Source organism: Quercus robur, chromosome 5, assembly GCF_932294415.1.
Source record: "Quercus robur chromosome 5, dhQueRobu3.1, whole genome shotgun sequence".
Taxonomy (NCBI): Eukaryota; Viridiplantae; Streptophyta; class Magnoliopsida; order Fagales; family Fagaceae; genus Quercus; species Quercus robur.
Genome location: NC_065538.1, coordinates 4,233,413 through 4,286,579, shown reverse-complemented (window position 1 = coordinate 4,286,579; position 53,167 = coordinate 4,233,413). Strand labels below are relative to the sequence as shown.

General features: G+C 33.3%; 2 long non-coding RNA genes and 1 other non-coding gene across 4 annotated transcripts; 1 reads left to right on the top strand and 2 right to left on the bottom strand.

Moving 5' to 3' along the window:
- Positions 1–429: 429 nt before the first annotated feature.
- On the bottom strand, positions 430–3,985 carry LOC126724894 (uncharacterized). 2 transcript variants are annotated; one of them, XR_007655144.1, is made up of 2 exons: positions 3,820–3,985; positions 430–1,151 (listed from the first exon to the last, which is right to left on the bottom strand). It is a non-coding gene; the product is annotated as an uncharacterized LOC126724894 (long non-coding RNA). The 2 variants fall into 2 exon arrangements; XR_007655143.1 differs by having other exon boundaries at positions 430–1,010.
- A 24,883-nt stretch (positions 3,986–28,868) lies between these two features.
- Positions 28,869–28,975, top strand: LOC126731993 (small nucleolar RNA R71). Its single transcript, XR_007659185.1, has one exon. It is a non-coding gene; the product is annotated as a small nucleolar RNA R71 (small nucleolar RNA).
- A 5,225-nt stretch (positions 28,976–34,200) lies between these two features.
- LOC126724890 (uncharacterized) lies at positions 34,201–36,281 on the bottom strand. Its single transcript, XR_007655141.1, has 2 exons — positions 35,844–36,281; positions 34,201–34,445 (listed from the first exon to the last, which is right to left on the bottom strand). It is a non-coding gene; the product is annotated as an uncharacterized LOC126724890 (long non-coding RNA).
- Between the last annotated feature and the right edge of the window lie 16,886 nt (positions 36,282–53,167).

Sequence of the window (53,167 nt, the reverse complement as noted above, 5' to 3'; positions counted from 1 at the left end):
TGGTTCAAATATGAAAGTATTTTGTACGACAAAACCATAATCTCGATCAGTAACTTCTTATTTAAATGGATTCTATTCCATTTTTTTTTAAATAAATCTACAAACCTTGTATAAGTGAGGTATTAAACTGTATTAAGATTATCAACAAGTGCACTTATGTTTGTTCAAAAAAAAAAAAAAAAAAAAAAAAAACAACTACACTTATTTTCCTAAAAAAAAAAAAAAAAAAAAATTCCCTATTTAAGTTAACAGCAAAAACTTTATTTGATGTAGATATAATATTTAAGTGTATAATGGCTACTTGGATGGATGGTTTTCACAGCTTTGGTGGGCGGGTATGTTGCAATATATTGGTTGCTAAAGAGTGCAAATCAACAAATAATACAAATCCAAATCCAAATCACAAAAAAAAATGCATCACCCTTAAGAAGAACCAAGAACATCACCCTTAACAATAACAAAGCATTCCAAATTACACAGACCCAAAATACTTATAAACCAAAAGTACATTATATTCCAAATTACACAAACCCAAAATAGTGCAGCGAAGGAAATGGTCAATTTCCATTTTCAATATATAATCATCTCACATTGCCATGAGCAACATAATCATTCCACATTGTGTCTGTGATATTGTCCCTAACTTGGCCCATCGCTCTCTTTGATGCACTTGACATTTCTAGTACATGCCTTTGGGTTACTGAGCTTGTTGATGCTCCAACATCTCCACCGCCTTCGCCATTGGTTGCACTACCTTCGCCATCACTCTCTCCTATTGTTCTGAACAATTCATCACTCCAATTGTTCATGCGTATGAAATTGTGTAGAGCACAGCACACAATAACCACGTACCGCTGCCTAATTGGCTTGAAGTTTGGCATTAAATTCAGAATGGGAAAACGGGCCTTCAGCACTCCAAAGGACCGCTCAATAACCATCCATAAGGATGAATGCCTGTAGTTGTACAACTCTTTCTTTGATGTTATCCGCCTACCGCTTCAATTGAATTCCTGCACATGGTACCTAGTTGACTTGTGAAGGGGGAGAAAACTAGTGCCAATTGGTAGACCCAAATCCACCAAGTGTCCAAGTATGGAGTGACACAACAGATCCTCACAATTGGCATCCCATCTTCTCAACTCCGCAACCATCTTAAAGAACAACGCACACATCTCATATACAATAATATCACAAGTACAATAAAGATATCCCAATATTTTTAGAGGAACAAATATTGAGCATAGGATCCATATTAATATGTATATATGACTACAATGACATGTACTGACTTATGTTCTTTGAAATCCATATTAATATGTATATATGACTGCAATGACATCCTTAATTCAGAAAAGGAAAGAAAGGCAAGGAGCTGTTGAATAAAGCAAAAACAGATAATCAGATAAAAACTAGCAGATTTCATAAATTCATTATTATTAAATAAATAAAAACTTTGTTAGTATTTTTTTTAATATCATACACGAGATAGCATATAATGGCCTTTGCTAAAAAAGTATCATCTATTCATAATATGGTAAGCTGGGTTTGAAGCCCTACAATCTCAAACAGAACAATGGGCTAGTGCAAAACAGCAAAACTAGTGCAGAACAAAACAGCAATGATGTAGAACAGCAAAACTAGTGCAGAACAAAACAGCAATGATGCAGAACAGCAAAACTAGTGCAGAACAGCAAAATTTTACAGAACAAAACTTAAATTTGACAGAACAATGGGCTAGTATGGACTAAGTATTTTACAGAACAATCAACTTGTCAAATTAAGGTTGTCTTCAAACTTAAATTTAAAACTAGTGCAGAAATCAAATTAAGGTTGTCTTTCATTAAACACATTTATATTAAAATTTGAAGTATTCTAAAAAATAAAAAGTTGTTGAGAAGTTTAAAACTTTGCTTTTTGGAAGAGTCTTGAGCTGATGTAACTATCCTAGAAAGTTTTAGGTGTCATTAGAACAAATTAATCCATGAAAAAATTATCAAAAGACAATCCTAATAAGAGTTACTTGTTGAATATTATCACCCTTAATCAGCCTAAACTGTTTTCTTTTCTGTTCTAAATTTTTTATTATTTTACGTTTCTCATTCAGAAACAAAAAGATAGGGTCTGGAGCCTCCTAATCAATGCAAAGTTTTAAGTTGTAGTTACACTGTTACACCGACAGCAACTAGAACACGGAACTTTTGACATCTGCTAGGACAAATGTGAAAGCTGAACTAAATAGACAAGTGGTTGCTACCACCTCCACCATACATTAAAGAAGAATAAGAATATTAGTGATACTTTACAGATTATGTAAGCATTCCTGTCCTCTGACATCATATAAACTAGGAAAAATTAATCCCATTACTTTTTATATAAAAACCTTAATATAATCAACTCCAAATCAAAGATATATGTACATAAAAGTCTTACTAAGCATCAAAACACTTATCTCATTTTGGATGAAGGATTGCATTCTAATAACCCATATATGCAACTTGAAGATCATCAAGGCACTAAAAGGAACTTCATATGGGTTCCACACAAAGTTCAAAAGCAAACACGTTTCTCAGCAAAGAAAAAGGGGAGGGGCAAAAAGGAGAGAGAAAAACTCGAGGCAAACAACCAAACCCGGTGCAACAGTATCAATAAACTAATTGAAGTCATTCACATATATTCTTTTCCGTCACTCTATCCTATCCAAAATCATACTATATATCACCTCCTTAATTAGCACATCGTTTTTGTCTTCCTCTAATTCTTTTCATTCTCTTGACTTGAATAAATCATTTTTCTTCACTAATGCACTGCATTAATTGCTCTGCACATGACCAAATCATCTCAAATACACCCCCCCCCCCCCCACTTTCATTTTTTCATTCATGAGTCACCCCTATTTTTAATTGAGTTTCTTCATTTTGTATGATCTTTCCTTATATTTCCATTCATCCATCTTAACATTCTCATCTCATTTATGCTCTTTTCATACACATAAAATATTTTATAGCGCAGCTTTCAACACCATATAGCATGGCTAGTGTTATAGAAGTCTTGTTAAACTTTCCCAAACAATCCCTTTAACTTAATAGGTATTCTAGACCCACAAATATACAACAACAACAAAGCCTTAGTCAGAAATTCTAGACCCACAAATATAAATCATCTAGTTTAACACCAGTGCCCCGTTTAACGAATCTGGTGCCTACAGCAAGCAATAGGAGCTTAAAAATTGAATCTTTTTGGCACCATGAAAATGGGTTTTGAATAAAAAATATGAACTGAAGCCTTGAATCCCATTTGATCTCAATTTGAGAGCTCCAAACCATGCTGCTAAAGCCAGCCAAACAAACCACCAATACATAAAAAGCAAAACCCAAAACTTTCATAATCAAACTTTTAAAAGACTAATCTATAATTGGAGGGTTGTTTGAAGCTTACCGAAACAACTAAAATGCTTACCGAAACATCAAACAGAGAAAAAAAAATTAAACTGCAAACCCATAACCATTGAAGCAAACCCATAACCACAGTTTCAATAAATCAACTAACATGCTTACCCAAACATCAAACAAAGAAAAAAAATAAAAAACTACAAACCCATAACCACAGTTTCAATAAATCAAATAAAATGCTTACCCAAACATCAAACAAAGAAAAAAAAAAGAAAAAAACTGCAAACCCATAACCATTGAAGCAAACCCATAACCACGGTTTCAATAAATCATATAAAATGCTTTTACCCAAACATCAAACAACGAAAAAAAAACGGAAAAAAAAAAAAAAAAAAAAAAAAAAAAAAAAAACAGAGAAGCATTGCGTTACCGTGACACGACGGCACGGTTGGCTGAGCTCGAAGCGGTGAAATTGTGCGTGAGAAGGTCAGGCCAGTGAGAGCTTCTTCTAGGAGTACTGGAATGGAGATGCTCTGCTTTACTGAAGTGAAGAGATGAAGTGAAGAGAGGAGTCTGATATGACTGAAGAGCCGTTGGAGAGAGAATGAAAAGGAGCGCACCACGTGATTTGTTCTAACTGTGGGACCGGGTAAGCAGTTTTATTTACAAAAATACCATTGAGTTATGAGTTATGGAAATTGAAAATAGCCAAAATGTGTTTTCAGTTTCCATAACTCATAACTCAAAAATCAGAGAATTGAGTTATGGAAACAGAGTTATCGTTTGGCCAAACAACCTTTTTACTATGGGTCCCACCATTTTTGAGTTATGAGTTATGGAAACTGAGAATTAAGTTACGGAAACTGCTAATCCAAACAGGCCTTACTGTTCACACTCCAACAGCAGGTCTAAACACAAAACTTTTCCAAAATTTTTTTGAAGTTGCTACAGTAGTTCTCTTAATATAGAGAACATTGTAGCAACTCCAAACCATTATTTTATCTTAAAAAAAAAATACCCGGCTGAATAAAAAAAAAAATCTTTCTCTTTCCTCCTCTCTTCTTTATTCATCTGTCTCTCTCTCAAATGGTAACACAATCAAAGCACAAACACAATCTAAAATCAGAATAAAAACAATAGATCAAGAACAAGGAAAAATACAAATTTAATTAGAACAACAAATCTAAAATCAAAACAAAAACAACATATCAAGAACATAAAAGCCTATCTAAGCTCCTTTGTAACAACAAAGTGAAAAAAAAAAAAAAAAAAAAAAAAAAAAAAAAAAAAAGACGACGAAGGCCAATCTCTCTGCCGGCTTTATGTGTGAGTGAAGTGAGATGAAGAAGAGGAGAAAGAGAGAGGGAGGTTCTGGAATCAAGTGGAAAGTAGAGATAAAAAAAAAAGGAGAGGATGGAGATATATGGGTATACTTATGTGGTGGAGAAAAAAAAAAAAAAAAACTTATGGATGAAAGAAAGGAAAAGAATAAGAAATGACCATTTAAAAATACTACCACAATATTTTCACAATAAATTTTAAGTAATTAGTTAATATTGGTGAGTAAAAAAATAATTTTAGCGGTGAGTTCAAATTAGAACTAGTAACAACCTTCCACATAAGATTTTGATGTGATTTTTGTGAAAGTATTGTGAATATAACACTTTTCATTAAAAAATATAATTGTTGGGAATGAATATTGAAAGAATAAATGATGATAAAAAAAAAGAATAAAGAATGAATAAAGAAATAATATTTAAATGAGATAGAAAATTGGATAGAAAATCTGTTGGAAAGTGTATTTGAAAAAATAGGTAGTTAAAAGGTAAAAGTCATTGTTCATTCTCCAAACAGTGCAAAAATTTAGAGAATTTGCTAGAGATACTCTTACATCTATTTTTTTTTTTTTTTTTTTTGGCTGTGTTTTACTTGTAAATATAAATAGGGTTTATATTGCAGTGCAATCAATTGTTGAATGTGAGGAAATTTCTTCCAATTGTCTCCATAAGTTTTTTTTTTTTTTTTAAAGAATCTCAGTTAGAATTTAATATGGTATTAGAGGATATTGTATTTAAGAAAGGTTTCAGCAAAGAGGCCTAACCTAATCTATATCTATCAATTTATATTCTACATAAGAACATATCTAAAAGCTGAAATATAGTATTTATTGTTACTAAGATCCTATTTTACCACCTCGTCACCACGTCATTCGCCACAAAATTATTATTCTTCTTATTTATTTTTTATTCTTTTTTTACCCCAAAAAAAATAGATTATTGACTTTACACATTCATTTTGGGTGGTTTTAACATTACATATAATTTTTCCTTTACATATTCATCTACTTCTACCTTAATTTAGATGTCTATAACTAAATAATGAAATCAATGAAGAATCAAAAACCAAAAACAATGTTTATACATATCTATACTTATATATAATAATGGAAGTTTTGTAATAAATTTTATAAAACTCTTTATGCACCACATCTTTAGAATCTTTTCTTATTTATTTATTTATTTATTTATTTATTTATTTATTTATTTTGCAATTTTTAATTGGACAAAGTTTAGCTACAAAATTGGTTGTAGCCTACGACTACAACTTTACTCAATATATATTTTTTTTTTAGGTGAATTTTGAGAATTCTACCACTGGATTACATCTTCTTCTTATATTTTCCATACTTGCAAAAATTTTAGAAAATTAAAGATCAATAATTATGCCATCAATAAAATGTTTGAATTGCTAATTTTTGTAGTTTAAAATTATACATAAATATAAACTTATAGATCATACAGTATATATTATCCAATTCACAAAAAAATTGACATATGTATTAAGAGTGTAAAGAACACGCAATTTACCAGTTAGATTTTCAAAATATTTAGTAATGTTTATTTCATTGAGTAAGGTTGTAACTTTAGGATACAACCACTTTTATAGCTAAATTTTGCCCTTTTTAATATGTTCAACTTTTCTTCTTCTTCAACCATTGTCTTTTTAGTTCAATCTTTCATCACCTATAATCATGGTTTATATATATATATATATATATATATAATTTTCATTTGACTCCCTTTATAGATTTTAAAAAAAAAAATTCCTTTATATCTTCTTAAATTCTACAGTTTCACTTTGTTCAACATTTCATCTACTTCCACTCTTCCTCTTCCATCTAATTTTCATATAAATTTCTTCTTATTTCATTTCCAACCCTCTCCCCTCTTCCTTCCAAGTTGTCCACAACAAAAAAGGTCAATACTATTTCTCTTTCTCCAATTTTTTTTCTTTCTCTTTTGGTGGATTTTTTTTAATTGTTTCAACCATTTTTTTCTACTAATGATTCTTTTTGTTATTGTTGATTTAATTAACACATCACATATGTTTATCTTTATGGTAAATTTGCATAGACTTTTACACATATTTAGGTATTTTGGTATTTCAATTCTCAATTACAAGTTCTTTTTCTTTATCCCGTTGGTTTGATTTGATTTGGATTAATAATTAGTTGTTTTGCAAGTTAGAATTTGATTTTGTTTTTTTATCCCATTGGTCTAATTAATCATTATTAAGTCTTTATTAATTTTTTTTAGTTACGTTTTTGGTGTTTTGGATTGTAGGACAAAGAAAAGGAGTTTGAGAAAGTTTGTTTAAAACTAAAAGAATAATTTCCAAATTTTATATTCTTTTTAACGATTCACAAAATGTTATAAATAACTTTTATTAAAAAATGAATATTTTTGTTAACTTGCCTTTTAAATTTCTGAGAAATATTCTATTGTTTTCATTTTGGTACAACAATATATATATATATATATACCATAAAGGGGGAAGGGGACGCACAGTTGATGGGAAGAGACGGAAGCACAGTAATATTGTAAAGAAAATAATGTAAGTAGCTTGAAAGTAAATAACTTGAAAGTAAAAATAATTATAAGGCGGTAGAACCAGCCAAGTATATATGAAAATAACTCAAAGTAAATGAAAACAATAGTTCAAAGTAAATGAAAGCAATTTAGAACCGTCCGATATGGCGGTAATCCGTCCAAGGTGGCGGTAGGAACAAGTAAAGTAATGAACATAAAACTGAAAATACTTATTATTGAAAGTAGGATAAACACTTACAGTAGTAGTAGTGAATACAAGATCTCAACAGTACAAGTTAATAGTTACAAAGCTTGAACTAGTCCTAGTTACAAGGTTTGTAGAATTACAAAGTTTGTAGTGAACAAGGTAGTAGTAGTGGAAGTAGGGTGAGTTCTCTCTCTAAGAAGGCTAGTTCTAAGGGAAGAGAAATCAGAAGTAAAACTTGACTTGAAAAACCCTGAAATTTAAGGGACAACCCCCCTTAAATAGACAAAATTTCGGAGTGAACAGTGTCATGAACAGTAAAAGTGAACAGTAATCCATGAACAGTAAAGTGAATAGTGTTTTTTCCACCTTTTGAATTAAAAACTTCTGAACTTTTTTGTCTTTTACTTGGTCCAAAATTGTCAAGAGAAGCATGGCAAAAGGGCAAAAGGAGAAGCATGCATGCCACCAAGTACGTAGATGCTCCTTTCTTTTCTTAAAAGACTTCAAAGGTGACATTATTTGTTGGCATAAATGAAGCCTTTGTCAGAGCATCTTCTCATCTCTACCATCATGGCTTGTGGCATTTCAAACTCATTTTGAATATTGTAATAGTTTTGGCCGTTGTGCGGGCTAGACAAATAGTAGCCGTTGTGTAGGCTAGACAAATAGGGGAATCAAAATCTTCTGCAAAATCTGGAGTATCATGAATCAGTTCTGAATTTTTCGTAGCATATTTGAAGGACAATAAAATATTTTGGCTTTTGTGCAAGCCGAACAAATAAAGTAGCACCAGTCTTGTAACAGTAGTGACCTCATCAATCAGTAGAGGGAGCATCGGATGGATAACCATCAAAAGGATCAAAAGGACCTTGTGGAGAATCACATGGATGCTCATGGGAAATAGCATACTGGTTACAGAATCCACAATATAAAATTGGCTCAAATGTTGGAGTTTTACCCGAGATGAGAAGACTCCTTGGATTACAATGATCAGCAATTCGCAAATGAGCAATGGCATCAGAATATGGTCTGGGACCAAAGACAGAAATCCTATCTGTGCTTCCCATGAAATGATAATTTTTCCATAAATTCTGAGCAACATTAATAATCTGGTTATTAAAATAATTTCTCCAACATTCTGCAAGACCACGAGGATTATCAAAAGATAATTGAGAATTTCCTTCAAACCATGGTCCTTCGTGAGTGTGACCATTAATGAGAATGAGATGCTTTAAAGGTTGGACGTTCATCCAGTTATCTCTTTCCCATTGTGGCAACGTACTCCAACTCCTAATGGAAGCAAAAGGATTGTTAAATTCTTTAATAGCATCCTAAATAATTTGTGGGAGTTGGTTGGCTTGATAATGGCTTGTTAATTTTATAGATCTGATAAAGCCATATTCAAACATTTGTGAAAGCCAGTTAGGGTCCCTGTCATCATCATCATCTGAATCATTAGTAACAATTGCGCCATCATCATAATTTATCAAGAGGCCAGGAAATGGGTGTTTCTTTTCATATACTCTGAGAGTACTCCCAAAGTGTTCTTCCCAATCAAGCTGAATAAAGACATTATCACCTTCATCCAATTCATCAGGATCAGGAATAGTGGCTATGACAATCTTTTTAAAACATTTGAACCATAGGTCGAAAGACCTAAACATAGCCTTGCTTCTCAGAATACGAGATTGTATATCTGATGGCAAGTTGGCAAAAGCACTTCTTACCATAGATTGGGTCTTAAGACTCAATCTAGCATAGTCAGTGCCCATTATAGTCATTCTATCCTTTGAATGGATATCCTCTTTGCCAAAGAGTTGACTAATGTAAGAATCAATTGGAATATTTGGATGGTCAGCAAGATGGGTTCTAAAAGCCTCATTTTCTGAAATAAGAGTATTTCTTGGAACAAGGTTTGAAATAAGGTCATTTTCCGAAGTAAGGATTTTTTCTGAAATAAGGTTAGCATAGCTTATATAAGCTTCATTCTGAGCAGTAAGATTAACAATGTGGATTTCGAGAGCTTGGAGGGTTGTTTCAAACAAGGAACGATTGTTTCTAGTGAAAGCAGCATAGAGATTATCAAGAATATATTTTATGGAATCTGGTAATTCACTATAGACTCCATTATGAAATTGTAAGGATCTAGATAAGACTTCCTGTAAAGCAATTATCATATCACCACTGGAATATGTCATTTTAGCTGGGACATATCCCTAAAGGGATGTTGATCTGCTGGGTTTTATCCCAGAAGATGCGCCTTCATGCATTGCAATTTGAGAATAGTCCTGTGTAGGAGCTTTTCCCTTGTTTTTCTTTTCCATAATAATCCACTTATTAGTGGTATAAATATGAATATTATTATTATTATCTCACTTAGTGGTATTTATCCACGCATCATTGTCCGATTCCTGCAAAGAATCATTGATAATGTTAGGATAATGGATAGTATTTAACATTTTGGTACTGTGAAAATTACCTTTAAAATCATCAGTGAAATTTTGGTAAGAACTCATCACTAGTTCTTGAATAAGTTCATTCATGGGAGAATCTTTCTTATAAGACAAATTATCAATATCAATTTCAAACTTTGAAGCAAATTTGAATTTTACTTTCTGTCCAAATGGATCAGTAGTAATTCCATCATGTTCAACAAGAAAGGGATATAAAGCATTAATAAATGGCAGACCAAGAATCACTTTATCAGTCATATTTTTGACAAGAAAAGAAGGAATCTTGAAACAAACATTATCATGGCACACATGAGCATTATTCAATTCATACTTAATTTTCATTTGAGAATCATTAGTAGACACCAATATTTCAATAGATTTTTCAAAATATTTTGAAGGAATTAATCCTTCCTGGATACAGTTCATGTCTGCACCAGAATCAATCATGGCAATAACAGTGAAATGATAATCAGGAGAAACAACAATTTTAACTTTTGTAAACCATTTTGGAGGAAGTATTTTATTAACAAAAGCAAGTTGAGGATCAGTGAAAGTACCAGGAATACCTTTATCAGAAAGAAGAGCCTGTTGACTGGATTCATCTCCATCGTTGTGCTCATTTTGTTTATCTTGTTCATTATCAGATTTATTAAGATCTTTATCAATTTTTAACATTATCAATTCTTGTTTGAGATTATTGTTATCACTTTTCATGCTTTTAAATTCATGTTTTAATTCATTTATCTCTTGTTTAACAATATTAATTTCATGTTGGAGATCATTAACAGTTAGTTCTTTAGATTTCTTTTTATTAAATCTTTCCAAAGTTTCTTCAAAGCTTATAGTAGATTTTGGTTTTTTACCAGTTTCATCTCTTATCAAATTTTTCTTAAACCTATCCAAATATTCTTTTTGTAGTTCAGGGTTTTGAATTTGATTGATTAGTTGAATTATTAATTTTTCATCTTCTTCACTCTTGGTGAAAGCATTAATAATTTTTATAACATTGCAACAAGAATCTCTATAACCAATTTTAATATTAGGAGAATCAGAAGAATCATCAGCAGATTGATAGCAAGAATCAAATGATGAAGAAAAATCATCTTCCAAAGAATCAGACGAGTTGTTTGATTCAAGGATTCTGAATAGCTCTTCTTGCCCTTTATCATCAATATTTAGCATGTTAAATTTGTTTTTCAACTTACCGGGTTTTTCTTTACAATCTTTACTGAAGTGTCCAAATTTACCACAGTTAAAACATTTACCTTTACCTGATCTTTGTTTAACATATTTTTTAGAAACATTTTTCTTCTTAGCATAAAATTCATTAGGTTTAACAAAGTTATTTATGTGTTTTTTATATTTTTTATGGCTTTTATAATGTTTTTTACTTTTTTGCCTAGAATGAGCAATAGGAGGCAAACCATATTGTTCACAGAAATTTCCCATTTCATATTTAGCTTTTCTTTTATTCTTTAATTGGTGTTTTAGCAATTTTTCATCATTACACATATTGATGCCAAGTTTTTTAATAGTACTAAAAATATCACCATAAGTCAAATTATCATAATCAATAGAATCATTTTTACCCATTAATTCTTGTTTTACCTTATGAGCAAAGATAGGAGGCAGACCGTCAATAAACTTTTCTTTCCAATAAGGCTTATAACAATATTTCCGAAGCATCACTCTGGAAGTAAAAACATCTTGATACCATCTGTAATCAAACATAGTAGGACAACTCATGTTATTCAAATAATCAGAAACATGAGATGAAATATTGGATGGAGTACCAACAAAATGTTTAAGAATAGTATAGATCAAGGTATTAACACCATCAGGAATACCATGACCAATACTTTCATCAAAAATAGGCAAACCTTCATCATTTTTTTTAACAACATGTTTAATAGACTCTCTAGATTCTTCAGTGATGTATGAATCCCACCATCCACGAAGAGTACCAGAAAAACCAGTAACAAGAAGATTAACAATTTCAGGTTGATCAAGATCATGATTATTTTGATAAGCAATACCAACCATAGACATGTGACTCATTTTATTGATGATTTCTTGTTCAGACAAACCATCAATATTCCATTCATAAAGCTTATCAGCAGAAACAGAAAACTGGGTTTGAAAATATCTCTCTTCAAACTGCATATCAGGAGGAGTAGGTTTTGAATACCAGTTTTTCATAAAAGACATGGGTTTGGAGTTTTCAACAAATCTTTTAATTTCTGGGAAATCATCATCAAAGATTCTTTTTGCAGGAACAGAAGAAACAGTATCAAAATCTGTATTTTCTTCAGAAACAAATTCTTTTTTGGAAATAGTTCGAGCAGCTGAAGTAGAAGTACCCTCAATTTAAACCTTTAAATCAGAAAGCATTTTTTCAACAATTTCAAGAGTCTTGGACTGAGAAGTTTTAAACATAACTTTTTCTCTTTGACTGGGTAAATCAATCAAAGGTTTCTCAGTTTTAATAGAAATAGATTTTTCAGAAACAGGTTTTTCAGAAACAAGTTTTTCAACAATTTTTTCTTCAATGCGGTCAAGCTGTTGACCAATAATATGCAAAGATTGATTAGTAAAATTGTTTTGTTCAATAAGACTAACAATGGAAGTTTGACCATCAGCAATTTTGAAAGGGGAGGCCTTCACTTCTTCTTTTGTCACTTCATCTTTCTTAGTGGTTATCAAAATTGAGTCAAGAGGAGGATGACTAGGCCTAATAATGGTTTTATCAATTTTAACAAAATTTGATTTCTTTATCACATTTAAATGTTGTTTTGAAACCTCATCATTTGAAACATAATGGTTTTCAAGAAAATCAAAAAACAAAATATGTTTTTTCAATTGATTCATCTTTTCCAACCATTTTCTTTTAACACGGTCTTTTTCAGACTGAGCAAAATTATTTTGGAAATATTTTCTTTTGGTTCTATTTTTTGCAAGCATAAATTCATCATATAAAGAAACCAAATCAAATTCAAAGTGTTCATCCAAAATAGTCAAAACTCGTAATTGATTTTGGTAAACAGGAGGATTTTCAATAGGAGGAGAATCAAAGTCAGATGGAGTAACTGAAACAGAGTCTTCTTCTTCATTAACAGCAACATTGTCATAAGGAGAGGAAGATTCAGCTTTAGTAGAAAAGAAAACAGAGCTAACTTGAGATTTATCACTTGAAATACCTTTTAGCTTTAAATCAGAGGATTTTCCCAAATTCTTTTTCAAAAATTCATTGATCTCAAGATCTCTTTTTGAAATACTTTCAGATCCAGGAAAGGAATGTCTTCCTTCGTTGATCCTCAAAGGTGGATTATTTTGAAAACTTATTTTAACAGTACCATCAAGATATTGTTGAATATGGGTGAGATCAATTTTATCAAAAATGGGTTTAGCTGGAGGGGTTTCTTGTTCTAACAACCAATCATTAGGAAGTTTAACATCTTGCCATTGAATCATTTTTGGAACTTGAATTTTAACATCAAGAATTGAACATTGAATTAACATGGTTTGACCTGAAGGTTCTCTAGGAATCATAGCACAAGGATTCATTTGAGTACCCATAAGTTTATAATAAATGCGATAGATCAAAGCAAAAGGCTTACTACCCTCTTCCATGCGATAACCAGATGAAGCAATATTCAATGTCAAAGCTTTTACAATATTAGGATCATTCAAAGCAAGAGTAAGATCAGGATAATAGTTAAAATAAACAGGACCATCATACATAGAAGTAGTAATCATACCAAGAATGCTATCTTTAAAAATCTTAAATCTAGCATCTCTTAAACACATGAGAACAGAAGCATTAATACCCTTTCGGGTAAGTGGTTTAATAGCAACTTGAACCATACCAATATGCAAATAACTAAATTTTTTAGCAACAAGGAAGTCATTAATATTCTTTTTAGTGAACAAACAACATTTTTCATGAACTCTCGAAATAGAGAAAATTTGTTCAACAGTTCTAGCTTTGTAAGCAGAATGAAAAGTACTTTCAACCAAACTAGTTTTATAAATAGTTTTAGTATCAACTTTAGGAATAGTCCAATTACGAAAATCAGGGATCAACTCATTATCATCTATAGTGTGATCTTCTTCATTTACAATATCAGGAGGACAACTAGTCCTAGAGCTGATAGAGGAGTTGGATCTCCACAACCTATCCATACTATCCTAGGGTCAACACTCAATTATCATGTTTTTCTCACAACTGTTGCATTTCGTAACACATACCCTAACCAACCTTATACCTCTCATGCCCTACACGCCCTCTCTTGGCTCAAATGGGCCTTACAGCTAGGTTCTTGGACTTTACTTTACGACTAGGGTGGCGCCAACGACGGTAAGAAGGGAACACAATAACGGAATATCAAGCGTTCGGGTATACACGGACAAGAAAAAAAGAACACAATATATTTATGTGTGTGTGTGTGTGTGATTGCCCCTATAACAAATTAAAATATGACTATGAAATACATTACTCTTTATTAAATTAGTTCTTATAGAGTGGGGGACAAAAGCCAAAGTTCAAGTCTCTAAGAGGGAGTTTCACACACATATACACTTAGATTAGGCTAGAGTAGAATTTCAATCTTGTATAAAAAACAATTAGTCCAAATAGTAAAAAAATAAATTTAATGAAACCAACCTAAAAAATTTATCACGCGAGGATTCGCAACTAGTAAACATTAATTATAAAGAGTTGAAGCATGTCTCCTATGAAAGAATTCTTATCCTTCAATTCCCCAAAACTCATGGACAAGTTTTCTCCAATTAAAGAAAAGCTAGTTGCAGACCCACACGATGCGTGAAAATATATAATTATTTTGAGATGTGGTATAATATTTAATTTATTCTCTTAATTTTATTGTAGATAATTTTTTCTCCCTAAAAATTAAACAATTTCTAAAAGTAATTTATATCTCTCTATTTTTACAAATATATAATTTTATATTTTTTATGTTTTTAATTGATATTATTTTGTTTTGAAGTGATCCATATTCTTCTAACTATTATTATCATGCATTATATATTTTTCCCAAATTCTTTAGGTAAAACAAAAAATTTTAAGTTTCAAAGTTAATAATAAAATTTCTCATTTCTCTTAAGGAGATTATCATAATAAAAAAAAATTATAATATAATTACAATTAATATTACTCAAATAATTGGTAGTACTCTCAATCCAAACCTTTATTTTTTTTTTTTTTCCTCATTCTTAACTTAGTACATTGAATTGAACCGGAATGGACCAAATTAGATTGAATTGGACCAAATAGGCCAAAGTGGACCAATATGGACCGAATAGACTGAAATGGACCAAAATGAACCAAAGTCTACAAAATTGGACCAACTTAGACCAAAGTTGACCAAAATGGACAAATTTGACCTAATTGGACCGAACGTCGAACCTTTATTAATAAACATAACTCAAATGATGTATAATAATTATAACAATAAAGTGATGTAAAACCATAATCTACGATAGGTAGTGTATTTCAATGTGATAGAAGTGGTTTGTTGTAAAATAATATCAATCAAATTTGTTATCATGTTAATATTTTTAACTAAATTATTCTACATGCATCTGTAATTCTGTGTCTATTGAAGGTTTTATTCAAGTTAAATTCAGTACCATGTAGAGAAATTTGGTACATCATGAAAAAGCATATTAGGAAAACCATTTGCATTTATTATTTTATACAAAAAATTAAAATAATAATAATAATAATTAAAAAAAAAAAAAAACTTTCATTAAGAGCTTTATTATCTCTATCTTGAAGTTGATGAAAATGACACATGATTCTCTAAGTAGGAGTAAAATTGGACCCCTTCAACCTGGCCTTGAATACTATATTAGCATATGGATATAAATACAATGATGGAATGAGATTTTTTCAGGTGAGTATAAACTATAAATAAATAAATAAATTGTGTATCCACTCAAAGTGTCTATATTACATGTATTTTCCACTGTAATTTACATTTAGGTTCATGAATTTGTAAAGTCTCCATATAAAAAAGTAAAAATGTGTCAAGTCATGGTAGTGAGAAGTAATGGTCATATCATGATTTGTAAGTTATAATTAGTTTTGAGAATGAGTTCGAATTTGATAAGGACTTCGTGTAAAACCCTTAGTTTACACCTTCCAATACCACTATGCCACATCAGCGTTTCACACATAAATAAATAGAACTTCTCACACACAATATTTCCTTCCTATTACAAAAAATCAAATCCTATTGAATTAAAACCTCTTGCTCCTTGTAGACACTTCGTTTTGTACTCGTTAATAACCTTTGGTCCCTAACCCCAATGATTACCTTGACATATGTCAATCAAGGGTAATTAAAGAGTTCACAATTGTTTGGAAGTAATCATAACTCAAAAGTACTCAAATCGCTTTAAAAACAATGCTGAAAAATTACCTTTGCTCACTAATTTGACCATAACATTTGATCCACAAAGACTTTTGGAGTGAGATTTATTTCTTTGTAACGTAAAAATATTGGGCTTCACTTTGAACATAAATTGTGCATGATTTGGATTTATATTGAGTGAGTTATGGTTGTTGAATTCAAGTCACCAATGCAGTCAAAAATAAGATTTTGATGATACATGCGTACTCATAGCCTGAACCTGCTTATGCAAACTCAATTCTAGGTGCCTAGAACTTGAGTTTTGGGCCCCCAAAAGACCATTCTTTGATGGGGGTGGGCCCCTAGACCCTTAGAAATATCTGAAGGCCTATTAAAAGCCCCGAAAACCCTAGTTTTAACATATAAATACTCACCTTATGTCCCCAATCAAAACCCTAGCTAGTGAGAGTTTATTTTTTGCCTCCATCTTTTATAAAACCCTAATTCTCTTTTCTAAAACTCATACACAATACCTAAGAACATTTTTTACAGATTCAAAACCTCTCTTTAGTTAATTCTAAGGCAGAAATTAGTTTTCTAATTGTTTTCAAATCATTTTCAATGATAATCTTATTCTTGAGTTGTGATTAACTAAGTTTTATTGTGACTCTTTAATTATTTTGTTATCTCAATCTAATCTCAGTATTGTAGGCACTAAGGGGTTAGTTAAAAACCTCAAACTCGTGATCCTAAGCACGGTGAGTATTTTTTCCATGAACTCCTCATTTACTTAATATGAATTACATGAGTTTCTTAATATAGTTTCTCTAATTATTAAATTTGTTTTGTTTGTTGTTTTTAACTCTTTTGATATGTATATGATTTTAGGTTGATATAATCTATTCTATGTGTTCTTGTGTCTTTATTTTATTCTTACGTTATATTAACATGTTCTTGGTGTGATGTTAGTTTGAATACTAATATTTTTTTTGTTCAATGATTATGATTCTTGTTTGATATGTAAACATGATTACAGGTTAGTTATATTTGGTTCTTAGTTAAGTATTTAGGGTTTCTAACATGTTTATTTGTTAATACCTTTGTTTGTTACAACTTGCAAAATGTAACTTTTCGGATCTATGCTAAAGGATGCATACGCATCATCGAGTATATGTGCAAATGATTTCGACCATGTCTACACATAGTTGAGTATGTGTATGCACCACAAACCTAAATTAGGGCAAAATCATGTTTTTGTTTAATTTAGTTATTTTTCATATGTTATTTGATCATGTTTGACTCTGTTTAGGTTAATTAATTGTGTTTAATTATCTTCCTTGTTTGTTTTAGTATTTTTGCCATGTTTGGTTTATTTGTGATATTTTTCCTTTTGTGTTTATTTAGTTGTTATTTTTTCCTTTTTAGTATAATATATTTGATTTGTGTTTTGATGTGTTTCCTTTTTTGTTATTGTGTGATATTTAATATGTTGTGTGTGTTATTTTATTTAAGTGTGTGATGTATGTTTAGGTTAAGGATTAGGGCTCTCTTAGTAAACTCTTTAATTGAATATAGCCTAGCAACACATAATGGAGGTCAACCCACAAGTCGGTGGGTCTTGGGTGCCTAACATCTTCCTAAGCCATAGCCAACTCCAAACTTATAATCTAGTAGGCAGATCTATGTAAGTAAGTTGCCTAAAAGGCCTAATTTGGTTCCTAGATCTAAACCAGGTGTCAACTCTATTTTCACCCTCCGCTTGGTCCACTCCAAGCTGAGGTGTACTTCTTATGAGGAAAGCACTTGTCACAGGCGCTTGTGCCCACACTCCCTCCGTGGAAGAACCACTACCTTCAACCCCACATAGACGCCACCGAAATCTAGAAAAAGATGTTAGAGTTGCCTTTGGATTGTTGTCATGATCATCAAACCCATCCCTACAATTCTGTTAATACAAAAACAAAACTCCTTTATCAAACAAACCAAATCTCAAAAATTTTCTACCTAAAATATCACCTATGTTGCCAAATAGTGGTCCCTGGTGTTGGTGGAGCTGTTGTTAGTGTTACTCTTCTTAATACTACTACTTTTATTTATGCGAAAACCTTTCTTTAGTGATTTTAGAGCTTTCCCATAACAGCATCTCCATCTATCTAAGAGCTTAAACAATAAATGATCCTTGCGAATAATCTTTGAACTAAAAATCTTTTGTAGTTTAGAATGAAACCTCTACTTCCACTACACCATATTCTCCTGCCATTGCCAACTTTCCATTGTAGGAAGCTAGGAGCTTTTGGTTTTTAATGGGATCTGATTTTCTATAATAGGAATGAAGTACTATGAGTGGGAGCTTCTTTTCATTTATTTGTGTAAAGTTGATGTGGTACCATGGTATATTGGAGGGTGTAAAGCAAAGGTCCTTATAGAATTTAAACCCTTTGAGAATAAGTAAAATCATAATGCATTATTGCATATATTAATATTTATATACATATTTTTTGAAAAAATGATTGAAAGAAAATGTTAATCTGACTGTTGATGTGACTCAGAAGAAACGTAGCAACAATAAATGATATGCTTTAACTTTTAGATATTATATAAATAGATATAGATGATGTGAATAGCCCGAATATATATATATATATACATACATTTTTTTTTCTAATTTTGAAGTTAATTGTATTTTTATTGGTCACTTGAACTTTATTTTATGTCTTATTAGTTAATTAGGTTAATTGTTATCTTATTTAATTTCTTAAAGGTATTTTGGTAATTCAATTTTTGGGACTCTCCAATTTTGAATTAGGGTTTCCTAGTAGACTAGAATTAGGTTTAAATCATAATCTGTATAAGCAAAGTATTGTAAGTCTACGAAGACAAGCTACAGTTTAATCGATTAATAAAATTCTGAAACTTTTCCATTTATCTAGTGCTAGTTGTAAGAAATCCTAAGTATTATTGGTGTCCTAGAAGTTTATTCCTTCTTGGTGTTGCTCATTCCTAGCAAGTTGAAGTGTTGGCTCCTAGGGTATTTTCTTCTTCTTCTTCTTCTCTCTCTCTCTCTCTTTTCCAAATTAATTGTTATATGGTTTTGGCTTATCTATTCTAGCATCAAATTCTAGTATCAGAGCTAATTCTTCTACACCACATGGATAATGGTGTGGTAATGCAAAAGTGGCAACGTTTTTATATATATTGCGGGGGGACGAGGACCCAAATGGTTAACAAAGTTTATATAATGGTGGACTATGGGAGCATGGGCCAATTATCCTCGAAAGGTGTGTATGTATCTCCCCCTAGGCCGACCAATAATAACTGATGAGGATGTTGAGGACATCTGCCTAATCTCGGATAGTTGAGGGGCAAAGTCAGAGGGTGCACGGTGCCATCCTTAGGGAGACAAAAGTAACTAGGTTTTGAACAAAGAAGAGAATAAAAAGGAAGGACAAGGTAGCCATTCCCTCCACATTAAATGCATTGTAACCACTTAGCTAGCCGCATTAATGGAGAAATGACCACGAACAGTGTCCATCACAGCTCATATTTTGTTGTAAAAACTGTTAGGACATATGTGAATCAATGTTAGGAACATATGTCAATATTGAATTAGCTACTCCTTTGACAAAAAGCACTTTACTTGTAATTGGGTAGATCTAGGATGTGTTTAATGCTTCAAGAAATAAGGTTTCAAGTTCAAGTGTTAAAGCCATGCAAGTCTGTCCAAGAATCAAGTAAAGAAGTGCTGGATTTTAAATCTTGACAACTAGTATCTATCGAGATTTAAAAGGCTGTTGAAGCCCGATGCTCGACAGCTTCTCGATAGATAATCTATCTATCGAGGTTTATGAAAATCAATTTTTCAAAGCTGATTTCACTTCAATCCGTGAATACATGTTTGGACTTTCTTTTCTCATAACCCTAAGCATATATAAGGATTGTTTTAAGGGCCATCAAAGGTTATGCAAGTGTGAAGCAAAGTTGTGTTCATGCAAATTGTGACTGGAGACAGAATTTGCCTTAGTTCATCTTTCTCTCAAAGAAGTTGCTGTGTTTGTACACTGTAGAGTTTTGTAACCAAGGAGCTTCATGATCTTCATCGTGTTGATGAACTGAAGAACTTTACAGCCAACATCTTTCTCAAGTTGGTGTGTAAGTCGCATACTAGGATCCGCACATCGAATTGGTTAGTCACGTACTTGAAGTCATACATTAAAAGGAGAGATTGTCAATATAGAACAAGTCCAATTGGGCATTAGGGTAAGGGTTCAACAGTAGGTTGGTATAAAGTGCTGGTATTCCTTTACTTGTAACCACTTGTTTTGATAATGGTGAATTCTTGGGAGTGGTGATCTTAAAATCACCTATGAGGTTTTTGCCGTGTAGATTTTCCCCATTCGTAAACAAATCATTGTGTCAATTTATTTTCCACTACACTTTAACTTAATTGGTGATTTCCTTGTGCTACCATGCGTATTGCATGCTAATTGAATTAATTAATTAACTTGACTAATTAATTTGTTAATTCATCACAAGGGGTCAATACATTCTTGGACTATCAAGTAGTATCAGAGCAAGCACACTATGATTAGGTTTTAATCTTTGTTATGTGATTGACCCCTATTGTCATGGCTGCAACCGGCTTGAAGAGATCTTTGTTTTCAAATACATCTTGTTTTTTTAATCTCTACTTGTTTAAGTGTATTAGAAAATGCAAGTCTAAAAGTTATTTGAATTCTATTATGATGACTATTGGAAAAGATCTCAGCTTGAAAAAGAAGAAACTAGACTATCTCAAAATGAAAATGTGCAAAGGAGTTCATCTAAGAAGAGTGAAACTTAAAGGCTTTGTTCATAAAATGCAGATGGGAGAAAACACCATTCCCATTGATTTGTCATCTAAGCATGAAGTGTGCTTCATGATGAAGTCCGCATTTAAGGTTATAGACACATGTTTGTGGTACCTTGATAGCGGCTGCTCAAGACACTTGACTGGAGACTGATCTCTCTTCAAGGTTTTCGAGTCTAAGAAAGGTGGTAATGTCACTTTTGATGATGGGAGCAAATCACAGATTAAAGGAAAGGAAATCATCTCTCTACCTGGATTGCCAGACATTGCAAATGTGCTATATGTAGAAGGTCTGAGAGTGAACTTGCTAAGCATAAGTCAGATATGTGATCAAGACTTCATGGTACTATTCTCAAAAAGGAAAATGCCTTGTCATGGATAAGTATGGGAAGAAACTCATAAGTGGTGTTCGCACACTAGACAATTGTTATGGTTTGGTTCCTAATGCTGATATTGTGTGTAATAGCATTTGTTTGCCAAATGAAGATCTATAGCACCAAAGGATGGGATATGCTAGTTACAAACATCTTTCAATAGTATCTAAGCATGAGTCAATCTTAGGGATACCAAAACTCGGTAGATTGAACAATGTGGTGTGTGGGCCATGTCAGCTTGGAAAAAAGACGAAAGCTAAACATCCGGGCACTCGGACATTCACTTCATCCAGACAATTGGAGTTGTTGCATCTGGATCTCATGGGTCCAACCAAAATTAAGTCTCTTGGTGGGAAGAGATACATCATGGTTGTGGTAGATGACTTCACTATGTACACTTGGGTTATCCTTCTACGATCCAAGTCTGAAGCTCCTGAGCATATTGAAGCCTTGTGCACTAGATTGCAGAATGAGAAGAGCCTGAAGATTGATCGAATTCGAAGTGATCATGATAAAGAATTCGAGAACTCATACATGGAGTCCTTTTGCACGAGATTAGGTATATCTCAAGAATTCTCTGCTCTATTACTCCTCAGCAGAATGATGTAGTAGAAAGAAAGAATAAGATTATTCAAGAAATGGCTAGAGCCATATTGCATAACAAGGATGTGGCTAGAAAATTGTGGGGAGAAGCCTTTAACATTACATGTCATACGGTTAATAAGGTGTATTTTAGACCCAGTACCAAGAAGACTCCATATGAGTTATGGAAGGGAAGAAAGCCAGATGTTAAGTATTTCAAAATTTTTGGAAGTACTTGTTTCATTCTCAAGGATAGAGAGAATGTGGGAAAATTTGACTCCTGAAGCGATGAAGGAATATTTCTGGGATACTCCTCTACAAGCAAGGCTTATCGGGTATACAACAAAAGAACCAAGAAGGTAATGGAAACTGTGAATGTTGTTATCGATGAATCTTCAGAATCTGGTCCTGAGAAATTTAGTGAGGAAATCCCCAAAGAAATTCTTCCTCCCAAGCCCAAGGAAGTTCAAGAAATTGTTGAACAAGAGCTCGCATCTCCAAGTACTCTTAGTACTCCAAGTGTTGTAGAAGATTCAGTAGACATATCTGAAAGCTCAGATTTGTGTTAAAATACAAGAGCTTGTTTAGACTCCCAATTAAAAATTATGGCTAGATTGTTTTTACCTTATCTAAGTGCAGAAATAAAAATAAATGAAGTGCAATCAACCAATACTATAGTGCATAAACATGAACAACAAACAATAAAAGTAAAGCACAAGAGTAAGGGAAGAGAGATGCAAATACAAGATATCACGCTGATGTGTTATCGAAGAGAAAATCGAAGTACTCGGTGTAAAACCTCTCCGCCACCCTCCAAGCAGTAAATCAATCCACTGGACAATAAGTTAGGATACACGAATAGTAAGAGACCCTCCAAGCCTAATCTACCTAATGCACCTAAGCCCTCCAAGCTCCTACTCCAAAAAGGCTTCTGAATTTCATCTATCTAACCTTACATTGTCTGGATAAGGGCTTAAGGATGACCAAATGCAAATTTTGGGGAGTCTCTCCAGTCTTAAATCACTCTATTTCTACTTTGACTCTTACGAAGGAAAACAGATGCTTTTCATTAAGAAGAGCTTTTCCTAACTTCAAGTTTTGAGACTTTGGAATCTAAAGAACCTAGAAAAGCTAAAGATGGAGGAAGAAGCAATGCAAAAACTGAGGGAGCTAGAGATCAGGGGCTACAAAAGTTTAAAGGTCTTCAGCGGTTTGAAGCACTTAATGAGTCTCCAAGAATTGAAGTTGCCAAATATGGAAGACAATTTCACCTCACAAATAAAGAAGGATATGTCCCAAATTTTTGGAGGCACTCCAACGATCACAGGAGCCCACTGGCAGCCCGAGCTGAGTGAAACATGACTGAAGTATTTGTGTATTCTAGGTATGTCTTTCTTTTCAATTTTATTACTTTAATCTAGATTTCCTTCAAACAAATGCTGGAAATTTTAACACTTGGACTTGTTGTCATGCCCCAAACCCAAAAGGGTCCAAAACATGAAAAATCAAGCCTTCAAGAGAACCTGTATAGGATTTATTTATTTTTTTTTTTTCCATTTGATAAAGTAAATAAATATATTGATCTCTCCACAATACAAGTCAGAGCTCTATGACACATTTACAAGCAATACAAACTACAAATCATGTGCTTCCAAAATTTACCTGAATACTCCAAACACCGAACGATTTAATAAAGATCTCCAATGTTCTAAAATCTGCAACCTCAACAAAAATTCTTTGGCTAAAAGACTTCAAGAAAGCCCAACCTCTAACAGATTTAACTACTACTTCCTTAGAACAACTAGACCAAATCACCAACCAATAATAATGCAAATCTCCCAATTCAACATATAACTCCAATCTCCACCAAGAAGACAAGCTCCATTCCCAAAGTGTAGCTAATTTATCTATAAAACCGTTGGAGAGTGGAATGAGCTAAAGCCCAGTAAGTAGCATAATTAATGGGGGTGGAGGAAATGCAAGTTCATGATAATGAGCATTTTACAAACATGTTATAATTTTGGGGATTTCCATTTGAATTCTGCAAATTAAATTTCCTTAAAATCATGACAAGAATGATAGATATATTGTAGCACCAAGCTTCCCAAGGTAACTATGAAACTACATATAAGTCAATGTGAGCCATAAGTATATCCAATATCATATCAAAACCAGAAACCTCACCCAAAGTCACATGACAAGGTCATCACATAGACAGAGTCATCACACAGACGGGTCGTCACACAAACGGGGTAATCACCAATATCATGGCACAATGACAAATCAACATCAAAAGCTCACAAGTTAATGTATTTGAAATATATAGTTCGCTTTCAAGTAGTTTCATAAAATATTTCAATAACCAAATATCCATTATATTCTCAAGGTCCTCAAAACCATTTCTTGTCATAAGTATTTTGCATAAATTTTCCAAATAATACAAGCTAAGATAAAGCATCTTTAGAATTTGCAAATAATGCAATCAATTCATAAAATCCATTCCCAAGAATTTTATAAAGATGCTTATCTTTTCCAAGCTAACAAATCATGCATTTCCCCATTTGCATTACCAAATATGATGCACTTTTCACAAATAATCACATACATTAAAGTTACAACATAAAGCTTTCTAGGAAAACATAGTTTCCATAAACAATTTCCCAAAATGTGTTTAACCCAAAAACAATGCTTTATGCAACATGGTTATTTTCCAAAAATCTCATTAAAAAGCTACTTACCCCAGAAGGCCAACTAATTTTACCTCAACTGGGCATCACAAAATCAATTGATCTAGTCACTAGGTCCATCACCAAGAATATCGGAACCTAGAAACACAATGATCAAACCTATCAATAACAAGGCCTTTCACAAAGTACCATCACACTTATCTCCATAAATCATAACGATACCCTAGAATCGAACCAAAGGCCCTAAAGTCTAGCTTGCCCGTCCTAAGACAAGTACACCTCCCAAGCAAGAACCAAACAAGCATTCAAGAAACTTATAATGTTGACACAACCAAAACATTTTAAATTCATTACCACAATAATGTGCATCATAAGACAATATAGCATACTCATGAATCTCTTTGGGTACTAAATAATTTATTTAAGCTAAGATAAGATCAACCAAGCTTTGGAATTAGTTTCACAATTTCTCAGCGTTTTAGTCTTACTTTCAGATTTAGTACATAGTAGGGCAGCCATTTTGTAAAAATTGTTTGGTCAATGAAATTTATCCAATTAATTCAAAACTTTAAGGGAACATTCCCCTATATGTATAAAATGTACCACAAAAAATTCAGCCCAAAACGATTTTTCTATAATTTATTAAAAATCATGCATTGCGGCTGACTCAAATTTGTCATGACAGCTTTAGAAAGTTGCTATAGTTGTAAGACTAGCCCAAATTATTTGAGAATTTACTCACATTAAAACCACCAGATTTGAAGCATATTAAAAATAAGGAATCAAACCCAAAATCACATAGAGGCAATATACCAAACACATGGCATGCAGAAGCACATTCTCAAATCACTACGACAAGTAATAGTTAACATTTCATCAACTTCTTACATACGACCAAAATCATTACAACAACTCAACACAAAACAGAAAAATCATCATAAAACACATAAAAGTCAGCCCCTCCTTCCTCCAATAAATCAAGTACCCAAAACCTCCATGGTTGAATACCCTAATACCAACTATCACATACCCACACCCCAAAAATCATAGTTAACCCTACCAAAGTGTTATCCCCATCCATTGGATCAACCCCACATGAGCATTGAGCCATAAACGAAATAATCAAGGAAGTGGGTCAATGGAAAACTCACCTTAAAATCATTGTTTGGGGCAGCCAAAACTCATGGAAGATCATACTTGTTGGATTCAAGCTATTAAGGAGGTTATTTGAAGTGGTGGTAAGGATATAGGACCTTCAATGGATCAGCCATGGGAGTCCAAATCTTCTGTACCACTTTTTGTGTACCACTTTATGTTCCACCAATCACTATTTACCAAGTGTTTATTTTACTTTCCTTATAGAATTATTGAAGTTTAAAATGGAAAGCAATCATACACTTGGTAAATAGTGATTGGTGGAACATAGAGTGGTACACAAAAAGTGGTACAGAAGATTTGGACTTCAGCCATGGAAGGCGGTGAGAACAAGAAGAGAGAAAATACAAAAGAGAAGACAAGGGGGAGAGAGAGAGAATGTGTAGGCTTTTTTTGGGGGGGGGGGGGGGTGTTGCTGACTTATGGGAAGGGCTTAATTACAAGTTTGTCCCAAAAATATCTTGTGTTTAATTACCACTCCACCCTTAAGGTTCCTCTCATATTTCATCTAGCCCCATAAATCACTTAAGTATTCAGAAGTCCTCCATAAAATAATTAAACACACAAATAAAAAAAATTTAACTCCAATAGATATTGTTCCCTTTCAAAAGAAAATTGCTTTAAAAATATTTGGGGTGTTAAACTTGTAACAGATTTCATTATCATCTGCCCCTTTGTGTTGATGTGGCACTGGGCAAAAGCAAGAGAGTTGTTGGTGGATGATTATGTTAATCTTCTATTTGGATCACCATGAGGATACTTGTTTTTCTTTCACATGTCAGTTTATTTCGGTTCTTGCGTTCAATAAGTGGTGTGCTTGTGCTGATTAATTGAATAAATTGGGAAGACTTAGTTGATAAGAAGTTCTCCCAAATGTTTGGTTCCTTTGTTGTTATTTGTATTTTAACTCTTTCCGAAGAATGTATCTGTTTCTCTCTCAGTAGTGGACTCTGATGTAACTTCTTGAATAATAAGTAGCTTAATTTCTGGGTTTATTTGGCAGCCTAAGAATTTTCCAGTTTTAACACAATTTATTTGGCAGTTTCAACTTGATTTGTTAGTATTGGCCTCCCTTAACTTCTGGATTCCAAGCAGCAGTCCTACAACACTTGCCCTTTCATAAAAGTTAAAACAAGCCACATCCATGACCTTGCTAAATCTTAAAACCCAAGCCTTTCTTTCGGCCCAACCCATTAAAAAATCCATATCCAGCCCAAGTAAAAATAATAATAATAATTAGAAAAAGCTATAGCCCAGATATCCTACTATTGAAACCTAAGGGCCAAAATGACCCATTACCACTAATGGACAAAATATTTAGTATTATACCACTATTTGTGGAATATTTAGTAATATACCAATTTTTTAAAACTCGAGTTTAAAGAATTCGAGTTTTACACGTTATCCGAGTTCTTAAAAATTGAATTACTAAAAAATGTGACACATGGACAGCTGTTGATCTGACATTTTTTTAATTAAAAAGTCCGCCTAAAACTCGAATAGCGAGTTTCTTGTAATATACAACTCCAGTTATTTAAACTCGAGTTCTTTAAAAATTTGAATAAAATACATTGCTTCAACCAAAGTTGTCAAAGAAAAAATAATGGAAACAATAAGAAAGAATTTTGTTTTGGCAAGACAACAATAAGAAGCTAAGCACAATTAAATGATGGAAATCTTTTACCATTGGAATATTTGGAGATGAGGAATAGGCTCCAACAGTAGAAGGTGTAGCAATATTTAAAAGATTCAATCACTTGCAACTAAAGTCCTTTGGACACACAAAGAAAACAGAACAGAGAGTGATTTCCCAAATGAAAAATGAAAAAGAGAAGATGGTTACCAGATGATTACCACGGAGTTCACATGATGCACAAATGCAAGGCACAAGGAAGAGATAGACAAAACAAAAGGGTAGGTGTGGGTCTCTCTATTTTCTTTCTTTTGTCAAGGACAGGTGGGAGTTTATCTTCCACTTGTTCCTTTTATTTTATTCTCGAAATATAAAGAATTCTATGAGATAAATATCACAAGGAACTCGAGTTCTTGGCATAAATTTTAATTAAAAATGTCAGATTAGTGGGTGTCACTATGTCACATTTTTAGTAATTCGATCTTTGAGAACTCGAGTTACGTGTAAAATTCGAGTTTTAAAAAAGTAATATATTATTAAATATTTCACAAATAATGATATAATGCTAAATATTTTGTCAAATAGTGGTAATGGGTCATTTTCCCACTCCTACAAATAGTCCTATTCTACTGCAAAAAGAACATTTGTCCATCTTTTGCTGCAAAGTGGGCTTTTATTTCTTCTTCTGTTACTACTAGCCTGCATCCAAACGTTAAAGCCCAAAGGGCTTTTTATAGAATTTAATAATGAGCAAAGTGGGTTTTCATTTTTCTTTTTTCTTTTTTTATTTAGAAACAAACACACATAAGGAAAATGTAATAAAATTCTAACACAAAGACACACTACCAACTTCATTCAAAATCTATGGTAACTTTTGAGGAATGATAGAGTAAATTATATATAATATTGAGTACACATAGCACACTCTCTTAAATAACTCTTAAATAATGTAGAACTAATATCCATCTTTTAGTGAATTAGTAGTTATCTTTAGTTAAAGTCAAAAAAGAATGTCATAAAATATAACAATAATATATAACAATAAGTATAGTTTCTTGGTAGTAAGTAAATAAAGCAAAGTCATTGAATATACATGTTTGTATCTTTTTGGTTGTCAAGAGCCACCCTAACTCCCACAAACTTGAGAACGCATCCAAGGAAATTCAAATCTGTGGGGCTTGGGATTTGTCCAATGACAACCTTTATTCAAAAACTCTCCATTGCACATCATCTCTACAAATTGGCGCATCTTTGGAGTTAAACTTTCATAGAAAAAACTAATTATACGCCAAGTTTTATAGCCATGATGCGGACAAGCACTAAGCAAATCTTTAAATCTTTCCCAACATTGATAAAATGTCTCATTATCTTTTTGTGAAAAATTCATTATTTGTCTTTTGAGTGCATTAGTCCTATGAATTGGAAAAAATTTCTTTAAAACTCAGTTTGCATCTCTTGCCAAGTACCAATTGACCTAGGTCTCAAAGAATTAAGTCAAGTTTTTGCCTTGTCTTTGAGAAAAAAAAGAAACAACTTCAACCTAATTGTCTTTTTATTACATGATTGGTCATAGAAGGTAGAACATACCTCCTCAAATTCCTTAAAGTGCAAATAAGGATTTTCAAAATCTAAGCCATGAAATTTAGGAAGTAATGAAATCATTCCATGCTTAAAATTAAAATTATTTGCATTAGTTGGAAAAATGATGCATGACGGTGCACTACTCCTAGTAGGTTGTAAATAATCCTTGAGAGTTCTAATGGGTTGGTGAGCATGAAATTTTTCATTATTCAAATTATTCTCATAACCATGATTACTCTCTAAGTCCGCCATGATATCAAGTGTGTGAGAATGTGTGAAAGAATCAGGTAAATTGCTAAACAAATTATTAGACTCAGTTCTAACCAAGCAATTATCACTATCTTGACACCAAACACAAATGCAAAAGTAAAGCAAGAAAGAAAAAGAAAAAGAAAAGAAAAGAAATACCTTTAACAATAAAGAGAAGTAAAAATAAAAGAAAAACTCTAAAAGAAAACTAAACTACATAAAAAGAAAAGAGTTGGAGAGATATTACCAAATATGTGAAGAAATTTAATGCCAAAAACCTCTCCAAATGAAGTGAACCACTTCTCTAATCGCCTAATCCCTGGCAACGGCACCAAAAACTTACTACGACTTAAATAATGCTCCCATGTGTAGAATTTTCGCGAAGTAATAACTCGGTAAGTTTGAGGTTGAATCCACAGGGAAAAACAAATTTATTAACAAACCACAAGAAAATAAAACTAAAATAATAAAGCTTAATTGAAGAGATTTTTGATGGTTTAGTAAAGTTAATTTAAATTGAGAGAAAATAAAAATATATTAAGGTACTAAGGTTTAGGGACCCACACACAACACATCTATTGATAGCCTTAAAATTTTATAACTCAACTAAAATTCATACGAAAGATGATCATAGTCGGATGATTTAATAATAAGAACTCAAGAATTAATTGTCTAAGGTAGTTTTATGAAATTGATTGATTTTAGGCAAAACAAAACTAGTGAATTAGTTCGCAAGGAATACTAAGGGGCTATTTGGATTCATTTTTTTGGTCACTCAATTTTCATCACTCATCACTCATAACTTATAACTCATAACTCATCACTCTAAAATACCATGTTTGTTTGGCACCATCACTCACTTCCCATCACTCAATATTTTTCACACTATTTGTAGGCCCCATACCTGTCATCGGTGCAGCTTTTTCATTTTTTTTTTTCAATACCCAAACTCACTGAACCTAGTGAAAAAAAAAAAAAAAAAAAAAAAAAAAAAAAAAAACCAAACCAGTGAAAAAAAGAAAAAGAAAAAGAAAAAATAACCGAACAGCCAACCCAGGAAAAAAAAAAAAAAAAAAAAAAAGAACCGAACAGCCAACCTAGGAAAAGAAAAGAAAAAGTCAAAAGTTACGGTTGTGGGTCCCCTATCTATGCTTAATTACAATATTGTTATTGAGTTATGAATTATGGAAAATGAAAACAGCTAAAATGTGTTTTCAGTTTCCATAGCTCATAACTCAAAACTCAGAGAATTATGTGATGGAAACAAAGTTATGGAAATAGAGTTATTGTTTGCCAAACAACCTTTTTGTCATGGGTCCCACCATTTTTGAGTTATGAGTTATGGAAACTGAAAATTGAGTTACGAAAATAACTAAACCAAACAGCCTCTAAGCATTTAACGTGCCCAAAGTCTACGATAAATCAAAAAATTATACAGAACTAAACACATTTCTAGATGAGTAAAACAATTAAAAACATAAAAACATAAGGATTAAAACTAATAAATAATTGTTAAAAACATACAAATAAATGGTTGGGTTTCACTCCTTGCCTTAGCAAGGCTTATAACAAGCCACAACACAAATAAAACTCTAAAAAACTATAATTAAAAGGTAGTACTGTGAGATCAGCACCATTAGACATGGCAAAACGGGTCAGAATTTTCTAACCCGACTTGACTCGACCTGAAAAATACCCGACCAGAACCCGATTTTTTTGACTCAAAGTAAAAACGGGTTGACCCACGACCCAACCCGCGACCCGATCTGAATCGAACCATTTTTTAAAAACTTTTGTTTTGGTAAAAAAAAAGAAGGTAAAATTAAGACAATATTGGTTTAATTATTTGTTGTGAGCTTTAAGAAAACAATTGATACATTTTACATAAGTACGTGCAAATTAATTGAAAGATGAATAGTTGAACATTTTGTAATGAGTAAAGATTTTTAGATATCAAATAGCAAAGTACATGCCAAAATAATCAGGTTACAGTAGAGTTAAAAACATAGATTTAAAATTGTAAACATGTGTGAGAAATATTCACAAGTGTAAAAATAGTGAAGCCAAAGTATCAAATTAGCATAAATTGTGAATGCTTAAACATATTTTTTAACAATTTATGTCCAATATAAATGGCTTTTCAAAATAAATTATGATATTTTCTAGAATATGTGTTGCTTAATAATGATATTATATTCATAAATGACACCATGAATAAATAAGTAAACAATCAAATTTTAATGTATATCAAATTGAAATAGATTATCAAACACAATTGATAATATATTATAAAATTAATTTTTAAGATTGTAAATTTCATATATGTTTTTATTCTTTATCAAATAAGTTATCCAATAAGATGTTCGTAATTTTATTTTATATTTTGGAATGTTGGTATTGTGTAGAAATAAAACTTGTTTATTTGTTTTACTTATTTTTATGTTATTTTATTTTAAATAGCAATGTTAGAATTTATATAATTTTAAAATTATTAAATAAATATTAATAAGTTTAACTGAGTTCATTCTTGATATAAGTAGTGAATTCAAAGATACACATTTTACATCAAATAATTTGTTACATAACTATTCAAATGATAAATATATGTTATTTTCTTTATAAAAATATTAAAAAAAATTATGTGAAAAATACAGATTAATCCGACCTAACCGGACTTGATCTACAATCCGATTTAACCTGCAACTTAATTGAACCGAGACGAACTTGACCTCCCCCCACCCGTTTTGCCATGGCTGCTGCACTATTGGTCTTTTCCCTCAGCCCTTGTAATTGAAAGAAAGAAAGAATGACAATTTAGACAGGCAAGAAGATAAAGATTGGAAAAACGAGGTGTTCTAATCTCACTTTGATTTTATGGGGATTCGTTTTTCTTTCTCTTGAAACATCTCAAGCAGCCCATTGAACCATTCAGTATTAAGTTTTGCAGACATCGTCAAAAGTCAGTCTTTGCAATAAATGATAGGGCCACTAAATTAAAGTGGCTGACATAAAATGGTAGTACTGTGAGACTAGCACCAGTGGTCTTTTCCCTCGGCCGTTGTAATTGAAAGAAAAATGACAATTGAGACAGGCAAGAAGACAAGATTGGAAAAACAAGGTGTCCCAATCTCACTCTGATTTTATGGGGATTCGCTTTTCCTTCTGTTTAAATTATTGGTGACAAATGAGTGAATCAATATTTGAGGGGAGTATAATTTGTTACATAACTATTTAAATGATAAATATATGTTATTTTTTTTATAAAATTATTAAAAAAAATTATGTGAAAAATACAGATTAATCCGATCTAACCGGACTTGATCTACAATCCGATTAATCTGCAACTTAATTGAACCGAGACGAACTTGACCTCCCCCACCCGTTTTGCCATGGCTGCTACACTATTGGTCTTTTCCCTCAGCCCTTGTAATTGAAAGAAAGAAAGAATGACAATTTAGACAGGCAAGAAGATAAAGATTGGAAAAACGAGGTGTCCTAATCTCACTTTGATTTTATGGGGATTCGTTTTTCTTTCTCTTGAAACATCTCAAGCAGCCCATTGAACCATTCAGTATTAAGTTTTGCAGACATCGTCAAAAGTCAGTCTTTGCAATAAATGATAGGGCCACTAAATTAAAGTGGCTGACATAAAATGGTAGTACTGTGAGACTAGCACCAGTGGTCTTTTCCCTCGGCCGTTGTAATTGAAAGAAAAATGACAATTGAGACAGGCAAGAAGACAAGATTGGAAAAACAAGGTGTCCCAATCTCACTCTGATTTTATGGGGATTCGCTTTTCCTTCTGTTTAAATTATTGGTGACAAATGAGTGAATCAATATTTGAGGGGAGTATAATTTGTTACATAACTATTTAAATGATAAATATATGTTATTTTTTTTATAAAATTATTAAAAAAAATTATGTGAAAAGTACAGATTAATCCGATCTAACCGGACTTGATCTACAATCCGATTAATCTGCAACTTAATTGAACCGAGACGAACTTGACCTCCCCCACCCGTTTTGCCATGGCTGCTACACTATTGGTCTTTTCCCTCAGCCCTTGTAATTGAAAGAAAGAAAGAATGACAATTTAGACAGGCAAGAAGATAAGATTGGAAAAACGAGGTGTCCTAATCTCACTTTGATTTTATGGGGATTCGTTTTTCTTTCTCTTGAAACATCTCAAGCAGCCCATTGAACCATTCAGTGTTAAGTTTTGCAGACATTGTCAAAAGTCAGTCTTTGCAATATCATGATTTCTTTCAAACTAAATGATAGGGCCACTAAGTTAAAGTGGCCGACATAAAATGGTAGTACTGTGAGACTAGCACCAGTGGTCTTTTCCCTCGGCCGTTGTAATTGAAAGAAAAATGGCAATTGAGACAGGCAAGAAGACAAGATTGGAAAAACAAGGTGTCCCAATCTCACTCTGATTTTATGGGGATTCGCTTTTCCTTCTGTTTAAATTATGGGTGACAAATGAGTGAATCAATATTTGAGAGGAGTATAATTAGGTCGGATATATAAAATTTATTTATTTATTAAAATTTATTTAATTAATTATTTTTAATATAAATTCAATTTAATCTAATTATTTAATTAATTACTTTTAATTCAAACTCAATTTAATCTAATTATTATGATTAAATTTCAATCTATCAAATTATCCTATTATCAAAATATTTTTAAAGTGAAAAACTCAAATCTCACGGCTCCACCCAACCTTATCCTTCTCTAGTTCACTTTTCTCTGGTTCAAAAAGTGAAGTTGGAAAATTTCATCAAATCTCAACAAAGTGAAAGAAATGGATGTTTTGGGTGACTATGAATCTGTTGTGGATATAATTGAGGGAAAACAAAACTCTAATTTTCTCCTTAACCAAACACTCCCCAAGAAATAGAAGTGGAAGTGAAAGTAGAACCCATGGAAATGTCTTCTTCGATGGCTCCGACTCCCAACCCTCCTCCAATCTCCCTGTCCTCCACCTTCGCTTTCGTGCCCAAGAGTTGGAAGAACCCATGGACCCCAGTCTTGGCCGTGCCTGCATAGTCGAGCAATGGCGGCTCTTGTTAGTCACTGACTCCGCCACTGTTGAGAGAGTGAAACAGGAATTTGGTGTTTCTGGGTTGGTTTGCTTAGGTGGGTTTAGAAATCTGAATACATAATTGGAGGCTAATAAAATGAAAGAAAATTTTAAAATGTGAAAACCTAGTGAAATGATTAGAGAGGCTAAAAGAGGGGTAAGGCTGAGTTTTTATTTTTATTTTGGATGTGAAGGGCTAGGTCGAATTTGGATTAATTGTTTTTAGATTAAATGGGCCTCAATGAGTTTTTAGTTAAAACCTAATAATTACTGAGTCTAATTGGGTCGATGCCCATTTAACCCAAATAATAATTGAGTGGATTTGGATTTGAATTCAATTAGAGTGAATAAATTTGAATAGATAAATGAATTTGGACTTATTTTGTCACTTCTACCTTAAACATCTCAATCAGCCTTATGATTCATTGAACCATTCGGTGTTAATTTTTGCATGCATTGTCAACAGCCAGCTTTTGCAATTACCATAATCTGAGATTTGCTTAATTTATTAAAATTAAAAATATTTTGCTAAAAGTGTGACAAATAAAAGTAAAAATTAACATTAGCGCTCAATTATCTCTCAAAAAAAGTGGCACTCATAAATAGTATTAAAAAATATTGTAAAACATACAAATAATAAAAAAATAAATTAAATAATAAAATAAATTAACAAAAAATAATTTTTATGAAATAAAAACTAAATAATAGGGCCACTAAATAAAAGTGGCCGACATAAATAATTGTACCGTGAGACCAGCACTATTGGTCTTTTCCTCCAGTCCTTTTTTTTTTTTTTTTGATGGGATTTCCTCCAGTCCTTGTAATTGAAAGAAAGAATGACAATTAAGACAGGCATGAAGACAAGACTGGAGAAAGGAGGTGTCCCAATCTCACTCTGATTTTATGGGGATTCATTTTTTTCTTTTTTCTTTTTTTTTGCTAAAAGATTCGTTTTTTTCTTTAAACATCTCAATCAGCCATTAGATTCATTGAACCATTCGGTGTTAATTTTTGCGGACATTGTCAACAGTCAGTCTTTGCAATCTTCATTATTTCTTTCATATTTTAAGAAAAACACGTGAAACAATATGCTGACGATTGGATGCACTTGGTTTATTTTTGCACTTAAAGAGTATTAGAATTAGGAAGGACCTGGGTCCAAAGAAATTTTTTTTTATACTTACTTTATATATATGGCTCTGATACCATTGACTACCCACGAGAGAGCACAGCAGTAATATAGAAGCATAAACAATGATAAAATAATTGATAAAGAAGAAGATAGCAAAATAGATATAGTCAAAATAAATTAAAACAGGGTATGGAATATGAAAACTGAAACAAATAAAATCTTACTTGAAAATACTTCTGTCTTTGATTAAAACTGAAAACCTCTGTCTTTCTTACAAGCTTTGAAAATAAACACTATCTGAAGAGTTACAAGATTACAAAGTAAAATCTGTAAAGGGTTACAAGATTGTCTGTCTGGAAAGGTAAGATTACAAGATTATCTGTCTGAAGGGAAGGTTACAAGATTACAAAAAGAAAGTAAAGTACAAAAGTCTTTCGGAGAGGGAAAGGGAAGTCTATTACAAAGTCTATCTAAAGCTTGGACCTTGGAATGGAAACTTAGACTTAAAATTTAAACCTTAGAACTGGACCTAAAATCTGGACCTGTCTTCTGTCTTCGGAGTCTGTCCTTTTTATAGATGAAGTGAACCATGGTAAGTCTTCAAAAGTAACCTGAGTTAAGTAAAGTGAACTCAAGTTAATCTGTTGGTAGAATCTTGAACAGTAAAAGTCTATTTGGCAATCTGTCTGGGTACACATGCTAGTAAACAGTAGTTTTCTATCTGTGAGAATCTGCGTGCGAATAATATTTTGTCAAAATATCTTTCAAAATATCTTTATGGATCTGTCACCTTATCTTTTGGTCTGTCTTTTGTCTTCTTTTGTCTTATCTGTCACAGGTCTGTCTTCTATCTTCTTTTGTCTTTTCTGTCACATGTCATAGGGGTCTTAGGAATCCTGGAATGCTTCCGGATGAGTTCTGTAGTTTGGAGAAGAGGGTTCCATTACTGTGTCATCTTCATCGTCTGATATTTGGGATGCAGCTTCAAGCAGTTGCTTTTTAAGCTGTCGTCTGTCTGAAACAGAGGCAAGCTGGCACTGAACTTGACTCTTTTCTAAAAAGAAATTAGAACTTTCTGTCTGGGAGGAAGGGGTCTTTTTCTGTAATTCTTGGCAAATATGATCAAAATTAAACTTATTCCACCATTTTAATTTAAACTTTCTAGCGAGCATAGGAAAAGGATATTGGGGATGCTTTTCTATTTTGTATTCCCATCTAATGATCCATGGGAGATCTGAAAACCTGTAAAAGAACTGTAAAAGATGTGGGAAATCCCTAAGATGCAGTATGTTAGGTTCTTTCTTGAAAGTTTCATAAGCTTTTAAAAGATCAGGGGGAAGAATCATAGCTTCAGGACCATAGGAATTCCACCAGTCAATGAACCATCTTGGAATCATCATGTCTTTCTTTCTGTACATATCAAACCGGAAAAACCAAGTATGCCTGTTAATATTGTTTTGAAATAAAAGGAATATGTCCCAAGCTTCCATATAGTCATAATAATTATAAAATTGAGGCTCAAAAGGTACAGAAAAGTTCTTGGTGATCCAGGGTTGTGCTTTCCACTGAGAAGGGGTGAGAATCTGTTTTATAACAACTTTAAAATAACCAATTCTGTTTGGTTCCTGGGAACAAGGCATATGTGTAACTAAAATTGAGTCTGTATCTACTAAAATATGCTCATAAAATGTCTGGGTCTTAAAAGTTTCTGTCTTAGGATGTTCCCATCTTGGGGCTATGAGCTGTCTGACAAGGGAGAGGGTGTCTTTTATGTGCTGGTATTCTGGTTCAATCTACAAAATAAAATTCCAAGAGTCTTTTAGGATTTCAACGCTGTGATCTTCTTTTGGGATTTGGGTTTGGGTTTCTGGAGAGCTAGAGGATCTATATTTTGGTTGGTTGGAAGGAGAGGCCAAAGGAGGAAAAGAAGATGCAACTACATTAAATGGTTTCTTTAAAGGAGGGGTTGAGGAGGTTGAGGGTATTGCATAATTCTGTTTGGATGTTGGATTGGGGCTGGGGGAGAGTGGTTGTAAAGGGTTTGGGCTACAAATTAATGGCGATCTGTCTAGAGATTTATTTGAAGAGAAAGTGGGTGAAGTGAAACAGGGGCAAGGGAGGAATCTGCTAGGAGGAGGAGGAATTGGGGGAGCAGCATAAGACTGTCTGGTTCTGGGTTTTGGGGATTTGCTCTTATCTGCAGGGGAACTCGTCTTCCCTGTAGAAATTCACAAGTCAGAAAATTAGGAATTGAATTAGTTTCCCCTTTAATATATTCAATGTCAAAGTCAAAAACACTTAAAATAGCCTACCATCGAGCAAAACTCTGTTTGGAAACAAGATTTTGAACATCTTTCTGTAAAACTTCTTTAGCACTTTTACAATCAACTCTAATTAAAAACTTTTGATTAAAAAGATCATTTTGGAATTTTGAAATACATAGTATGATAGATAAAATTTCTTTCTTAATAGTGCTGTAATTCTGCTGGGTAGCTGACCAAGAGCCAGAATGAAAATCTAACAATTTGTTCTTTAGCATCATTTTTTGCTACCTGTTTTAGGATGTCACCATAACCTATGTTAGAAGCATCTGTCTCAACAATTTTAAAAGTATTAGGAGAGGGAATAACAATACATGGAAGTTGCTTAACATATTTTTTAATCTGTCTGACTATCATAGTATGTCTGTCTGTCCAAGGTGGAGGATTCTTTTCTAATCTTTTATATAAGGGTCTGCATATTTTTCTTAATCCTTGAAAATAATCTGAAACATAATTTAAACTGCCAAGAAATCTCTGTAATTGATTTTTATCTTTTATCTCATCTGGGAATTTATCTGCAAATTGAATAGCTCTGTCAATAGGGATTAAAGTTCCCTTATAAATATTATGGCCTAAAAATCGAATTTTATCTTGAAAAAGACTTATTTTAGAGGCTGAAACAACTAAACCATTTTGTTTGATTACTCTAACAAATATATTCAAATGTTTCCAATGGTCATCTATTGTTTTAGAAAAGATTAGAACATCATCTATATAAACAATGAAAAAATCTGTGAAAGGTGTAAATATGTCATTCATTATATTTTGAAATTCACTGGGTGCATTCTTCAAACCAAAAGGCATAACATTCCATTTATAATGACCAAAAGGAACTGTAAAAGAAGTTTTGTATCTATCTGTCTCATCTATCTGTATCTGCCAAAATCCACTTTTCATGTCAAATTTAGAAAATATAGTTGCTTCATGAAGTTTGTCAAGAAGATCTTTCTTATTGGGAATAGGATATCTTATCCACTGTAATGCTTTATTTAAAGGTTTATAATTTATAACTAATTCTTTTTGTCATTTTCTGTCAATTGATTAACAAGTATCATTTCTGTCTTTAAAGATGACAAACTTCTTTCAATTCTATAGATTCCTCTTTCGTTGATATCTGTTAAATTAGTAACCTTTTTGGAAGAGTGTTTTTCTTTCAATACATTAGTTTTAATTCCATCATCTGTCACTAAAAAGGGATAAATTAAAGTCATAAAAGGGGTTCTTAAAATAATTTTAGAAGGAAAGTCTTTAATTAAAACAAAGGCTGTCTCAAAATATATTCTATCATAGCAAATATGAACATTAGGTATATTATAATAAATTATTAGTTTTTCTCCATTAGCCTGAATTAATCTTTCAGATGATTTTTCATAATACTTTAAGGGTATTAATCTTTCTTGTATATAATTCATATGAGCACCTAGACCTGTCAAAGCAATTTCTGTCAAAGAAAACTGTAAAGTAATTTTTGTATGCCATTTTTGGAGAATTACTCTATCAATTAAACTTAAGAAATTCTGTCTATTGCCATCATCATCATCATTATCAATTTTTCTGTCTGTGGGATATTCTTTTTTAATTTCTTTAACATTCTTTTTTACCATTTTTGCTTCTGTCATTAAGTCTTGTAAAACCACTGGTTTTATCTCTTCACCATCTTGTTTTATTTTTGCCTTTTCTTTCTTGTCTTTTTCTTTCTCTTTCTTTCGACATTCTGTAACATGGTGTCCATATTTTCTACACCTAATGCAAGCAATAGGTATTTCTATAGAGTCTTTCAATTTTAATAAATATTCTTTCTTGTCTTTATGGTGATTCGGTAGATTTTCTATCAGTTTTATTATTATGTCTTTTTGTTTTCTTTTTCTTTTATTAATCTTAAGTGGATTGGTTGATTTTAACTCTTTCTTTACTTGATCTATCTCTTTTTTACTAACATTAAATATTTCCATTAATTCATTTATAATATCTTTCTCAAATTCTAATTTACTAATTTGTTTAATAATTCTATTATGTCTGTCACATTATTTTTTAGTATGTCCATATCCTTTGCATTTATGACAAATAGTATTATTAACATGTCTGTCAGTTTTCTCATTATCTGATAACTCTGTAGTATTTAAAACTGTTATGTCTCTTTTTCTGTCTGTCTCCATTGGTAAACTTAAAATTTCTATCTTTTTAGCCAATTCTATTAAACTGTTGTTTTCAGTTCTATCAATTATTTTAAGTCTCTCATCAATTTCTTCTTTAAAACTATTACACTTTTTGTCTTTTCTATTGACTACTTCTTTCACTATTTCTTCTTTTGCTTTTACTACACTATCACTATTTACCTTTTCTTTTAAATTACCATAATTATTTTTCCTACCATTGTTGACTTTTTCTCTTTCATTTCTCATATTTTCTTCTATTTCTATCTTCCTACGTAGAGATTCTTTACTACTATTTGTTTTTGGTTTTTGCATGTCCTTTACTTTCCCTACATCTTTACTATTTTGTCTTTCCTGTAATTCTTTCAAACTATCATCATAATTTCTAGGACTATCATCTTTCTTTATCATGTTTCTCTGTTTTACTATGTCTTTTCCTATATCTAATCCTTTACGTAGAGTTCCATCTTTTAATTCACAATTCTGTCTTTCAAACATTTCTTTCATCTCTTTTACCATTCCTTTTTTTATTATTTCTTTCTCATTATCTATCAACTTCTCATGTAGAGATTCTTTCTTGTTTGTCTCTATTAGGCTCTTTTGTCTATCTGTGTCTAGTACCGAACTAGAAATTTCTTTTAGTCTGTCATTTTCTATAGTACTTTTATCTTTTATACGTGTTACTCTTTCCTTAATTGGGTCAACTTTTCTACCAGTTGCTTTTAACATCTGTAAATTCTTATCTATAACTTCTTTTGAATTACTATTATTAAACCAATTATCTGTCATAGTTTCTGTAAAAGATGATCTATGATGGGGTCCAAATTCTATATCTTTTTTATAATATGGATTTAAAACTTTCATTCTTTCATAGAGGTCCAAAAAGCTATCATTTTCTTTTTCAACTTTAGTATATATAGCAAATCTGTCAATATTTTCCAAGGACTCCAATTTTCTATTAATTCTGTCTAAAAAACTATTATTGTGGTTATTAGTCTGTCGGTTGATTTTATTATTTGTGAAATTACTCCAATTATTTGTATTACCATTATAATTATAATCATCAATTTCACTGTTAGAATCAGTTTCATAATCCATATCACTATTAAACCAATTATCATCTATATCTTTCATGCTATAACGTTCATCATAATCTATATCATCATAGTCCATGTTTCAAATTAGTGTGTGCCTAGCCTAAGTGTGAACAAGCAAACAGATGATGAGCTGATAGATGTATTTATTCTCCTTCTAAGCAATTAATAATTACTGGCGGAACTATTATTAACCACTGGTATCCTTGCTATCGGGACCACCTCCTCGGGAAACTCCATTGCGGGACCACCCAAACACACGCCTGTCTGTCGGCTACAACAAAGGGGCTGACCAACGCGAAACTCTGGTTTGCCAACGAGTCTCTAGGCTAACCAACGCTAACAAGGAGCAAGTAGTGGCTATGTAGTAATATAAGTTCCTAATAACTTCTTAATTACAAAGAAATAAAACTCATACACCTACCATCCATGGAATTTTTGCAAGCATTATCAACAGCCAGCTTTTGCAATTACCATAATCTGAGATTTGTTTAATTTATTAAAATTAAAAATATTTTACTAAAAGTGTGACAAATAAAAGTAAAAATTAACATTAGCGCTCAATTATCTCTAAAAAAAAGTGGCACTCATAAATAGTATTCAAAAATATTGTAAAACATACCAATAATAAAAAAATAAACTAAATAATAAAATAAATTAACAAAAAATAATTTTTATGAAATAAAAACTAAATAATAGGGCCACTAAATAAAAGTGGCCGACATAAATAATTGTACCGTGAGACCAGCACTATTGGTCTTTTCCTCCAGTCCTTTTATTTTTTTTGATGGGATTTCCTCCAGTCCTGGTAATTGAAAGAAAGAATGACAATTAAGACAGGCATGAAGACAAGACTGGAGAAAGGAGGTGTCCCAATCTCACTCTGATTTTATGGGGATTCGTTTTTTTCTTTTTTCTTATTTTTTTGCTAAAAGATTCGTTTTTTTCTTTAAACATCTCAATCAGCCATTAGATTCATTGAACCCTTCGGTGTTAATTTTTGCGGACATTGTCAACAGTCCGTCTTTGCAATCTTCATTATTTCTTTCATATTTTAAGAAAAACACGTGAAACAGTATGCTGACGATTGGATGCACTTGGTTTATTTTTGCACTTAAAGAGTATTAGAATCAGGAAGGACCTGGGTCCAAAGAAATTTTTTTTTTTTTTTATACTTATTATATATATATATATATATATATATTTGTTGTAGTTGGCGCCTCCTTAAAAACTTCAGTCTTTTCTTCTCTTCTCTAACTGCCCAATTAGTAATTATTCAACTTAAAAATTAATATATATATATATATATATTTACAATATAATTATATTTTAGCAAAAAAAATTATTTTACCACTAAAAAACCAAAAAATCATGTGTTATGAAAGAAGTTGAAGCTAAATTTTTTACAACTACAATATATTAGTATAAATACCAGTTGACTGTAACATGTTGTTAAAAATAAAATACAATATTTTATTAAGATTCTCTCTTCCTTCCATTAAAACCACAGATTCCCTCTTCCTTTATTTTTTTTAATTAGTTGTTTATATTATTCTAAATGAAGTGGTAAAAAAAGAATATTTGATGTTGAGTGTATTATAAAGTGAAGTGGTAAAATCGATGAAGTAGCTTTTTGAGAAGCTAAAAACTAAATTTTTTAGCACCGCTACTATGAATGCTCTAACTTTAAAAAAATAAAAATCCTAGCTAGCCTAGTATTATAAAACAATATTATTTTTTCTTTCTTTGTTTTTGTTCGCAGATGATTACATTTTAATATATTAAAAAATAATGATTTGTGTATTTATAATTTGTTAATACTATATAGATGCTTATTTAGATTTTTTTTTACTTTTCTTTTTTTCTTATAGCCTGACCCCATTAGTTTGAAATCCTATATTCATTCCTAGTTAGAATTAGTCAATGTTAAATAGAAAAAATGTCAATTTCGTACTTTCAATATCAAAAATGGTTTATGATGAGTTATAGATTGACTCTAGTTAATCAATTCAAATACCTAAGTTAATTAATTAGTCAAATTTTATACAAATCATATTAAGTCAGAATCAATAGCAAAAAAAGATTAAGTCACAATCAAATCACCAAACTAAATTAGAGTGCAGTGAAAAAAAAGTTTAATATGGCAATTTGATCACAATGTGAAAACCTTCATAGACAAAACTCCACCAGATGAATTTCAGTTCATCACTCTTGAGAAATTCACTAACAAGAAAAAACGATTATAAGAATAAGAAATCCTACCTGCAAGCCTATCCCAATGTACCTATTTACAGTAAAATCTACTGATCTATACCAACTCAGCTCCAATTCCCAATTAGACTTAATCTTGTAGAAAACTTCCCATTTGTACGAATCTCCAAATTTGTGATGAACTCCACAACAACCCTTTTCATTTTTTTTGTTTTGCAAAGTTCTTTGATCCACGCTTAGATGAACTGCAAGTAACTTCACACAAAACCTTAAGCGCACAAATGTTGCAGCAACTCCTGTTACTTGTGTGTCTCTCTTTCTCTTGTGATGATAGCTATAAAATATTTCTTAGGGCAAATATAGTAAACTCACTTGTGATTTGGCCAGAATTTACATTGTTTAGTTTGAAAAGTCTCACTTTGCCCACTTGATAATTGCTTCATTTGTCTTCCATTACTCACCTATTTTAAAAACAATGGCAAATATGTATTTTCACACCCTTTTTATGTCTCTTTCCTCCAAAAACAAAAGAAAACAAGATCACAAAGTGAGAGTTTTGTAAAAATTAATATTTGAAACCCATGTTCAAAACTCCTTGGTCCCGTCTGGTAACAGTGTTTAAACAACGAAAATTGTTGTTTAAACATCACAACATGTATTTCCGCGCACTTTTTCACCGGCACGTATTTTCACAAAACTTAAACAATGTTACTAGAAATTTCTTACCAAACGGGCCTCTAACAACAATTACAAGAATACAATCAAATCAAACAAAAATATCACAATAAAACTACATTCATTTTCGAAGCACCGAGTTGCCCGTATTATGAACATTTAAACTAGGATAAAAGTAATCATATCAGACTCTTCACAAACTTTTTACCATCTTCTTATTATTAACTGAATCCATTTTTTTTTTAATGAAATGAAAATTTTATTAAACCAGAAAAACAAACAGGAAGCTGTATAGGAAGCTACACAGCAACAAAAACATAAGGCTTTGTTTGGGTGTAAAAAAATGATCACTCATCACTCATCATTCAAATATCACCACTCATCACTCTATAACTCATTTCCTATCACTCAATAACCCCCACATATCTTCAAAGCCCGATTTGGCACTTAAACCCAGTTCTATTTTCAACTTCAAAAACTCAAAAAATTTGGACCCACACTCTGACCTATGCTACTTGTGCACCAGAACCCCTACCCGGCCCCTCTTAACTCCACTCACCCTAAAACCCAACTTTACCAAACCAAATTTCTCCATTTCCTTTCGCAACCTCAACACCTCTAATGTCCTCCACTCAATCGTCACCCACCTGCGCCGATGCCACCGATGATGCCACCGATTTCTTCCTCCCAAAGTTTTCTAAACTTTGTATATTTTCTAGCTTAGATGAGCATTTCTATGCACAACTAAGCAAGTGAGCTTTGTGGCTTGTGTTTGTGATGAGTAAGATTAAGTAATCTCCTATACTTAACACTCGTATCACTCTTTTTGATTGGAAGGAATAGAAAATTCTAAGAGAAAGGCATAAATAACCATCTCACCATTGTTGCCCGCAAATCATGAAATGACATCTATATGCTTCGGCATAGCAAAAGTGTATTGTCAAAAGTTTAACATAATTGAGTATTTCTTTTCTCTCTCTTATATGCCCACGCATGATATGCTTAACAAAAGAAAATATGTAAAGAAAAATAAAAAGCAAAAAGAATCAAAATGTTTTATATATGATTGCAAGTGTGTCTTCTAGGAGATGTGGGAGTTATAGGATGTACCTCAAAGGTGATAGTCCCCATCAAGCAGTTATGATTGTGTGTGAGTTAATTTGATTTTCTCATATTTCAAATCATCATAACATGTAGATACTTATGCAATCTTGCAATATCTTCACACACATATTCTTTGCTACTTTTGATACATGTGCAGGTACAATGTGATTTGGCTATCATAAGGAATACATGTGTTAATGTATGTTCACTAAACTGTTTTGACTTGTTTTTGAAATATAAAATTGGTTAGACTTGTTTAGTGTGTGTGTGTGTTTTGGATCTAAATGCTTGACATTTTTCTTGTTGAGAGATGTTTTTGTGAGCTTAAAATGTTGTTTGGATCTTTGGTTGAGTAGCATGTTTGTTTGCATTCATATTTATGTTTTTCTCCTCTTTGAAAAACTGTTTTTGTACATTTCAACAACTTCTCGACAGCTCTTGACAGATTGCTATCTATCGATCCCTTTTTTCTTCTTGTCTCGACAGAGTTTATTGCAATCTCGATCGATCTAGCTTTCTGGACTTTGTCTCAATAGCTTCTCAATAGATTCTCGATCTATCGAGGTTGGCTTCTGCTCAATAGCTGCTCAACAAGTTCTCGATTTGTTGAGATCCTCTTGCATGCATTGTTTTTCACATGTTTTGCATCTTTCTTTTATCTTGTCATCCATAGCATCTTGTTTCATTACATTCATTCATATATATGGATTCCTTGTGCCCCCTTGATCATCTTTATGTTTCTCAGGTGAGGCTTTATAGCTTCTTGTACCCTTTGTCAATCATGACAAAATGGAGGAGAAAATGTGGTTTCTTTTTAAGATTCTACATGTTAGGGGGAGAAATACATGCCTTTGTAAGGGGAAGTTGTGTTTTATCTTGTTAGGGGGAGTGTTTATCTCCTTGTTATTGTAGGAGCTTCTTTTAGCTTCTTATACGCCGGTCTTGTGATCATGTTTACATACATTGTGCTTATCTTTGATATATGTATGATGATGTGTGTTCTTCTTCACCTATCTCTACATGTGTTGTTTCTTTTCTCTCTTTATACACATATTTCTTTATTGTATGTAATCTTTTATTTCTGTTTCACATTAAGATGCCGTGATGAGTTTTTTTTAAAGTGTTTTAGAAATACAAGTTGTCAAAGTCTTTCTTGTCATGAACTCTCTTCTTGCAAAGTTGTAAGGTTGAATTTATTCAACCATCTAATTGGCCTTATTCCGTGCCAAATTTGCTTGTAATTCAGCATTTAGTAACCCTGTATTTAGGTGGGTTTGTTGTAAGGGTAGTGAGTGAGATAGAGTGAAGTTTGCTCAAGAGTGTGCAAGAAAACAGAGAGTCGCGGCTGAGACTCGCGGGTGGACTCGCGGCTGCAAGCCGCCAGAAGCTGCACACGTGCCAAGCATGCTGGAAGATGAACAGTCATGCTAGCTGGAGCACTACAGGACAAAACAGGACAACTGGCCATACGGTTATCTCGCGACTGGATCTCGCGACTTAGTCAAGCCGCGAGGTCAAGCCGCGAGCTACCCCTGTTTTGTAAAACCTGACGTTTCGCATTCCTCTCCCACTCCAGTATAAATACCCCTTTTACCCACGATTGAAAGAGAGCTTCCAGAGAGAATTTTGAGAGAGAAACCCTAAAGAAAAACAAGATTGTTTCACACACAATCCCTACCTTAGAGTCTCTTCATATTCCTCAACTCTCTTCCTCTCCATTGTTAAATCCTTCAGAGGCATTATACCAAACCTGGTTCTCACCATCATCATCACTGTGAGACAGTTGTTTGGAGTTCTGGGAAGCAGTTAGGAAGGAGCCAATCTTCATTGGTTGATGCTATGGTTTAGTAGCGGAATCCGGGAAGCTAGAAAAGAAAAAGGTTCGGCGCAACCTCGTTGGAGCAAGAAGCTTGGAGGGCTTAGGTGCACTGGGTAGATTAGGCTTGGAGGGTCTATTGCTGTCCTTGTATCCCAACTGTATTTTCTAGTGGATTGATTATCGCTTGGAGGGCGGCGGAGAGGTTTTTCGCCGAGGACTTCGGTTTCCTCTTCGATAACACATCGCGTGTTGTCTTTGTGTTTGCATCTTCCTTCCTCTCTATCTTTGCCTTTATATTATCTGCTGTGATTTTATTATGTTATGGCTTAGATAGTATTTAACCTATTTCACATTATAGCATATGTTAAGTTTCCGCACACTTGTTGTTTAACATATTGCTTGTGTTGGTTAAGTTAATTTTTGGGGGTCTAAACGTTCAAAAGTGTTTTGTACACGTTTTTTTTGAACTTTCAATTGGTATCAGAGCGGGTACACTGCTGTTGGTTTCATTACCATTGTGTGATCCTTGACTCCCTTTTTGAGATGGATAGGTCTCAATCCCTTAATGCACCTCCATATTTTGATGGTAGTAATTATGCCTTTTGGAAGGTTCGCATGAGAGCTTTTCTATGTTCTATTGATGAATCCGTTTGGGATGCTGTTGAGATTGGTTGGACCAAACCTGAGGCAGCCAAATCCACATGGGATAAGGCAGCACTTGCTGCATCTAATGCTAACAGTAAAGCACTCAATGCTATTTTCTGTGGTGTGTCTCCAGATGAATTTCACAGGATTTCTCATATTACCATTGCCAAAGAAGCATGGGAGATTTTGGAAACCACCTATGAAGGCACGAAGAAAGTGAAAGACACTAAGTTGCAAATGCTGACCACTCGGTTTGAGGAGCTCAAAATGAGTGAGGATGAGTCTTTTGACTCTTTCTATGGAAAGCTAAATGAGGTGGTTGTCAGTAAGTTCAACTTGGGGGAGAAAACAGAGGACTCAAAGATTGTAAGGAAGATCCTTCGATCATTGCCGGAAAGTTTTCGTGCAAAAGTGACAGCCATTGAAGAGAGCAAGGACCTTGATGACATCAAAGTACAGGAGCTGGTTGGTTCTCTGCAGACTTATGAGATGTCGCTGCCCAATCAACGGAAGAGTAAATCTCTTGCTCTAAAGACCATTAATGAGAAGGTGGAAGATCAAGACTCATCGGGAGAAGATGGGGTTGACAAAGATGTAGCTTACCTTGTCAAAAATTTCAAGAAGTTCTTGAAATTCAAAAATAATGGCAAATTTGATGATAAAAGAAAATTCCAAAGTTCTGGAAGGGAGAAGAGGGATTTCAAAAAGAAAGATGGAAAAGAATCTCAACCCACACAAGGTGTCACTTGTTTTGAATGCAACGGGCATGGACATTTTAAGAAGGAATGTCCGAATTATTTGAAATCGAAAGGTAAAGTGTATGCCACGACCTTGAGTGACTCGGATTCATCTGACTCAGAATCTGAAGAGAGCTGTGATGGAGAGGGGAACTATTCAGCTTTTATGACTATTGCTCATGTTGAGTCTTCGGATGAGTTAAATCTGCTTGTACAAGACCTTGGAGAACATAGTGATGATGAATCACTAGGAATTGTTGAAGAATCAGATGCTGAAGAAAATGAAAGCACAACAAATCTTCAAGAGAATTATAACTCACTCTTGGAGAAGTCGGGTGAGTACACAAGGGTGGCCAAGGCTGCTGTGAGAAAAATGAAGAAGGCTGAGGAGGACTACAAAAGTCTCCTAATTCGATATAGGGAGGCCAAATGTGAGATAGAAACACTGAATGGTGAGTTGTCCGAAGCTTACACAAAAGTGAGATTTCTTGAGAATGAGGTTGTGCAAGTGAACGCTAAAATAGAGAGGGTCACCACCAAGAAGCTAGATGATGTTATATCATCTCAAAAGAGCTTTTCAGACAAATCCGGATTGGGATATATCGGAGGAAGTAGTTCATCTGTAAATGTCACTAAAGAAGTGAAGTTTGTAAAGGCAAAAGATCCAGTTGTAGCTGAACTTACTGGTGAGAAGCTCGAGGTAGAGGAGAAGAAGAATTTGGTGAACCAACGGATGCTGAATCCCTGTAATCAGTCTGTGGGCAGGTCTGAATCTCGTGCCAAGTCACGTCCACGACCACAAAGAGGTCCTAGAGGAACTTATGTGTGCCATTATTGCGGACTTCAAGGGCATACTCGACCAAATTGCCAAAAGCTGAGAGCAAAGAACAGTGCAACTCCTCAAAGGTCAGGAGGACCCAGAAATGATAGGAGAACTTGGGCGGGTGATCAATCTAGAGAGCAAAATGGAGATCCCGGAATGATGAACGTGATGAAGATGATTGGTGCATTCACCAACTGCTTGGAAAGCTTCTCACGAAGGTTTGAAAGCCCTAACTCTCGTACCCAATCCTATAAGGAAATCACCCCAAACGCAAGTGACGTGTGGGTGAAAAGGGGTACTCATGCATAAGCATTACAACATGTCCATGCATTAATACTTCCTATGCTTTGTGACTATGTTTGTTTGGTATGCTTGTTGTTTTTGATTTTGGTTGTTTGCTTATCTTCTTGTGAATTTTTTTTTATCAATCTTTTTGTTTCTTGTGTCAAAAATCCAAAAATCACATAAAAATTAGAAAATCAAAAAGCTTGATTGACTTTGTTGGGTTTTGTCTCAAAACTTGTTTTGCCTTGTACCTTTGTGCTAATGGCTTTGTGCATTTTCGAGCATTGCTTGTTTTCATGCACCTATATCTCTGTGGGAAAAATCTTGAAATCTATGTGATTGTTGTAAATAGATCTTCAAACTTGTCATGAATGATTAGTGAATGTTTATGTTGATCTTGAGACATGCATAGACTTGTGTCTATATATCTTCCCACTCTTTATTTTTTTGTTTTTATAAAAAGAGCTCATCAAATGTAAATCTCCAAATGAAAAGAGATATTGAGCTGCAAAAGCCTGTCGCACATTCTAGTATTTGACTAGGAAAAAGGGTAAGCGACCTTATGTGAAAGTGAATGTTTATTCAAAAAGCCAAAGGCTTGTTCATTAAAGTGAAATGTCAAATATCACTCTCACAATGAGAGATGATTGCCTCAAAAGATCAAATGTTATGTTTGAAAGTGGAGTAAAATGATAAGCTCCAAGTTATGCTATCAAGTTGTGTGGGAGGTCATATATACATATTTCTATAATTGAGATAGGTCACATGATCTAGTGCTAATTGTGTATGCCTTGGTTGAATTGATTATTGAAGCTTCACATTAGACGAAGGACTATCTCATTGTTGATATCCACACACAACACACAAGTTTATGTTCAATAAATGCCATATTCATTTGTGTGATTGTACTTGATGAAATGTGTTTTCACATGCTCAATCTTTGTTAATTCAAGCACAAAAAGATTTTTGAGTGTTTTAGGTGTTTTTGGAAAGTATTTTGTTTGAAAAATCTGAAAATCTCTAAAATACAGTTTTGCCCTGTTTTGGCGGCTCAGTCGCGGGTATGTCAAGTCGCGAGCCTCAGTCGCATCTTCGCTGGTTATGTTTGGCGACTTGTTCGCGAGTGGAAGGTCCAGTCGCGAGGTTCACTCAGAGATTTTCGCGGCTCAGCTCGCGACTCACTCGCGGGTAGACCTTCCAGTCGCGAAAAACACTTAGAAAAATTTTTCAAAATTTTGTTCTTGAGTAATTTGGCGGCTTGATCTGGTGACTGTGTGGCGACTTGTTTCAGTCGCGAAAATCGCGTGTTTTGCAGAAACAGGGGCAGTTTTTAAACCTTTTTCAGTTTTCCCTCGAACTTTTGTGACTGTTCATCTTCTCTCTAAACTTTCTCCCTCCCAAACACTCCGTGCTCCCATTTCCAATCTCCATTGTTGCATTCTTGTAGCTCAAAATCGTCAAGTTACAGGTATGGGTTTTCAGTTTTACACTCTTTTCTACTTGATTTTGTGTTTTTCCCTTTGATTTTTCGCATATGGTTGTGTTTTTGAAATGGGTTTATGTTTCGGTTATCTGCTCTAAATGTTCAAATGCTGTATCTAATTGCATATCATGGTCATGTTAACCTGTCTCAATGACAGTTTTGTCAGTTGTACTGTCTATCTATGTCTTGGTGCACTATCACCATTTTTGATGCACGTGTCAGCTTGTGCTTTTGTGTTTTGTTGGAAGTTTTGGTTGGGTTTGCACTATCTTCAGTTTGTGTTTATATACTGAAATATTGTTTACACTGAATCTTGTTGACAATCATCTTGTGGGGTATTGTTGTTTGGTTCTTTTCTGTTGGCTTGTTCTCTTGCAGATGTCTCGTCGATCTTCCAGGGGTAAAGACAATGTTGCTGACGAACCAGCAACACTAGTTGCTAAAAGGACTCGTCTATCATCTTAGGCATCTCAAGATCCCAATGAGGATAGGTTCAGACTTCCGCTTAACTCACACGCCTACTCAAATGTGTTTGACAAGTCAACCACTATAGTGGAACGGGTGGTAGAGTTCAACACTTTAGGGACCACATTCATCCCTCGAATCTTTGAGAATCGAGATTGGGCAAACTTGTTCGGGAACTTTGATGATCCAATGGATGAGCTGGTCAAAGAATGCTTCTCCAATGCAACTGATCTTGGACCTCAACTCATTTTCTGGGTCAGAGGAACAGAGTTTAATGTTACCCCAGACTCCATCGCAGATCTTCTCAGCATCACCAGACCTCAGAATGTGAATTTAACTCCTTATGATGAACGAAATCTAGAGGTTGGAGAAATCTTACAAATCCTAGGACAAGATCATGAAGTATCCAGTGCAGGAACATCAATCAGCACCGCAAAGTTTGCACCTGAGCTGACCACACTGAAGTTGATCATGTTCACCAATCTCTACCCACTGTCCAACACTACATTCATCAATCTTGGGAGAGCTCTTTTTCTGTGTGACCTCATTACAGGAGCCCCCATTGATATATGTGCTCACATCTACTACACCTTGAGGAAGATCGCGTGTCGATCTGCAGCTCGAGGAATTATTCCATTTTGCAGTCTCGTCATGAAGCTCATTCTTCGTGCAGGCATTATTCCTCCTACAGATGGTAAAATGTTGACTCGTCAACGTCCCATTTCCTTGTTCACTCTTCAAGCGAGCAGAAGTCACTCCTCTAAATCACCAAGAAGTGCTCACATCTCTCCGGTTACTCCATCTGCCCCTGACTCAGAGACACCTGCACATACCACATCTGCATCACGTGCTGTTCCTCAAGCTTCACCGGCTGGTATTCCGCAAGCACAAACTGCTTCTCATACTGACAGAGTCGGCAGTGTACTTGAGTATATTCAGAAACGCGTTGATGAGCTTGTGGCACTTCTCTACTCCACAAACAACCATGTCCAAATGCGCCTCGAGACTATGGAGAATCAGCTAGATGAGATTCAACGAAAGTTGGACGAGAGTCTTTAGCTATTCGTGACAAAAAGGGGGAGAGCATTCAGTAAGGGGGAGAAAAGTTCAAAGGGAAGTGTGCATAGTGATAGGGGGAGTACACACATACTTTTGTCATACACACATACTTTTGTCATACTTTTGTTTTTAGTCTTATCTTCTAAACTTATGGTTTTAGGTTTATGTTTGTTGGGTACTCTTAGTGTTTTTATGGTTTTGATACACTGTGTTTTGGTGTATAGATGTTTCTAACTCTTTTCTTATACTCTTGGTTTAATCTTTAATATAATTTGATGATGTTATTCAGGATGTTTTGTTGTTTGTACCCATGTGCTTTTGTAAGCTTTTAGGGTTAATGTTTTATGCATAGTTTGTAGGCTTAATGGTATGTACCTTGCTTAGTGCAGCCTTTATGCTTTTGTTGAAATCAGTACTTTGATCTAAATGTACTGTCACTCTTGTGCCCTTGTAGGATTGTTCCTAGATGCATATGCCTTGTGTGCTGTGCATTGGTTGAGTGTTGAGCATACAAGTGTCTTGCCTTGTGCTTGTTAACTTGTATGTCCTTGTGTTCATTCCAAGTGTGAATGAGCACTGTGATCACTACCTTGTGGTGTTCACTTGGTTGATCAAGCCATGGTTTGTTTATTAACTCCATCTTTGCTTGATCACATATTGCCTGTTTCATATGC